Source organism: Chelonia mydas, chromosome 20 (genome assembly GCF_015237465.2).
Source record: "Chelonia mydas isolate rCheMyd1 chromosome 20, rCheMyd1.pri.v2, whole genome shotgun sequence".
NCBI lineage: Eukaryota > Metazoa > Chordata > Testudines > Cheloniidae > Chelonia > Chelonia mydas.
The window spans coordinates 18350621-18402212 of NC_051260.2; the positions used below are offsets into that span (position 1 = coordinate 18350621).

Below are 51592 nucleotides of genomic sequence, written 5' to 3' on the forward strand. Positions count from 1 at the left end.
AAAAGAACCTGCTGCTTCCCTGAATGTTAACAGCTGTTGGTTTTCATCCGCGGAGTCCTGGAAACCAGAACAAAGTGCAGAGTTTGCAAGGTTACCTACAGCCTCAGAGAGAGAGAGAGAGAGAGTGGCTGGGGGGGTGTCAAGGTTCCTTCCCCATTCTGAACTCTGGGGTACAGATGTGGGGACTGGCATGAAAGACCCCCTAAGCTTATTCTTACCAGCTTAGGTTAAAACTTCCCAAGGTACAAACTTTGCCTTGTCCTTGAACCGTATGCTGCCACCACCAAGTGTCTTACACAAAGATCAGGGAAAGAGCCCACTTGGAGACGTCTTCCCCCAAAATATCCCCCAAGCCTTACACCCCCTTTCCTGGGGAAGGCTTGATAAAAATCCTCACCAATTTGTACAGGTGAACACAGACCCAAACCCTTGGATCTTAAGAACAATGAAAAATCAAGCAGGTTCTTAAAAGAAGAATTTTAATAGAAGAAAAAGTAAAAGAATCACCTCTGTAAACTCAGGATGGTAAATACCTTACAGGGTAATCAGATTCAAAACACAGAGAATCCCTCTGGGCAAAACCTTAAGTTACAAAAAGACACAAAAACAGGAATATACATTCCCACCAGCACAGCTATTTTACCAGCCATTAACCTAAAGGAAATCTAAGGCATTTCTAGCTAGATTACTTACTAACTAACAGGAGTTGTAAGGCTGCATTCCTAATCTGTTCCCGGCAAAAGCATCACACAGACAGATGAACCCTTTGTCCCCCCGCCCCTCCAGATTTGAAAGTATCTTGTCTTCTCATTGGTCATTTGGGTCAGGTGCCAGCAAGGTGATCTTAACTTCTTACCCCTTTATTGGTAAAAGGGTTTTGCCTCTGGCCAGGAGGGATTTTATAGCTCTGTATACAGAAAGGTGGTTACCCTTCCCTTTATATTTATGACAGGGGGGAATGAAGGATGCAGAATATTGAGTGTGACATTTCTAATCCAGGTGCAGTGTTTAGGATCCAGAGTGCTGCTGTGCAGATTAGCATAACCAGACCTCTACTGATCCCTTTAAATGCAGGGCACACAAACGCGGGCTGCAAGCGACTCAAAGGAGGACAAACAGGTCAGGCTTTATACATGGATAGAGCCCTGTCAAAGTGAAGTGAGGGGGAAATGGACACACGCAAACAAAGCGTGTTCCTGGCTCATGTCAGAATCTTCTGCTCTTCCCAGATCTCCTCTCGTGGTGACACCGGAGGGCTGGCAACAGGTGTAATGAGGAATCCCTGCCGGAGTCCCGGAGGCAGCCCCAAGGATAAAGCGTTGAGTCAGGAGGAGAGTTGGGAACAGAAGCCAGCTCTCAGACACCTTGAAGGAGGCTGATTTCCAAAGGATGGGGGCTCAGTGTTTTATTTCAGAGGAGCAGCCATGTTAGTCTGTATCCGCAAAAAGAACAGGAGGACTTGTGGCACCTTAGAGACTAACCAATTTATTTGAGCATAAGTTTTCGTGAGCTACAGTGTTTTATGGAACTCAAACACCATTAAGGTGTCCTAAATCAGGCCCCCACAGTCACTCGTCCCTTGACCACTTTGGCCATTGCTTGTAACCTGCGCCTGGCAGGTGGAACTTCATGGAACTTCAGTGCCCTGCAGAGAAGGAAGGAAATTGCATCCTTCGTCAAGCACAGGGGAAGGTTTGCAGCTCAGGCTGCCAGCCTGCAGCACCTCGGCTCCTTGCCCTGAGGACAAGGGGTCCCGTTACAGCCCAGGAACATTTCAGGCTGCAGAACAGGGACGTCCTCATTGCTGAACAAAGCATGTTCACTTTGCTCCCTCTTTGCATGTGGGAAAAGAACCAGAAGGCAGGCCCCAGGCAGGCCCTCTGCTGCCGTTCGCACAAAAAGTCACTCCCTGTGCTGTGCACCAGACAATGCTCAAGGCAACAGAAGCCAACGAATGAACCTGGCTGGGTTTGCAGGCCAGGTATCTGCAAATGGATCAGAGAGGCAGTGCGACACAGTGCGAGAGCATCCCTGCCCAGAAAAGCCTGCCAGAAGGATCATCATCCCCACTCCACAGCGCAGAACGGAGGCCCAAAGAGACACAGGGCGTCGGCAGCAGAGGCAGGAACAGAGTCCAGCTATCCTGGGTCACAATTCAGGGCCTCACCCACAAGGAAACAATTTAGGAAGCACCTTCTCCCTCCCCGCCTGAGACTAGAGACAGCTTCTTGCCCCCTTGGACTTCCCGGTCTGTGATGCGGGGCCTGACTGTGCCTGTAAAGCCGGGCTGAAATGCAGCTGGGCCCCTTGGGTCCTGGGGGCCCCTCCATCCTCCTTCACCTGCCTTCAGCGGCTGTAGAGAGGGCAGGTCCTGGGCAAATCTCAGCCCTCAGTGGGGAGCATGAAGCTAAAGAGATGCATTTTGGGTGCTCCCCCTCCCCCTGCCTTGGGAGCTAAACTATGCCTGAAATTCACCCACAGCCTCTCATCTTTAACAGTTGAGATTAACAATAAATCTAGGGTTGTTTTTTTTTCCATTTCGGTGGCTCACGAAGTGAGCTATGAATAAAACTTTACCTTGTGCCAAAGAGGGTTTATTCATGAGTTTCAGCTGGAATTCACTCCGTGAGGGCCCAGCAGGGCACAGCCCGGAATACAGATGAGACGCTCATTCCAAGTCTACCCAGGCATGGTGCTGGCAGAGCTGGGGATATAAATTATAACTCACTCCCCCGCACCAGGCCCGACTCTGGGGCCTGCATTTTTTATTTTAGTTTATTTGGATAACGCCTGGGATGTTTGCTCTCCAAAGAAATTAACATTCCTGGAGCCTCTGGGGCTTCTCTCAGACAGTCCTGGTCCATGTCAGAATTTCTGGTTCCCGCAGGGGCTAGTCGGTAAATATACAACGGAGGGGACGGTGCATGAGATGTGGGCTATTTCCCAAGAGATTTCTCTGCCAGTCTCCCTGCAGCCCGGCAAGGAGCTCCCCGCAGCGCGCTGGACTCATAAAACGCGCCGAGTATGTTGGCAGAGAAAGAGACCTCCACTAGCTGTCCTGACAAACCGTAGCGGCCTGGTACTACGCACCTGAGGTGGACTCCCACACAGATGTGGGTTGGATCTCAGCAAAGCATTCGGGACCGTGCCTCCCACTGAAGCCAGCAGGACCCAAGTGCTGCTGTAGGGGCAGGAACGTTGTATCTAAGACATGGGAAGTAATTGTCCCACTCGGCACTGGAGACCTGTGTCCACTTCTGGGCACTGTGCTCTAAGATAGACGGGGACAAATTGGAGAGTCAGAGGAGAGGAACAAAACTGATCCGCGGTTTAGAAAACCTGACCTCTGAAGAAATATTAAAAGCCTGGGTCATGTTTAGTCTAGAGAAGAGGAGGCTGAAAGGGGGACGTAACATCAGTCTTCAGAGGTGGACAAGATTGTCATAAACAGGATAGTGATCGATCGCTCTTCACATCCAGCAAGGCTAGGAGAAGACAAACTTGACTTAGTTGGCAGTGAGCGAGATTTAGGGTAGATACTAGGAGAAACATTCAAACTCTAAGGCTAACTAAGCACCGGAATTGGTTACCTAGGGGGTTGTGGTGCCCTGTCACTGGAGGTTTTTAGGAGCAGGCTGGACAAACACCTGTCAGGGATGATCCAGGTTTACTTGGTCCTGCCTCAGCAAGTGGGAAAGCCTAGATGACCTGGCCTCTCCAGGTCTCTTCCAGCCCGACATTGCTAGGGTTTCGTGTGCAGAAAGTTATGGGTGTGTCCATGTGTGTTGCTGACTGGGGACGTTACCATCCTCATGGGACGCGCAGAGTCTGCTGAGGGCTATTGCGCCAGCCAGAGGGACCACAGCTGATGGTGTTGCACCAGGCGTCATGTCCTGGAGCTCCCAGACCCAGCTCAGTCCTACAAATCCACGAATCTCTGGGACAGAGCTGTGGAAACAACAGGCCTGAGAACAGTTTGTCTGAGAGTCCATTTGATGCCGCCCTTAATTCTGTCCTGATCCAATGACAAAGTTTTCAGAGTCCCAGGAAGGGCTAACAGAGGTGGTTTCGGAGTAGCAGCCGTGTTAGTCTGGGTTTGTGATTGAGGCCCTGGGACTCAGGAGATGGGGGTGCAAGTCCCTGCTCTATCCCAGAGCCCTGTGTGAGCTCTCGGGGGCAGTTCAACTGACGCCTCCCAGGAGAGAGGTGCGGCCTCGGAGCTGCAGGGAGAACTGCAGTGGGAGCAGTGCGGATAATCCCCCCCTCCTTTTTTCCAATTTCCTCATCCTCAGTTCCTCTGCTGCCCCACCGCGCTACCATTGATCTCTGCTAACCACGCCGCTTTGATGAGGAGCCATTTCCATCTGGGCATTGAGCGGTTTGTCACTTCCAATCAGCTGCTCTCAGCATCCTGTTCCAAAGGCGCCTCTCGGCTGGCTGACGCAGGGAAAGGCCGGGTGGGGGACAGGGCAAGCTCAGGCATCTATCCCGCCAAGTGGCTCCTGCGTCTCCTTTGCAATGAGCTGCATCGACAAAAGCGCAGCCTCCTTGAAGAGCAGGCCCAGCCTGGGAGCCGTCACCACCCCGTCAATCACAGGCAGGGAAGCTGCTGGTAATAAAGCCTGCATCTCATCAACCCACCGTTCGATCCCTTCGGGGAGAAGGGAAGGAGCTGGGTTATATCTACATCCAGGGAATGCCGGCTGCCTGAGGAAAGCCTCTGGAGACCCGGCTGCCTGCTGGCTTCTAAAGCACATGTTGGGGAGCCCCACAAACCCTGCCAAACCCCTTCTGTCCAGAGCCCAGCACCCCTGCTGCCTTCAGAGAGTGTCGGCGGCTGCCCAGAAGTAAGGTGGCAATACCAGACCCTGCCTTCCTTCCTTCTGCCTTGGTGCTGGCAGCAAGGCTGCCGTCAGAGCGGGGCTCCGGCCCGCAGCCGCCCCCTCTGGCTGCCCAGCTCTGAAGGCAGCGTCGCCGCCAGCAGCAGTGCAGAGGGAAGGGTAGCCGTACCGCAACCCCCCACAAGAACCTCACCTGCCATCGGGCACTGGCGGCAGACAGGACACTGGGCTTGATGGACTTTGGTCTGACCCAGTCTGGCCACTCTTATGTTCTTGAGAACCCCCCCCACACCCCCACAACTCCTGTCTGGGTCAGGACCCCATCAATTACAACACCGTGAAACTTCAGATTTAAATGGCTGAAATCAAGAAATTTGCCATTTTTAAAATCCTACGACCATGAACTTGAACAAAATGGACTGTGAATCTGGCAGGGCCCGACTTCTAGACAAGTACGAGCTGGCTGGGCCGGAGGCTGAGCATGCTCAGGATACCAGCTCGCAACCCACTCGGTGAAGCAGCAGCCTGGTCCATCGCGGGCTCTCTTGTTAGCACAGCTCCGGGCTCTCCGCTGGGTCCAGCAGTAAAGAAGCACATGGATCTTCCCCCTCCACGTGCCGCGATCCCAGGCTAACCCCATTTCCCACAAGGACACAGGCAGAGCTGGGGACAGAAGCCAGCTGTCCAGACTCCTAGGCTAGGGCCGTGCTACCCCCCCCTCATTAGCACTCTCATTATTAGTGTCAGGATGGTAGTAGCAGGGGTCCTCAGCCAAGGATCGGGGCCCCAGTGAGCAGGCAGCTGTGCAGCCAAAGCAGCGACAAAGACACCCCTGCCCCGGAGAGATTCCCCTCTAGATGAGCTGGCCCTGGCGGGAAACTTGAGCCTTTGCTACGTCAGCACGTCTGAAAATCACATCCAAGGCATCTCACATCAGGCTCCAGAGCTCAACAGAGGCTTTGAAATAGGGAGAAGGTCCAGCCTTTCGCAGGGCATGCTGGAGAAGTGACTCTGCTGAGTCATAAAGACCTTTACTGATGCTGCCTTAAAAAGCCATCCTCCAATCAGGAAAAACAAGTTCTCTTCATCTTTAATTAATTACTTTGGGTTAATAAAATCATCACATTTCCACGCGGAGCTGGGATTCCTGGGTCCAGCCTGATATCTCAGCAATATTTGGAAATTAAACCAATAAATAATAAAAGTTGGCTTTTAATGAACTAATTTAAAATGGAGATAAAAATCCTTCAAAACTTTTTTTTGCGCTGACGAAAGCAATTAGTTCCCACTTGGATATAGAATTAAGCCAGTGAAAAGTAATAGATTCCCTTTATTAGCAAATTGAGAGGCCTTTTAATATTTATCAGCTTATGGTTCAGAGTTCAGCTGGAATTGAAATGACCCTTTCCCCTGTGAAACCTCCTCTTTGAATCCCACTCAAAGTTTCAAGAATTAAATTTATTAGGGGGATAAATTTATAATAGCCTAACTTGCTACACAGATGGAATATATATTGCTAATGTAATTTTCCAAACCAGTGATGAGCACGTCTGAGGAATTTTTTATGGCAAAGTAATTCAGTCTAATACATTGCAGAACAGCAAAATATATTAAATATGTATATGAAACACATCAGAAAATAGGATGACAGATTGTCCTTTGCTCCAGTATATCCTGCGGCACTGGGGTAGAGGTGGCAGTAGGGGAATATTCCAATCCATCAAAGAGAAAGTTGCTTAGTTCAGACGCCTGCGAGCAGTGCGTCGCTGTGGTTCAGTCTGATGCATGCACATTCACACTCACACGCTGTCACCTAGTCAGAGGCCCCATTTCCTGCAAGGACGCTGTTCGCATGACCTCCAAGTACGATCACTAGCTGGGAGAAGCAGACAGGTCTGAGAGCTCGCTCTCTCCTTTCCAGGCCCATCAGAACAGTCTGTAGAGTCAAATCGCTCGTTCCAGGCCCAGCTCTGTGCATGGCATCAGGCCAGCTGTGTGCCAAGTCAGTCTCCCTGGCATGAGACTTGGGAGACCTGCATCCTATTCCTGGCTCTGCCCTTGACCTGGTGTGTGACCTTGGGCAAGTCCCTACTATGCTCCCTGCTTGTCTATTTAGACTGTAAACTCCAGGGGCAAGGCTGTGTCCGAGCAGCATTGTCACAGCGGGGCCCTGATCTCAGTCGGGGTCTGGGCAGCACCTGGCACGACAGGGCCCTGATCTCGGTCGGAGTCTGGGCAGCGCCCGGCACAACGGGGCCCTGATCTCAGTCGGGGTCTGGGCAGCGCCCGGCACAACGGGGCCCTGATCTCAGTCGGGGTCTGGGCAGCGCCTGGCACGACAGGGCCCTGATCTCGGTCGGGGTCTGGGCATCACCTGGTGCAACGGGGGCCCTGATCTCAGTCGGGGTCTGGGCAGCACCTGGCGCAACGGGGGCCCTGATCTCAGTCGGGGTCTGGGCATCACCTGGCGCAACGGGGGCCCTGATCTGGGTCGGGGTCTGGGCAGCACCTGGCACAATGGGGGCCCTGATCTCAGTCGGGGTCTGGGCAGCGCCTGGCACAACGGGGGCCCTGATCTGGGTCGGGGTCTGGGCAGCACCTGGCACAATGGGGGCCCTGATCTCAGCCGGGGTCTGGGCAGCGCCTGGCACAACGGGGCCCTGATCTTGGTCGGGGTCTGGACATCACCTGGCGCAACGGGGGCCCTGATCTCGGTCGGGGTCTGGGCAGCACCTGGCACGATGGGGGCCCTGATCTCAGCCGGGGTCTGGGCATCACCTGGCACAACCGGGGCCCTGATCTCAGTCGGGGTCTGTGTATCACCCAGAACAATTGGGCCATGTCTCAGTTGAGGCCTCTAGTTACCACTGTAATGCAAACATCTCAGAATGTTAATAACAAAGTGACAGTAGGGATCGGGGGCGCGGGGGGGGCCAGACGGGGTTCAAATTTTTTTTTCTTTTACAAATCCCATTTCTGAGTTGATGTGCTGAGTAGTGTAAGTGGAAGAGTGAAATGGCTCAGAAACAATGTGAACGAGCCTAAATTTTCAACAGCTCCCCATAGCAAATAGATGAGGAAGCCAAGGAAACCTCCCCTTAACTATCTGTTCCCAGGTGGCCCCCTACAACCGCTCCCCTGCACCCCAATGCCCCTCCCCCCTCAAAGATTGGATTCTTTCCCCTTCTTTTTCCTGATTTGCATTAACATTTGCCAAGGAGCCAGGATTCTCTCTAGGGCTTAGAGCAGGGGGGCGGGAGCCAGGACTCCTGGGTTCTGTTCAGGAGTGACTCCACTGAGGAAAATGGGGTTACATTGGTGCAAATCAGGAGTGATTCCACTTCAGTCAACAGGATTACTCTGGTCTAAAGCTGGCACAATTGGAAGCGGAATCCAGGCCTCTGTTTCTAATGTCCGTGAGTCGCCCGAGTTCGGGGATTGCCCATGGCTGGTTGAAAAGCCCCAGCCCTGCCAGCCCCGCGTGCCTCAGGGGAGCAGGGAGGAGAGGGGCCCGGAGAGAGCCGCACAGACTGTGCAGGAGGGAGAGGGAGTTAATTTGCCTTTCTGGAAAGCATCCTTCAGCATGCAGAATGGGGCAGGGGAAACACCTCCCAGCCGCACCATCTAGCAGCAACCCAGGGCCCTGCGCTCCAGTGCCCGTCGGCAGGGCCAAGTCCCGCAGATCTACCTTCTCCGTCCCATTCCTGCTTCTGTCTGCCACTCTCGCCCCTCACGACAGCAAACAGCCCCCAGCGGCAGCAGCTGCCCAGCAAAACCCTCTCGACGCTCAACAGCTGCCCCCCGAAACTGCCTGTTACTCCAAAGAGTTCATTTAAATGAGGCGGAGGCTCTGGAGCGCCTAAATTACACAGGCTGCTGCTGTTTCCTCCCTGTTTTGAAGGGGGGGGCAGGCGGGGGGGGGGGTACTGTTCAAACCGCGCCCAGGTGGCTCCAGGAGAGAGAGAAAAAGAGAAAAATGGGGATCTAATTTGCGTAATGGGGTCTAATTTGTTTTCAAAAGCCGCTTCTCTCCTGACTCGGGGAACTGGCATGGCGTGAAATATACCTGCGGCATGTGAATGAGGAGGCTCCCTCGGCAAGTTTATGGATCCTGCTCGACAAAGGCCTCTCTTTAAATCAAACCAGAGATAGCAGAAGAATTAAAGTGTCAAGATAATGCACGTTTATTGGTTTTTGCCAGTCAGCAGGAGCTGGAGCATTCTGGTGTGTGGGCCCAGCCCAGATCCCCGCGCCACCAGGACGGTGTCCCCCGGCCCCCGCCTTGGCAAAGGCAGGCATCAGTCCAGGGCTGTGAGCCCCAGCAGCCAGAATTATTCACCAAACCCACGGAAACATCAGCTTTGCTTCCTCTCCTACCAGAGGGGCAGCAGTCAGAGGATGCTCGCGTGCCCCATAATGATCTGCAACATACAAGAGAGAGCACCTCCCCCACCCTGCCTTGGCTACTAAGACACGCGGAGACCCGGGTCCCATTGTGCGGGGCGCTGCACAGATGCACAGCGGGAGACAGCCACTGCCCCAAAGGGCTCACAGACTAAACAAACAAGGGGCGGGGGGAGGCAGGGGACTGGCTCGGGCTGGGAGGCAGAGGTGAGACAAGACCCTACCTCCCTGCAAGCCCAGTGCAGCCCCCTGTCCCCGCTCCCTTCCTCGTTTAGTTAGTGGGGAATCTCCTGGGTCACTCTTTACCTGAGCTGCTATTTAAGTCTGTGAGCTCTGTGGGCCAGGGGCCACCTTTGCAGACAGCACCTGGCACAACGGGACCCCAGCCCCCAACGGGGGTCTCTAGGTGCTACCCAAATGTCCATAAGTAATAGCACTCACACTACCCATTAACCTGCCATCTCCCCGGGGAGGCAACTGTAACACCACTGGCCTCCGTTGCTAGCGACAAGCCTGCCGAGCGGAGCCAGGTGGCTGCGGCAGGTGCCCCCTGCTTGGAAGCTGGGCTGTGCAGGTGAGTGATTCGTTTGCCCAGGCTCAGTCACCAAGCTCCAAGGGTTCTTGTCCCGGAGAGACTTTTCTCTCATGCCCTGCCACCCCATCTCCCCTGTATGACTTCTTGCCTTCTCGTTGTATCGTGCCCAGAATTAGACACCCATCTACCTCTGGGTCTGCACAGACCAATGGATTTCAGCAGGACTGAAAGACAGTCCGATAGCAGGGTCCCGGCCCTAGACGATAAGTGATTCAGAATCTGCATAGATCCGATTGCAGGATCAGGGCCTCAGATGGCCAGTGACGGAGGAATAGGGAGCTCGGGACTGACTCCCTGTCTGCTGCCGTCACCTGCACCCCATGAGAGCACAATGCTCCTGTTCTGAGCCGGGAGCGTCTCCAGCCGCTTGGCTCTGGTTTTAATGGCACAAGCGGCCAGGTCCCACAATCAGGCCCTTGTCACTTCATTGCTGTGACGAAGCGGGACTGTTCTTAATGTTTCCTCTGAATATTGTGGGGGTGCCTCAGTTTCCCCTATGCAGTTCTTAAGTCTCTAGGTGGTGGGGTAAGGGTGTATGATCCTTGCAGAGCCCTAGAGGGCAGGTGTGTGCAGGAGTCTGGACACAGATAATGGCCGACACCCTGTTTCCTGGCAACTGATGGCCTGGGCCCTTCCCCCCTGCATGGTGAGAGCTAAAGGGTTGGAGAACAAAGGAATAAGGTGACCTCCTGGCCGGGGAAAGGGACAAAGCCCAGAGGAGAAGGCGCTGGAGGGAGTTTCAGTTTGGGGCTGGTTGGGGACATGGAGTGAAGGGCAGACGTGGTTGTCTGGCTCACTACCCCCAAAAAGAAAAGGAGTACTTGTGGCACCTTAGAGACTAACCAGTTTATTTGAGCATGAGCTTTCGTGAGCTACAGCTCACTTCATCGGATGCATAGCATATCGTGGAAACTGCAGAAGACATTATATACACACAGAGACCATGAAACAAAACTTCCTCCCACCTCACTCCCCCGCTGGCAACAGCTTATCTAAAGTGATCCTCAAGTAGAGCCATTTCCAGCACAAATCCAGGTTTTCTCACCCTTCCCCCCCCCCACACACATACAAATTCACTCTCCTGCTGGCAACAGCCCATCCCCCTTTGAAACCCCTCTTTATAATGCGCATGATAATCAAGGTGGGTCACCTCCAGCACTAATCCAGGTTTTCTCACCCCCCCCCCACACCCCCCCCTTTTTTTCCAAAAACCACACACACAAACTCATTCTCCTGCTGGCAACAGCTCATCTTACAATGTGCACAGCAATAATCCAAGTTTAACCAGAGCGTCTTGGGGGGGGGTTTGCAGGAAAAAAAACAAGGGGAGACAGGCTACCTTGCATAATGACTTAGCCACTCCCAGTCTCTATTCAAGCCCAAATTAATAGTATCCAATTTGCAAATGAATTCCAATTCAGCAGTTTCTCGCTGGAGTCTGGATTTGAAGTTTTTTTGTTTTAAGTCACCTACTACAGGACAGGCCTAACAAAGAAAATAACAGAACGCCACTAGCCGTCACCTTCAGCCCCCAACTAAAACCTCTCCAACGCATCATCAAGGATCTACAACCTATCCTGAAGGATGACCCATCGCTCTCACAAATCTTGGGAGACAGGCCAGTCCTCGCTTACAGACAGCCCCCCAACCTGAAGCGAATACTCACCAACAACCACATACCACACAACAGAACCACTAGCCCAGGAACCTATCCTTGCAACAAAGCCCGTTGCCAACTGGGTCCACATATCTATTCAGGGGACACCATCACAGGGCCTAACAACATCAGGCACACTATCAGAGGCTCGTTCACCTGCACATCCACCAATGTGATCTATGCCATCATGTGCCAGCAATGCCCCTCTGCCATGTACATTGGTCAAACTGGACAGTCTCTACGTAAAAGAATAAATGGACTCAAATCAGATGTCAAGAATTATAACATTCATAAACCAGTCGGAGAACACTTCAATCTCTCTGGTCACGCAATCACAGACATGAGGGTCGCTATCTTAAAGCAAAAAAACTTCAAATCCAGACTCCAGCGAGAAACTGCTGAATTGGAATTCATTTGCAAATTGGATACTATTAATTTGGGCTTGAATAGAGACTGGGAGTGGCTAAGTCATTATGCAAGGTAGCCTGTCTCCCCTTGTTTTTTTTCCTGCAAACCCCCCCCCAAGACGCTCTGGTTAAACTTGGATTATTGCTGTGCACATTGTAAGATGAGCTGTTGCCAGCAGGAGAATGAGTTTGTGTGTGTGGTTTTTGGAAAAAAAAGGGGGGGGTGTGGGGGGGGGGGTGAGAAAACCTGGATTAGTGCTGGAGGTGACCCACCTTGATTATCATGCGCATTATAAAGAGGGGTTTCAAAGGGGGATGGGCTGTTGCCAGCAGGAGAGTGAATTTGTATGTGTGTGTGTGTGGGGGGGGAAGGGTGAGAAAACCTGGATTTGTGCTGGAAATGGCTCTACTTGAGGATCACTTTAGATAAGCTGTTGCCAGCGGGGGAGTGAGGTGGGAGGAAGTTTTGTTTCATGGTCTCTGTGTGTATATAATGTCTTCTGCAGTTTCCACGATATGCTATGCATCCGATGAAGTGAGCTGTAGCTCACGAAAGCTCATGCTCAAATAAACTGGTTAGTCTCTAAGGTGCCACAAGTACTCCTTTTCTTTTTACGAATACAGACTAACACGGCTGTTACTCTGATACCCCCCAAAATGGACCCAGCTGAGGGGTCCTGTTCTCTGCACCTACAAGCTCTGTGTTAGACCATGTCCCTGTCGTCTAATAAACCTTCTGTGTTACTGGCTGGCTGAGAGTCCCGTCTGACTGCGGAGTTGGGGGGCAGGACCCTTTGGCCCCCCCAGGACCCCGCCTGGGTGGACTCGCTGTGGGAAGCGCATGGAGGGGCAGAGGAGGCTGAATGCTCCGAGGTCAGACCCAGGAAGGGGGAGGCCGGGTGAGCTGTGTGTCCTGCAGACAGGCTGCTCCCAGAGACGAGACTCCCCAGAGTCCTGACTGGCTTCATAGGGAGCAGTTCCAGAGCATGGCCCGGGGACTCCGTGACAACTGCTTTCCAGGAGGTGCCTCACAGACCTCTGGGCACTGCAGATATAACGTCTCATTACCCGTCTCTGCGGCCATCTCCCCAAGGCCAAGAAGGAGGGGGCTGCGTTGGCCAGAGCAAATTCCAGGCAGGTAAATGTGAAACCCCAGCAAGGAAGGGAAAGTCACCAAACTCCAGCTCCCTCTGCACACATGAACTCAATCAGTGATCTCACCCCACCTGCCAAGAGGCGACTCCCACGAAGAGTGATTGCCATGCGGCATGCTGGCTGTAATAACTGCCTCTAGCCATCAATTATTATCTAATCTGCCGTGCGGTTTCATTACCGGTGTCATTTGTGCTGCTCTCATGGGTTCCGCGTGGGGCAAAAGTCCTTCAAATTAAACGGGGAATGTAACAGCTTCAAAAGCAATAACTCTGGTGCACACGCAGATTAGATGGGGCGGGGGAGGTGTTAACGTGTTTGGGACAAAGGCAGCATTAGCGTTTCACGGCGTGGCCAGGAGCTCGGAACGGGGATTGGAAACACCACCACCCTCAGCACCAATGCTCTGCGGTACCCCTAAAACTTGCTTTCTGGAGGGTGGAAGCAAGAGTGAGGCCTGGGGGTGGGGGGTGTTAATCCAGCTTGCAGACCTGGGTTCTATTCCCATCTCTGCTACTAACCCCGGGGGTGACGTTGGCCAAGTCCCTCCCTTGCCCCTTTGCCTGTTTAGGCTGTAAAGTCTTTGGGGCAGGCACTGTCTCACAGGCTCTCTCATGCCTGAAGAGAAGGCAAGCTTGGATGAGAGCAGTCACACCGTGAAATAAAACCAGGGCTGCACTGCGTGGGTGTGTACACAGCTGATGAGCCATAGCCTACAGCCCCCCAGGGGCCAGCCAGCCAACTCGCAGTACAAGCACCACCGCACTCGAGGCCAGGGTGTTTGCATGTGGACAGGACTCCAGTTAGGGCCAATGCTCAAATTAACTCTGCACTGAACCGGAGCCCTTGGGCTGTTTCCATGCAGCGCCCAGGCACTGGGGCTCCAGGCACCCCCACAATAACAACTTTGCACATCTCTCAAGACTGGGCATTAACCTGCAGCATGTCAGGTAGGGCCCCCGGAGGGCGTCTGTGGCCGGGGGCCCCCCGGAGGGCATCTCGGGCAGGGGGCCTGCACTTTGTCCGTCCACACGCCTGCACAAAGCATAAAGTTCCCGGGGAGGGAGTCTCTGCTGGAGACTGAGTCAGATGGATCCTCCTCTCCTCTGCTTTCTCTGGGGCTGACTTTTCACTTTGTATTTTCTATCAATTTTTTATCCTCTCTTTTAATGAATGTGTGTTGTCGGAGCGATGTCGTTGTCCGAACTCTCTCTCTCTCTCTTTTGATCGATTTGGGGACAAATTGTTTTATAAAATGCTTTAAATTATTGAACGCACGATCCCCGGGGGACCCTCACGTTCGCATTCTCTCTCTCTCTCAGTCAATAAGCGATATGGTCAGCATCACGCTGGACAGATGCCGACACACAGTGAAGTAACATTGGATGTTAGACGCGGTTAGTCCAACCCCTCCCTGAGCTCTCTGCTCTCCCAGCCCTGGGCTCCCGCTCAGCCCAGCTGGTGCCCCTCACTCACGACCCGCAGCCCCCTATTATCCCAGCCCCGAGCTCCTCCCTCCCCCACAGCTCTGCTGGTGCCCCTCAAGCTCAGGACTGGAATTTCAGGGAGAGTATAAGTCCACGTTAATGGTGCAGGCTGTTGCCAGTCAGGGCAGAGCGGCGTGTGTGCTCACATCAGCATAAACCCAGAGCTGCCGCATGGTTGGCAGGGTAAAGCCCTGGTGACGGAGCGGAGAATCAGGCCTGTAACGAATGCACCCACTTTGTACACATGCAGATGTCTGCACACGGTGCCCTGCAGGGTGGGCACGGCCCCGCAGCGCCTCACAGACAGTCACGGGTTGGGGACTCCTGCTCTGGCGGAGGTCCCCCGCTACAGCGTCTGTCACTGCTCCCCACTGCCCCTGTGAGACGTGACCCTTTGCTATCTACAGCCACTCCTTGCACGGCTCTCCTGGAACGTTGCTGGCCCCGGGGGGTCTCTTTAATCACACAGCCAAAGCCCAATCAAAGCTCCCATCGTGTTTCTTATGGCAGAAAAGACAAACCACATTCACTGATCACCCACCCCTCCGCCTCGGCCCTTTGTTCCCACCCAGCCCCGATGCGGCCTCCCTGCCTCTCGCTGCGTCGGGACATTTCTCTGTGTCCCCGCTGCCCATGCGCCACTCAGAGGTGGCGAAAGCCGAGCCATGGGCCACGCGCTGGCATAGCCCGGCACCCGCGGCGCTGGTGGACGCACGTGTTGGTTTGATGGTGGCAATCGACAGCGTGCAGAGGCCGTGGAGGAGGGGACTCATGAAATGCAAAGAATAAAAGACGCAAACAATGGAGAAGGATGAGGCCAGTCGCACTCCAGCAAGAGGAGCTGGGTCTTTGAACACGGCAGCCCGCGCTCGAGCGGTGATGCTGGGGAATAACCTTGCTGGGCTGCTGTGACTCCATGGGGAGTCGGTGTGTGACGAGTGCCTGGCTGCCCACTACACTTCCAAGCACAACGGCCTCATTACCTTGAAAAGAATCAAGTTCCAGAGGTCTCAGGGGACAGGGCCTCACATGGGCTGGCCAGACCCTCCCAAAGCCGCTGCGGCTTTGGGTTTCATGCCAGTAGCAGCCAGCAGGCCTCCCGGTGCCAGGTGCTGCCCAGACACACAATGAGGGGCAGGCCCTGCTGCGAAGAGCCTGAACACGCACCAGAAGGACTGTTATCCCAGGGCATCTAGTGACTGGCCCAAGGTCGAACAAGGTGTCTGTGGCAGAGCCAGGAATTGACCTCACATTCGCTGCACCAGGGGGCCTGAACCCCACAGCCACCCCTCCTGTGTCAGCGCTGAGCTGGGCTCTGTCTGGCAGCTGACATACACCTGGCTCTGAAGCCTCCCAGGGAATTGACCTTGAATTCAGCCACTGGCATCCCCATTCTGCCCCAGACCCTAAGCACTGACAAGCAGAGCCACTGTTTGCACTGGGGCAGCCTGGCTTTGCCCCAGTGCATCTCACAGAGGGTCGCGCTTTGCTCTGTCTGGAGCGGGGGCGAGCACTGCTGCAGCTGGGCTGAGGCTTCCTGAAACCTGCCCTTGGATGCTTCCATCTGCAAGCTCCTCACGGTATTCTGTGGAGTGGCAGCCAGTGGGGCTGGGATGCTGGAGCAGGGGCAGCTTGGCTGGGAGGCCCAGTGATGCCCACGGCCAGAAGGCCAGCTGCAGAGCCCCAAAACCATCCCTGGCCTTCTCCATCTGGCCCCGGCTGGACAAGGGAAATGTGCATTGGTGTGACGACCCCGATGGAGCAGCTACCCCTAATGCAGACACAGCACGGGTGTACAGTGGGGCTTGCAGTGAGAGTCTCACCCTCGTCCTGCACTGGCATGGCACAGCCAGGGGCTGTGCTGGCCCATGGGCCGCCCCCACAACATGTCATAAAAAGCAAATGGCCCCCCCTGAGCTGGGTGGGGCCCTAAGCAATTGCTTAGTTTGCTTCTGCCTAGCGCCGGCTCCGGCACCCTGGATGGAGACGAACAGGACAGCCAGTGGCCTCAGGGCTGGCTCCACCCACACCTGAGCACATGGGCGGGGCAGAGCTATATCAGGGGCCCAGGTGGCCTCTACTCTCATGACCAGCTGCGTGGATCTGCAGGGCGAGTCCTGAGGGCAGAGGGAACCGTCTTCCTCCCGAAGATGTGGCCCCGGCAAAGCAATAGCTACAGTCGCTCTTTCAAGCAGAGGAAGAGCCTGGGTAAATTCCTGGGGGGGACTGGGGAGAAATGCGAAAGGGGGAGGAGAGCCGGGGTGGAGGCCTAGACATGACCCCTGTACATGGGTGTCTGTTTCTCTTGTTGCAGCCAGTAGGATGCGGGAAGCAGCTGAAATCCGGGCAAAGTACCCCACCAAGATCCCGGTAAAGTTCCTCTCATTTTGTCTGCCCTGTGGGAGTTAAACTTGTCTTGAGCTTCCCTAACAGAACTCAAGGCCCCCCAGCTATGGGTGGTTCTCCCCTCCTGCCCCACTCCCGTTTCCTGCCACTAAACAAACATACCCTGGTATCTGCACACCAGGCACGGTAGCCTCAGGCCAGCACGGGAGACATGGGCAGGGAAATTGAGTGGATGAAGTGACTGACCCCCAGTGAGACCTGCAGGTGAGCGAGCATGCAGGACAAATTCTGCACTGCGAAGGCAGCGTGGCCGACTCCCATGAGTGGGTTGTGCGATAGCTTCCCCATGAGCCCAGGGAAAAAGCTGTGTTTTGTTGGGGGATCCTGAAAATGAAACCTGTAAAGGCTCAAACCATCTAGCAAACAAAAACCATGTCAACCTTACTTTATAAATACCTTGGCTGTCTGGGGCCTGATTTGGATGGTAGGGCTGGGTAATGGTGCAAATGAGACCCTCAGAAGAGGCATTTCTAATCTCAGGGTGGGCCCTGTGGGCTCTCTGCTTCTCTGAGTCTAGTGCCTCTCTCCAGGACCGGGAAAGCTGGTCTGCAAACTCCCTAGGTCCTGCTCTGACCTGTCCCTTGTCTCTGGCTCCAGGTGGTGGTGGAACGTTACCAGAAGGAGAAGCAGCTGCCCTGGTTGGACAGGACCAAGTTTCTGGCTTCCCAGGACTCGTCCATGTCTCAGTTCATGATCACCCTGCGGTAAGGAATGAGTGCCAAGGGGGAGAGGGGAGGGCTTGCTCTTTCATGTGATCCGGATCCGGGAAAGGGCAAGTCCCATCTCTTTTTCCCTCACACGCTTTTTTAAAATATAAAGGGCTTGCTCACATTGGAAAAGCTTCATCAATCTAACTAAATAGGCTTAAGTATAGTTACACCTTAAACCTGTCTGGCTTAATTTGGGAACCATGGTGACTTTAGGGTTGCCAACCCTCCAGGATTGGCCTGGAGTCTCCCAGAATCAGCATCGATCTCCTGGTGACTATTGAAAGCAATCCAGGAGATTAATAGGATATTTTAAGGAAATGACCTTGTCATGGGGGTGGGTTCTCCTGGAATCGCTTCAGTCAGAATTGGCAACCACAGGTGAGTGAGGCTTAAACTCTAAGTGCATTTGCATTAGGGGTTTCACAGGTGAAACCAGACAAGCTTTACAATTCCACCAGGGCAACTGGTGTCACAAAGACCAGGCACCTCTTCCCCTGACTGGGAGGGGCTGCTGCTGTAAAGAATCCCCTGCTGTTTGCTGGGATGGGAGGCGGAGAATGGCCTTATTGCTGAGGCCTGGCACACTTGCTACTTGGCTCGTCTGCTGTATTATTTGAATGATCTATTTGAAGTTGCAAACAGGCACAGGTGAATAGCTGATTAGAGGCAGGCAATTAGCAGTGATGCAAACAAGCTGTAGCTGGTGCCAACAGTGGTTAGTGATGTCTGAGAGAGGCGCAGAGTGCTAATTAGCAGCATTACACCTGATCAAAGAAACTCCCTCTAACTAGAGACCAGAAATGCGGAACTTGCAAGGCTTAATAAGACAGACAGTCCTCCTGGATCCCAGCCCTGCAGACTCATCTGAGATGATGAATGTAACTTTTTTCCCCAAGTTGGCTTATTACAGATGCCTCAGTGAGAAGGGATGGATAACTAGAAGAACAAAAGGTGAGGGGGGGGCTCATGGAAAACAGCAGCCCATTCCCCCTGCCCCAACACACACGGGCCGGGGCAGCAGCTCACTGTGCTGCTCCATGTGTGTTTGGGGCTGGCCTATGCGCTTCGCCGCTCAAAGCGGCACCGCCGAGGCTGTCGGAGGCAGACTGTGTCCCTGGCCCGTGCCCAGTACAACATGGCTGTGTCGTGCGGTGAGGCTGCCTGGTTCTCGCTGCTGCTTTAAATGCTGTGCCAAACCTCCCACACACAAGCAGCACCCTGGCTTTGACTGCCCAGTTGCTCTGTGCAGGGTGACGCCAACGTTCTTCTGGTGTTTCCCCTAAAACCATCTGCCCTGTAGTGTCCACCAGCCCCCTGGCTCAACTCTTAAAGGAGTCACTAAGTTTGTGACTTTCCTGAAGAGACCGTACCCAGCCATTCATTAACTTAGCTGGGGTTAACAAACACGCTGCTCTCATCAAAGCACTGAATTGGTTTATAGCAAAAGTAAAACAAGTCCCTTAAACAAAAAGACAGGGGATTAAGTGAGGTTAAGTATAAGGAATAAAAACCAAGTGGCGAGTGCTTGGTTCCTTTGGTCCGCTCCAGTGAAGGAGGCCAAATGGCCTTTCCTCTCTTCCCAAAGGTCACTGACCCCGCTTCAAGAGATAGGAAGCCCTCCTGGGGTCCCAGCTTGCTGTTCCCACCAAGGAACTGACACCACACTAATTTCTGCAGTTTCCACCCCCATGATGCTTCTGAGGCCCATCTGCCCATTCGCTAGGTTGATGCTTTTGTTTACCTGGGATATAAACGTACCTTCCTTGTCGCTGCCTGGTGACCTGGCAGGTCCAACAAGCAAATACACGTTCCATTGCCAAGACAAACTGGGCTGAGGCATGTCTTGCCAGAAAGACTTTGAGAGCAATTCTAGCACCTATTTATAACTCTTTATACACCCCCTGTATGTATGCTGGTTCCAAAAGTCATTGGGTGGGGTGTTACCTGCTGGTATGTGAGGCTGCACCTAACAGGCTGGCATCCGGTCCGACACACCTTCTGGGAAGAGCTGCGGATGCAGACTAGTGACCCACCACTGGGCCTGTGTGTCACAAGTACCTTGTTAACCACAAACGCTCCAGTAGGATTAACCACCACAAACAGCATGCATGCAAGCCAACCCTACAATCACAGCACAGAATGTGTGCAAGGGAGTGGTGAACACCTCTTTGAAGGATGCTCCATGCTCTGTGAGGACTCTGAGAACACGCAGCAGAAGGGCAGAGCAGGGGTTATGGGGGCTAGCCTGGGACTTGGGAGAGCTGGGGGGGGGTCAACTACCTGCTCTGCCACAGACTTAGCCTCTCAGGACCTCAGCTCCCTGTCTCATGGAGATGATTCTTCTCCCTCACATGCATTCAGTGTTGAGGCTTGGTGACTGGGGAGAGCCAGAGACCTCGCATAGTGATTGAGAGTCTCTAACTGCTGTATCCACCTGTTCCATCTTGTACTCAGATGCCAAGGTCTCTCTGGCAGGGTCCATCCTGTCTGTACAGCAACTGGTGCCAATCACTGACATCGATACCGCCAAATGCTGCAATTCATGCTCCTTGGAGCCGTTGAGTCTCCTTATCTAATAGTCTCTGAAAATCTCCTTAAACCCCCAGAACTCGCATGTCCCTGACGGCGACCCAGGCCTTCTACCTGCTAGTAAACAACAAAGCTCTGCCCAGCATGAGCATGACCATGGGGGAGGTGTACCGTGGCCACAAGGATGGGGACGGCTTTCTCTACGTAACCTATGCTTCCCAGGAGATGTTCGGCGGCGGCTGCTCAGGTGGCCCTGCGGCGACTCAGTCATGAACCTGCCTGTTGCCAGCTGGTCTCTGTCGTTGGTTTATCTTGTGATGCAAACAACTGCAGGGGCTGCAAACCTCTTTCTTAACCTGAATTTTTAATTAAACTGCTGTCTGGGGATAGAGGAGGAAAGCATGAAAGTCCAGAAGCTACTAGCAGGATCGCTCTCCTGCAACAGCGCTGGGGACTCGAGTCTCTCTGAACAGACGCCTGTTAGAAGAATAACTTGTGACTAAAGTGATGAGATGTTTTTAATGCCAGAACCACATCCTATTGAATCTCACTCTGATCCGCTGCAAGGTTATTCTCTTAACAGGCCTATTCCTCTCCCTTTTTAATGAATTTCACTGCTGGACTTTGTTCTGGTTAGTGGCACTGGAAACTTTAAAGTTTGGTTTTTTTAGCAAGTCTGCTCCTGTAACAGGGATTGGTGTACCAGGGTTCCACAGCTGGGATTTTTAAGCTTCACCTCAATTATCTGTAACTTCTCCTGTTTTTTAAGTTTGAGTCCTTGGAATAAAGCAATCAAAATGTGATTTACTCTGATCATTTAATGGGGCTCTTCCCAAAGATTGGGGGCGGGGGGCAGGGCTGGGTTGATAACCTAGTAGCCCATTATGGTCCTACTATGCTAGGGGCTGTAATGTGCTTAATCAAACTGCAGTCTGGGCTAAGCGTGCTTGTTTCCCCTCCCACCCTTTGCCTGGTGACTCCAAAGAGGGGAAGGGACTTGCCCAAGGTCACACACAGAGCTGGGCATAGAGCCCTGGGGTCTACCAGCTGGACTGTGCTACCTACCCACTACGTAACTGTCGCCTCCGTGTGTGGCATGTACTAGGTTCTCTGTGACAGTGGGCACAAAACCTTACCAGATTAGAGCAGCATCCAATGCCCACTCTGCACTAGCCTCTGACTGCAGGAGGGCAGGACAATGGCAGTGCCCTCTAGGCTGCATGAGAGGAGACACAGCTGGTGCCCATCTTTGCAGAGGAAGGGGGAGTTAGTGCCTAGTCTAAAAAGGTGAAGCAGCGTTGAGGGGAGGGAGGGAGCTGGAGTATTTCCCTGCTCCTCTACTGGAAGAGGAGCTAAGGCAGAAGACGCGTGTCCTGCCCCTGCCAGGCTACACCGAGCGCATGTAATGAAACTTGCAGCACAGACTGGCTACACTAAATTTTAGGGTTGTGCTGAGTCGGACATAAATGTTTCCTGAGCTGACCGTGGTACCATGACATGTCTCTTAACTATCTAATTTTTCCATTGGATAAATATTCCATGTCCTTCAATGTTAAAAACATTCATAAATATTACTCTAGCAAATTACCCTGTAGCGTAAGCTGTTAAAGCAGGCACAGGGAGGGTCTGGCTCCAGTGTGAAATGCAGGGGAAAGTTAAATGGGGCTTTCCTGCTCAAGGAGAGAAGTCACTGGCCTGTGAGGTGGAGTGTTTCTCAGTACAGTCACTGAGCTAGTGGCAGGAGGGAAAAATAGCCACGCAGGAGGTATCACAGCAGATTTGTGTCCCCTGGGCAGCGTGTAGCTGCAGTGTGGAAGAAGCCCTATTGCTACCATGAGCCTCCAAACAGGCTCCCTGGTGTTAGGGCTCCTCACTCGAGCAGGCAAAGGCATAACAAGACCAAGAGCTGGGAGCTGAAGCCAAAAACTCAAGGTGGGAATAAGGCACTGACTTTGAACAGTAAGGACTAGGGCAGCTTCCCCAGAGACAATGGGGGTCCTCGCTCACTTGCAGTCTTTACATGGAAATGGGATCTCTCTTCGTGTCCAGCCGCAAGTGCCTGGGCTCCACGCAGAAGTCAAGGTGCGGGATTCTCTGACCTGCACTAATGCAGGAGGTCAGACCATCGCCCAGGCGCTGCTGGTCTTTATAAAATCCTACCGTCACAGGAGCTGCAGAAACAACAGTCCAGATGTCTCAGTCATGGCAGCTTTAGAAATAGGAGAGGGAGGTGCAGGAGACAGGAAGAGACCAATTGTATTTTCTAGTTCCATTCTGCTTTCAAGGCTAGAGAATATTCTGCCAGTGACTGGTGCGGGACGGTCCCAAAGCACCTGGCACCTCTGGGTCTAGTCCCAGTTTGCAGAAGTGTTCTGTGCAGAGTAGGTCCTCTCTGCTTCTAATAAAAGACAAAATTGCACAGCCTGGTCCAAATTCCCTTAGCCCACAGCGCCCCGCACATGGCTAGAGCTACTGCAGGGCAACATGGTTCAGCCAAAGCTCTTTTTTGCCACAAAATGCAGATTCAGGTCGACCAAGACATTTTGCAGATTTGTGTTGCATTTGCTGAATTGTCTTGGTTTAAAAAAAAAAAAAAAATTCCATGTTTCATTTTGACGTTTTCTAAGGAAACATTGGGATTTTTTTATCTCAAATGACTAATTGTCATCCTGACAATGACTAATTTTAATTCAATTTTATTTTAAAAAGAGTTTAAAACATTCAAAAACAAAACAAACCCCATTGCCCTCACCCCCAAACGATTGCCAACGTTTTGGCTGGGTGAGTGACCCAGAACATTCGTTAGTTGCTCAGCTCTAGTTATTGCTGAATGCGGGGAGTCCCTTGCAGCTTGGCTGGTAAATCACTGTGCAGGTCCTGAGCCCATTCAGTAAACTGGGGGCGGATTCTAATTCTAGATCATGCAGGATTTAATTTCTCGGGGGCAGGGGGGTGTTGTATGAGAAACGTTTGCAGCGGAGCCTGGGAGCCCCATTAGCTGTGCTCTCTGGGGCGTGGCCACGGATTATGCCTCTTTATGGTGGTCAGATATTTCCACTGCACCCCCAGGACTCCCTTCACCTGGGCTCTGTCGCCCCGAGCCTTTTCGGTCTGTCAGCCTGGCGATGCTCTGTGATGGCTGGTGCCTCCCTGGCAGGTGCCCAGAGACAGCACTTGCTCAGGCACCTCCTCATGCTGGGTTTTCATGAACATACGTTTAACCCACAGGCCACTGACCCCCTTACCTCTGAAGCCTCCCTGAATAAGGAAGAGGCTGGCATGAGTGGGCATGTATGTACCTATAGCTGGCAGCCACATCTTGCTTCCTCTTGCTCCTGTGATGCAGGGAAGTTTTGTTACCCACGTTTTACTGATGAGGGAATTGCACTGTCTGTATCACACATGACATAAACCCCTTCTGTTCTGGGTCTGTGCCACGCCTAGCACAATGGGGCCCTGACCCATGACATGAGTGGCCAGCTGAGATCAGGGCCCTACTGTACTAGGGGCTACCCAGACACAGTCCCTGCCCCGCAGACCCTCCAGGCTGGGCAGCCCACAGGAAATGAGATGCCCAAGGTCACTGGCAGAGCCAGGAACAGAGCCCAGCTTTTCTTTTTGATTCCCAGGCCAGGGTCCTTCCCCCTGGATCACCACATGAACTGATCCCAGGGAGACAAGGGCTCCAACTCTGCACGTCAAACCCCTCCATCTACACAGCACGTACAGGGTCCAGGTCTAAGTGACTCGCGTGGCGTCACTCAGGGTATCTGCAGCAGAATCAGGAACTGAACGCTGCTTTCCTGCAGCTTAGCTGAGTGCCACAAGGCCGGCAGGCTGCTCCTTTCTGGGCTTCCTGGGTACATACAATTAATCAAGGCCTTTGCTTCACCCACTGGCCCACCCCCGTGCGCCTTTGCACTGCTCTCTCCATTCACCCACAAACCAGACCATTCTCACACACTGTGATTTATTCTTCCCAGGGTGAACCTGGGAAGCGTTCTGCGGGCGCCTGGCCATGAATGAAAGCGCCGAGCACTGCAGGCGGCGGGGAAATTGCAATCCATCAATCTCCTCCCTCTCCCCGCTCATACAGCTGAGGCGGGGGAGGATAAATGGAGCTGGCATTTACTAGATGAAAGCATATTCTTCATGAGCCATTCACAGGCCCAGCAAAACACATTTACCATAAAGCTTCTATGTCTCAAGGAAGCTGTCAAAAGCGAGGAGGAGTCCAGCTTCTGCTTTCTCCTTAAGCGCTGCTCACCTGCGGCTCCCAGCCTTCCCTTTGTGCATCCTACACCCATCCACGGAAGAAGGATGCGGTTCCTTCCGGAGCCTGCAAGAAGTCTCAATCAGAGGCTGAATAATGCTGTTTGGTTGCCTCAAGAAGTGGCTATTCATCCATTCCAAGCGAGTTGGATCCTCAATGAATTTGCCGTGGGAAATCATCTCTGAGGCAACGGGGGCTGGTGGGGGTGCGTGTTCAAGTCAGCCCCTCATCTCAAATTTGCCTTTATGAATTTCCAGAGTGGTTAATTTGTTCTCCACACGTTTCAAATCCTTCCTCCAGCACCTGCTGCTCATGCTTGTCTCTTTCCATCCCTCCCCACTCCTTGCTATTTGCAATTCACTTGTGCCTGTACATCAAGAAGTCCAAAGGAAAAAGAACCCGTTGAGATGCTCCCCCATCATGCTTCAGGCTGATTTCTGTCTACTGAAAAGTGCATCTTCCCTGCAGAGTTAGCTGAAGTTATCTGCACTCGAGCAACTTGTATCGAGTTAGTGCGTGCGGCCACCCTGCAAAATAACACACAAGTAGCTGCAATGCCCTGCGTCCCTGCGGGCGTTAGACTCACTCCGGAGAGGTGCTGAGAGTTCTGGGGACACACACTCACACACACACACACACACACCCCTCCCTCCCTCCCCCCCTCACGGTTCTTAGTGCTGCAGCAAAGCCGAGCCACTCCATGATTCTTTTCACGGTGGATTGTGGGGGAACCTATCTGTCCTTGCTGGGCATATGGGTGGACATTAAAGCAGACCAGGTCTGGCTTGAGGCTCCCCAGATTTCTGTCCACAGTGTCGTTCAGCCAGTGGGAAGGCATCAAACCCAGTATTCAAATTACACGGGCAGTTTGAAAGGGCCGGGTCCCCTTACTACTTTTAGAGGCTACCTCACTTCTGTCGTATTCACAGTGCCGGGGGAGCGAGGGGGATAAGGGTTTTCCTTTTTCTTAGATACTTATCTGCTTTCATTAAGCACCCCCCCACACACACACATACACACACTTTCCCCCCATCATTCAAGCACTGAGCAAACAAAGCTAAGACCTCCACCTGCCCACTGCAGGGCTCTTTCCTCCTTCTTCTGCAGTATCTGGTGCTGGCCACTGCTACAGACAGCCTGCTGGGCTGGATGGGCCTCGGGCGGCTCTGCTCTAGTCGGGCCGTGCCGTGTTCCCTCCTGCCTCAGGACTGAGTGGCGACACTCTGTTGCTGCTGCAATTCGGTACGACATGAGAGGGCAAGAGACCAAGAGCCCTGCAGACCCCGCCACGCTGTTCCCCAGAGGCCCCGCAAAGGCAGAGGCTGAGAGAGAATGCAGTGCTGTGTCTTTCTCCCTGTTCTCCTCAGGCTCCTTCATTCAGCTAGCCGGGAAAAGACACTGGCCTGACAATGGCAGACAACAGCATGGCAAGATCCAGGGGCTGGGAGCAGGAAGTTAGAAAAACTCCAGTTAGAAGGTTTCAGAGTAACAGCCGTGTTAGTCTGTATTCGCAAAAAGAAAAGGAGTACTTGTGGCACCTTAGAGACTAACCAATTTATTTGAGCATGAGCTTTCGTGAGCTACAGCTCACTTCATCGGATGCACACTGTGAAACTGCAGAAGACATTATATACACAGAGACCATGAAACAATACCTCCTCCCACCCCACTCTCCTGCTGGTAATAGCTTATCTAAAGTGATCACTCTCCTTACAATGAGTATGATAATCAAGTTGGGCCAGTTCCAGCACAAATCCAGGTTTTCTCACCCTCCCCCGCCCCCCCAAACTCACTTTCCTGCTGGTAATAGCCCATCCAAAGTGACCATTCTCTTTACAATGTGTATGATAATCAAGTTGGGCCATTTCCAGCACAAATCCAGGTTTTCTCACCTCCCCCCCCCCCCCTCCCACAAACTCACTCTCCTGCTGGTAATAGCTTATCCAAAGTGACTACTCTCCTTACAATGTGTATGAAAATCAAGGTGGGCCATCCGGCTTCTTGACTGCTAAGCTACTATCCTACCTCCTGGACCATACTGGCTGTGGCTGGACTTGTCTTTGCTTCCCCAGTCCCCACCTCGCCACATCACAGCAACAGCCGCATTTGCATCCTCGCTAAAAGGGGAGGCGTGGGGGCCCCCTAAAAGTGACACAGGTGCCCCAGTGTGCCCGATGCAGCATTACTACATCAAGGTGAGCTCCTTTCGCTTGTGTGATTGCTCTGCCCAGGCTTTGGCCCTGGCTAATCACAGAGAGGGCACGGGACTCCCTCTCTACTTGGAAAACACCCAGAGTATTTTGGGGGCTCTGCAATCTAAGGAACATGTGGTTGTAATCGGTACAAATCGAGGTTACTCCCCAGCAGGGATCCCACAAGGGAGGGCTCCTGTCTGGTGCTCTGGCTCAGAGCTAGAGGCTTCGGCAGGGTGTTGCCTGGAAGCTGAACTGTTACCGGAGGCCAAGGCTGAGCTGCCAGCCAGCCACACCTGCAGACCTGTGTCGTGCCAGGCTTTCCCAGCGCAGCCTGGCAGGGACGGATGCTGCAGAGCGTGGTAAGACATTCCAGCTCCCTGGGTCAGGGCAGGATCTGCCAGCCACCCACTGAACACCAAAGAGCTGTAAATGCAGGCGGTCACCTACTGGAAGCTTCGCACAGCCAGGAGCTACGGAGCACAATTCCCCATCACCCTGCAGTCATCTGCACCCACAGAAAGTGCAGGAAACACCTACGCGCTTTGCACTGGTGTAAATGGCTGCAGGGAGGAAGAGCAGAGGGAATCAGGTCTCTTGAGCTGCAGGTTCAGAGATGGCCTTGGATTGCAAAGCGTCTTGGTGCCGGTGCCCTAGGGTCCCTTTTCTGTCCGAGCGGGTGCTGCCTTTTCTAAATGTTGCCGGGAGGCTGCAGAGTTGCCTGAGAAGCAGGAAGTGCTGGAGTCACCAGCCTTAGGTAAGCCACCATGCAGGGTCATTTAGTGCCTGGTTCGCATGTTGTAGCCACAGGAATGTTGCATCTAGGCTCAGGAACTCACCTGGACTGGCTCTGTGGCAGCCCAGGGCAGCTCCCCAGCACACTGCCCGGCGGACAGCACATGGCAAGGCACCATCGTCCACCATCAGCTCGCTCCACTCCGCACTCCCATACCCCTGCCCCCCGCTCTCCATAATCGCCTCTGTCCATATTTGCTGCGCTCAGCCAGGAAGTGGAGTAGCGTCTGTATCCTCTTATCCTCAAACCACCAATTTACACAAGGTGCTGGCAGGTCAGTCCTTCCTGGGAACATGTCCAGGGACTTGTGTTGGCTGGATTTCATTTCCTTGTTGCAAAGTACACTACTCTCCCCAGGGAGCACCTGAGGCCATCAGTACCAGACACTTCCTGTCATAATTCCAAAAGATTGTCAGTCCCCGTAGAAGAGAGTCAGTGTGGTTAGAACAGATAGACAAGAAGCAGTTCCGGGAAGGCAGGGCGGGCTAGTGGGTTAGAGCAGGGAGTGCTGGGAGCTAGGATTCCGGGGTTGTCTCCCCAGCTCTGGGTGGGGAGAGGGATTGAGTGGTTAGAGCAGTGGGGACTGGGAGCCAGGACTCCTGGCTTCTGCTCCAAGTTCTGTCATTTACTTTTTGCGTGACCTTGGGCAAGCCGCATCATTTCTCGGCACCTCAGTTTACCCACTCATGTTATGTTTAGTTGATGACAGATTATTAAAGTGTTTTGAAGTATTTATTATTAATTATTATTATTATTATATTATTATATTAGGCTCCCATTGGATCAGGAGCCTGTTGTGCTGAGTGACAGACAGCCCCTGCCGCAAAGAGCTTCCAGTGAGTGTCACTAGTTAAGCACCTAATACCATTGCAGGCCTCTTGCTAATTCCGCTGGGATTCCTGCCCAGGGCAGGCGGTGCAGTGGCCTTTGGAACGTTTGATGCCTCAGTGGGGAATGGAGCTGAGTGCCCTCAGATACTGATTATACAGGCAGCCAGAACGGGCCGGCAGAGTTTAGTTTGAAGCTCATGATTGCTTAGAGCCGTGCAGCCCTTCCAGAAGGGGAGGTAATGAATTAAAGTGCCAGTACACAGGCTGCATGACAGGAGAGTGACTGAGTAAATGTATAAGTGTCCCCACTTCATTAGAGGAAGCACCAGGCTCCTGGAAATGTCATGTCATCAAAAGCAGCTGTTTGTGAAAACATCATTTATTGTGGGGGTTTTATACCCCCCCCCCCAGGAAAAAAGACACTCTCAGACCGCCCCCATCCCCACCCCAGAGCACCCGCAGCCCCCTGCCCAAGTTTTAGTCACAGCGGGTATTTTTAGTAAATGTCATGGACTGCTCACAGGCATGTGAATTTTTGTTTATGGCCCGTGATCTATCCATGACTTACTAAAAATACTCATGACTAAAATGTAGCCTTAGCCATCGCTCCATCAGCGTCATGGGGCCAGATCCCCGGCTGGTGTCAATGGGCGTAGCTCTGTCAGAGTCAATGGGGACAGATCCCCAGCTGGTGTCAATGGGCGTCACTCCGTCAGAGTCAATAGGGACAGATCCCCGGCTGGTGTGAATGAGCGTCGCTCCATCAGAGTCAATGAGGACAGATCCCCGGCTGGTGTGAATGGGCGTCGCTCCGTCAGAGTCAATGGGGACAGATCCCCGGCTGGTTTGAATGAGCGTCGTTCCATCAGAGTCAATGAGGACAGATCCCCGGCTGGTGTGAATGGGCGTCGCTCAGTCAGAGTCAATGGGGACAGATCCCCGGCTGGTGTGAATGGGCGTCGCTCCATCGGTGTCATGGGGACAGATCCCCAGCTGGTGTCAATGGGCATCGCTCCGTCAGAGTCAATGGGGACAGATCCCCGGCTGGTGTCAATGGGCGTCGCTCCGTCAGAGTCAATGGGGACAGATCCCCGGCTGGTGTGAATGAGCGTCGCTCCATCGGTGTCATGGGGACAGATCCCCAGCTGGTGTGAATGGGCGTCGCTCCGTCAGAGTCAATGGGGACAGATCCCCGGCTGGTGTGAATGGGCGTCGCTCCATCGGTGTCATGGGGACAGATCCCTGGCTGGTGTGAATGGACGTCGCTCCGTCAGAGTCAATGGGGACAGATCCCCGGCTGGTTTGAATGAGCGTCGTTCCATCAGAGTCAATGAGGAAAGATCCCCGGCTGGTGTGAATGGGCATCGCTCAGTCAGAGTCAATGGGGACAGATCCCCGGCTGGTGTGACTGGGCGTCGCTCAGTCAGAGTCAATGGCGACAGATCCCCGGCTGGTGTGAATGGGCGTCGCTCCGTCAGAGTCAATGGGGACAGATCCCCGGCTGGTGTCAATGGGCGTCGCTCCATCGGTGTCATGGGGACAGATCCCTGGCTGGTGTGAATGGGCGTCGCTCCGTCAGAGTCAATGAGGACAGATCCCCGGCTGGTGTCAATGGGCGTCGCTCCGTCAGAGTCAATGGGGACAGATCCCCAGCTGGTGTGAATGGGCGTTGCTCCATCAGAGTCAATAGGGACAGATCCCCGGCTGGTGTGACTGGGCGTCGCTCCGTCAGAGTCAATAGGGACATATCCCCGGCTGGTGTGAATGGGCGTCGCTCCGTCAGAGTCAATGAGGACAGATCCCCGGCTGGTGTGAATGGGCGTCGCTCCGTCAGAGTCAATGGGGACAGATCCCTGGCTGGTGTCAATGGGCGTCGCTCCATCAGAGTCAATGGGGACAGATCCCCGGCTGGTGTCAATGGGCGTCGCTCCATCGGTGTCATGGGGACAGATCCCTGGCTGGTGTGAATGGGTGTCGCTCCGTCAGAGTCAATGGGGACAGATCCCCGGCTGGTTTGAATGAGCGTCGCTCAGTCAGAGTCAATGGGGACAGATCCCCGGCTGGTGTGAATGGGCGTCGCTCAGTCAGAGTCAATGGGGACAGATCCCTGGCTGGTGTGAATGGACGTCGCTCCGTCAGAGTCAATGGGGACAGATCCCCGGCTGGTTTGAATGAGCGTCGTTCCATCAGAGTCAATGAGGAAAGATCCCCGGCTGGTGTGAATGGGCATCGCTCAGTCAGAGTCAATGGGGACAGATCCCCGGCTGGTGTGACTGGGCGTCGCTCAGTCAGAGTCAATGGCGACAGATCCCCGGCTGGTGTGAATGGGCGTCGCTCCATCGGTGTCATGGGGACAGATCCCCAGCTGGTGTGAATGGGCGTCGCTCCGTCAGAGTCAATGGGGACAGATCCCCGGCTGGTGTCAATGGGCGTCGCTCCATCGGTGTCATGGGGACAGATCCCCGGCTGGTGTGAATGGGCGTCGCTCCGTCAGAGTCAATGGGGACAGATCCCCGGCTGGTGTGAATGGGCGTTGCTCCATCAGAGTCAATGGGGACAGATCCCCGGCTGGTGTCAATGGGCGTCGCTCCATCGGTCTCATGGGGACAGATCCCTGGCTGGTGTGAATGGGCGTCGCTCCGTCAGAGTCAATGAGGACAGATCCCCGGCTGGTGTCAATGGGCGTCGCTCCGTCAGAGTCAATGGGGACAGATCCCCAGCTGGTGTGAATGGGCGTTGCTCCATCAGAGTCAATAGGGACAGATCCCCGGCTGGTGTGACTGGGCGTCGCTCCGTCAGAGTCAATAGGGACATATCCCCGGCTGGTGTGAATGGGCGTCGCTCCGTCAGAGTCAATGAGGACAGATCCCCGGCTGGTGTGAATGGGCGTCGCTCCGTCAGAGTCAATGGGGACAGATCCCTGGCTGGTGTCAATGGGCGTCGCTCCATCAGAGTCAATGGGGACAGATCCCCGGCTGGTGTCAATGGGCGTCGCTCCATCGGTGTCATGGGGACAGATCCCTGGCTGGTGTGAATGGGTGTCGCTCCGTCAGAGTCAATGGGGACAGATCCCCGGCTGGTTTGAATGAGCGTCGCTCAGTCAGAGTCAATGGGGACAGATCCCCGGCTGGTGTGAATGGGCGTCACTCAGTCAGAGTCAATGGGGACAGATCCCTGGCTGGTGTGAATGGACGTCGCTCAGTCAGAGTCAATGGGGACAGATCCCCGGCTGGTTTGAATGAGCGTCGTTCCATCAGAGTCAATGAGGAAAGATCCCCGGCTGGTGTGAATGGGCATCGCTCAGTCAGAGTCAATGGGGACAGATCCCCGGCTGGTGTGACTGGGCGTCGCTCAGTCAGAGTCAATGGCGACAGATCCCCGGCTGGTGTGAATGGGCGTCGCTCCGTCAGAGTCAATGGGGACAGATCCCCGGCTGGTGTCAATGGGCGTCGCTCCATCGGTGTCATAGGGACAGATCCCTGGCTGGTGTGAATGGGCGTTGCTCCATCAGAGTCAATAGGGACAGATCCCCGGCTGGTGTGACTGGGCGTCGCTCCGTCAGAGTCAATAGGGACATATCCCCGGCTGGTGTGAATGGGCGTCGCTCCATCAGAGTCAATGAGGACAGATCCCCGGCTGGTGTGAATGGGCGTCGCTCCGTCAGAGTCAATGGGGACAGATCCCTGGCTGGTGTCAATGGGCGTCGCTCCATCAGAGTCAATGGGGACAGATCCCCGGCTGGTGTCAATGGGCGTCGCTCCATCGGTGTCATGGGGACAGATCCCTGGCTGGTGTGAATGGGTGTCGCTCCGTCAGAGTCAATGGGGACAGATCCCCGGCTGGTTTGAATGAGCGTCGCTCAGTCAGAGTCAATGGGGACAGATCCCCGGCTGGTGTGAATGGGCGTCGCTCAGTCAGAGTCAATGGGGACAGATCCCTGGCTGGTGTGAATGGACGTCGCTCCGTCAGAGTCAATGGGGACAGATCCCCGGCTGGTTTGAATGAGCGTCGTTCCATCAGAGTCAATGAGGAAAGATCCCCGGCTGGTGTGAATGGGCATCGCTCAGTCAGAGTCAATGGGGACAGATCCCCGGCTGGTGTGACTGGGCGTCGCTCAGTCAGAGTCAATGGCGACAGATCCCCGGCTGGTGTGAATGGGCGTCGCTCCGTCAGAGTCAATGGGGACAGATCCCCGGCTGGTGTCAATGGGCGTCGCTCCATCGGTGTCATGGGGACAGATCCCCGGCTGGTGTGAATGGGCGTCGCTCCGTCAGAGTCAATGGGGACAGATCCCCGGCTGGTGTGAATGGGCGTTGCTCCATCAGAGTCAATAGGGACAGATCCCCGGCTGGTGTGACTGGGCGTCGCTCCGTCAGAGTCAATAGGGACATATCCCCGGCTGGTGTGAATGGGCGTCGCTCCATCAGAGTCAATGAGGACAGATCCCCGGCTGGTGTGAATGGGCGTCGCTCAGTCAGAGTCAATAGGGACATATCCCCGGCTGGTGTGAATGGGCGTCGCTCCGTCAGAGTCAATGGGGACAGATCCCTGGCTGGTGTCAATGGGCGTCGCTCCGTCAGAGTCAATGGGGACAGATCCCTGGCTGGTGTCAATGGGTGTCGCTCCATCAGAGTCAATGGGGACAGATCCCCGGCTGGTGTGAATGGGCGTCGCTCCATCGGTGTCATGGGGACAGATCCCTGGCTGGTGTGAATGGGTGTCGCTCCGTCAGAGTCAATGGGGACAGATCCCCGGCTGGTGTGAATGGGCGTCGCTCAGTCAGAGTCAATGGGGACAGATCCCCGGCTGGTGTGAATGGGCGTCGCTCAGTCAGAGTCAATAGGGACATATCCCCGGCTGGTGTGAATGGGCGTCGCTCCGTCAGAGTCAATGGGGACAGATCCCCGGCTGGCGTGAATGGGGGTTGCTCCATCGGTGTCATGGGGACAGATCCCCGGCTGGTGTGAATGGGCGTCGCTCCATCGGTGTCATGGGGACAGATCCCCAGCTGGTGTGAATGGGCGTCGCTCCGTCAGAGTCAATGGGGACAGATCCCCGGCTGGTGTGAATGGGCGTCGCTCCATCGGTGTCATGGGGACAGATCCCTGGCTGGTGTGAATGGGTGTCGCTCCGTCAGAGTCAATGGGGACAGATCCCCGGCTGGTGTGATTGGGCGTCGCTCAGTCAGAGTCAATGGGGACAGATCCCCGGCTGGTGTGAATGGGCGTCGCTCAGTCAGAGTCAATAGGGACATATCCCCGGCTGGTGTGAATGGGCGTCGCTCCGTCAGAGTCAATGGGGACAGATCCCCGGCTGGCGTGAATGGGGGTTGCTCCATCGGTGTCATGGGGACAGATCCCCGGCTGGTGTGAATGGGCGTCGCTCCATCGGTGTCATGGGGACAGATCCCCAGCTGGTGTGAATGGGCGTCGCTCCGTCAGAGTCAATGGGGACAGATCCCCGGCTGGTGTGAATGGGCACTGAAGTCAATGGAGCAGCAACAGTTCACACCACTTGGCTCCATTGACTCCAATGTCATTCTGGCCAGCTGACACCAGCTAGGGATCTGGTCCATTGAGTCCAATAGAGCTATGATGGATTCACACCAGGTAGGGATCTGGCCCCACTGACTCCAATGCACCTACATTGAGTTAGACCATCTGGGGATCTGGCCCCACACGTGGCTTTTCAGTGTGGATTACAGGCCTCACAGCACCATCACCCTGACACGTTCCAGGCTGGGTGCTCCCTGCCTGCCACAATGCAGCCTAGTCTCCCAGTTTTGATTCAGGAGGGAGGGATGGGACTGGATGGGAGCAGCATGGACGTGCTTCGCCTGCAATGAGAAGCTCATTAAAGGGAGTTTATGGCCCCATTAGCCCTTCTGTCCTTGGGTCTGGAAACAGATGGACAGTTTGGATGGAACCAGATGGGAGAGACGTTTCATCTTTAAATTAAAGGGCATTTTAACAACGGAAACTGCCTGAAATCACAGCTCCCCCCCCAGACTAATCCCAGACTCCGTGCCTTCCACCAGCCCCATCTTCATTCTCCTGTGCCCCCAGGATCCAGCCTGTGAGGCCTCCAGATTCATTATTCCATTCGTGTTCCTGACCCCGACCTCTGCTGACATTTCTGTTTTCAACTTGCTGATGGTTTAATTTTCTGCACAGTCTCCAGTGGCCTCATGCAATTCAGTGCAGCTCCCTGCTCGGGCGGGAAGGGGGTGCCTGGTTCAGGCGAGGGGAGAGGACAGTCCCCCTGCCCACCGCACTCTTTCTGCGCCACAGCTGAAACACAGGGCAGGAGGTAGCTTGCTGTAGGCAGCTAACATTGTCTGGGGCTCCTGCACTCCTGTCGAGAGGGACAGAGGATGCTGATAGAACTGAGAACATCCAGGAAGCTGGATTTAAAGGGTCCCCACCGGTGCGTCACCCCTTTCGGCAGGAGGGTGCATTAGAGATGCCACACGCGTTTCCAGATGATACATGGACCCAAGCAGCAGTGCAGATACTGATCCAAACCTCCCCAGAGCACTAGCCACTCCGTCCTTCTTAGCCCTGCTTATCCAGTTATTCAGTTCCCTCTCCCTGTGCAGACAGCTCTGCCTGGAATCAGGCCTGGGATGGGGGCATCCTCTCTGGCTCCCATTGTATCACTGTTCCAGTACCTCAGAGGGTGACGCCAGGCCCATCCGGTACAGTCAAGCCATCAGAAGCACCGAGAGGAGGCGGAGAAGCTCGCAGGGGAGGAGGAAGCAGGGGAGCCGTAGATCACAGCTCTGAGTGATTAGAAAGACAGATCAGACCTTGGTCAAATCAAGGTCATTAATGCTCCCAGATGAAGTTCAGGGACATAAGAGGATGTTATGAAAGTGGACATGCATCATTATTAATTATATTAATGGCCCCTCCAAACTGAGATCAGGGCTGCGTTGTCGAAGGCACTGCCTAGACCCCAACTGAGATCAGGGCCCCATTGTGCCAGGTGCTGCACACACAGAAACACCCCAAAGACCTCACTGTCTAAACTGGCGAGAGAGAGACAGGAAGTGTCTTAGTCCCATTTTACAGCCAGGGACCTGAGGCCCAGAGGAATTAAAGGGGACACTTGCAAAGGCACAATGGACAGTCATGTGCCCAATTCCCATCTCAGAAAATTCTCCTCTAAATGACTTGCCCACGGCCAATCAGTGGCAGAGCCAGCAATTGAGCCTATGTCTGCTGAGTCCCGGCCTGCTGCCTTAGCCATTGGACCATCCCATCTCACCTGCCTGGTATCTTTCATTCTTTATAAAATATCTCTTAAAAAGCAAAACCGTTCCAACTTTCCTCTCAATCTAAATAGGAGAGGAAGTTCACAAAGTACCAGCTCCTTCTCAGGAATTACTTCTCACAGCATCATCAAAGCAGGATTAAGGAAAGGTTATTGTTTATCATGCAGATATATGCAAGATCCCAAGGAGGGATAGAACAAGCTTAGGGAATATGAAAAACAAACACCGGCACTGATTAAAAATACAAATCCCTGTGGGAAGATGGCTGGGGAGATTCTCCCTCCCAGAAAGCAAAGTTTTCCAGGGGGAGGGTCTAATTTGGTCCTTAATCACTGGACGTGCTGAGATTCTTATGCAGCATGTTTGCAGAGGAGAAGAAAGAGGCTGATTGATGGATTTTCTGCTGCCTTGCACCTGGTGTTGTCCTTGATGCCTGTGCGTCCACCCAGGCTGGTTCAGGAGCATTTGACACACACTTTCCATTGATGCAAGTGGCTGCAAGAGGTGTCAGGTGATGAAGACTGGAGGACCTGGGTGGGACTCTCTGCGAGCCACAAAGAGAGGTGCTGTGGAAACTGAATTCTTCTGCAGACAACACTTGGAAGGTGTTTTCCCTGGTTTGGGTGACCTCTACCGGTCAAAAATATTTTTCCAAATGAATTGAGATGGGTTGATGCAGATTCCCTGACATGCTTCATGGTCTCGTTCTCTAACACAGAGACACAGAAAGGCAGCTAGGTGGGATTGCTCCTGCGAGTGTTTACACAACTGGGGCCTTACATTGCACACTGAAAAGGGCTGGGCCTCATCCTTCCCAGTGCTGGCTCTAAAGCTGACCTTTGGTTGTGGAACAAAGAAATACACTCATAAAAATAACATGTAATAATGCTCCTGTAGCAGGAGCCGCCAGTCTGAATGGCAGGCTGGGCTTGTGGGCGAGGCCCTGCATTGGGAAAAAATCTCAGTTCAGTTCCTGGCTGTGCCACAGACTCCCTCTGTGAACTTGGGTAAGTCACTGTCTCTTCCTGGGCCTCAGCTCACGTGTCTGTAAAATGGGAATAGCAATTCTGCCCTGATTTAGGTTGTAAGCTCTTCGAGGCACTGTTGTGCTGGGAGTTGTAACACCCACATAGTGAGAGACAGGTGGCAGACCCTGCCTTAATACTAACCATAATGAACCTCAAGAATTGGTTTTGTGCATTAATTCTTAGTTGTTACTTGAACCCCTGGAACAATCCTACTGTGAACGTCGACCCGGTGCACCAGTGTGTCCCATTTGGATGTAGATGGTACCTTGCCATGTGCTGGAAACATACAATGCACTGAAAAACTCTGCACGGCCCAGTCACAATCTCCCCAGGTGCAGCAGCAAGGAGGCTTGAAGAATGTATCCACATGTTTTATTTAATCTGGTAAATTAATAAAAAATGTCAGCGGACAGGAAGCGGCGCTGTTTATGGACTTTTTGCTGCTTCATTTATTTTGCTAAATGGCATTTGTAGATGCGAGCCACCTGTATTAGTGCAAATATAATTACAAATTTATTGCCAGGATAATTCTGAGTTAATTATAAGGCAACTCATTTGCTCAGTGGGGGCCCACAATATTTTTCATTAGTGCCAGCTCTAATTCTGAGCACTATTGTATCCCATCATTTTAATGTGTCGCACAATATTGTCCTATTACTTTATTTCCTAAAGCTGCATGAGATGAAACATGGGCTCACCACCAGGCTGGTGCAAAGGAGGCAGCACAAGTCTCAGGCATTCTGGTCTTAAGTGGGGTCGAGGTCTCACGCGGCATCCCGTCTCTTCCAGCCCACCCGGGGAAGGGCTCACGGCATATGAGACTTCGTAACATAGAGGGCTGGGAGAAAAGTGAGTGTGTGTGTGTGTGTGTGTAAAATTAAAAAATAACCCCACATTTTTCTACATTTTCTATTGTTTTCAACAAAAAACTCAATCAGAAGTTGATTTTTTTATCCCAGTGCAGCACACGTCCCCGAAGGGTTAGCACAAGTGCCCCTACAGCCATGCAAGGAAGTCTCGACCCAGGCAAGACCCTGGTCTCTGGGGAGATGCAAACCTCGTTCTTTGTAATGCTGATGCTGACATTTTGCTGTGTCTTTTCCCACCCAGTTACTGTTGGCTCAGTGGCAAGCCTGCCTTTCCCTTGCTGGGAAGGGGAGAAGGAATCCGTGATTGATCCAGGGCAGCTGGGAGGCAGAGACGCAGCAAGGCTTGGAAATCAGAGGGCGACGACAGACTGCAAAGTGAAGGGGAAGATGAGATTTAGCACCGCTCAGGCTCTTTGCCAAGGAAACTCGGCTGCCTGTGGCAGGAATGCAGAGCTGTAAAGCGGGATCGCTCCTAGGTCTGAGCCACGGCCTTTGGAATGTCCGTGCTGGGAGAGGGGCTCTGTCTGAGGCAGGCTGGGACTCTGAGGAGAGCAGGAAAGGAGAGGGAGGCTAGCCTGGAGGCTAGCGTCTGGGCCGGGACACAACCTCCGTCAAAGGAGGCTAAATTCTGTGCTTCTCTGCTTGGACTGGAAACGGCTGAGGCCGGAGTCGGGTCTGTGTCTGTGTAAGTGCCCTGCTCACCAGGGAGGCCCGGGCCCTGATCTGACCCTCCAGTTAATGACTCTTCCTGCGCCTTATTTCCAACCTGCACTTGTCTCACACCAGCTGCCGGCCCTTGGATCTCAGGCTGCCCTTGCCAGCTGGATTACAGAGCTCTCCCTGCTCCCCCCACAGATCCTGGTTGGCTGCCTCACTTCTGTAGCCCCCAGCGCATAGGGTGTGAGCGCCCCGTTACCCTGCTCCAGCTCTGGCACCTCCACTCCCCTGCCCGCTCCCCACTGCCGCTTTCCTACACTGACCCGCCTCTGAGTGCCCCGCCAGCTCGGAGACGCTCTGCAGCCAGGAGGGACAGGGGCAGCAGGGGACCGCAAGGGCTGGAGCTGCCGGGAGCCCGAGGCCAGCTGGACCCAGGTAGCGAGGCTCCTGTAGAGCAGTGCCCCCAGTGGAAGGAACAGCTGATGCCACTTGGCAAGTGGAAGGCCCTTGCTGGCAACTCCAGCTCCTGTGTTCCCTTGTCAAGGGGCCCTTTTCCCTCTTCTGCAGAGCATCCTCCGACGTGGCAGGTGTCGGTACTGGGCCTGGGCAGGGGACACTGCAGCCTGGGACGGAGCAGGGGAGTGCAGGAGCCTCGGGTAGACCCAGAGCTAGGTAGCAAGGCCCCCCGGACAGCAGAGCCCCTAGCTGGAAGCAGGAACCAGGTATGGGCAGACGGAAGCAGGGATGGGACATAGGCTCTGGGGGAAGTCACACCCTGCTTCCCTGGGCCTGTCCCTGCTTCCCCATTGCCCCTGTCTTCCTCCCAGTCCCAGGTAGGGCCCCAGAATTGAGCAAACACCCGCACTGTTTCAGCCACTGCATGCGGGGTCGGTGTTGGCTATGGTTAAGCCAGAAAGGGTACGTGTCTCAGAACTGCCAACCCCCAATGTTCAAAACTCCTGACTCAGACCTCCCAAAAATCATGAGTTTTTTAAGAACTGTATAACCCTGAGTTGTTTTGGTCTAGCTTTCGGTTTCTGCCGTCCTGCTGCCAGCAGCCCCCACCCAGTGTGTGCGTGTGACCCTTTCCCACCGTTATTGAGCAAGGCGATTTTGACCCCACAGTTCTGCCATACTCCCCAGCCCTGACATTTGTGCTGCTTCCCGCTCCAGCTGTGAACGCTACACTAGATATTTTTCAGCCTATGGAAAAGCCCAAATGGGTCCGTCCTGGATTGTGAACAGAGGTACAAAGGTGTCAGCTCCCTTCAGCGGGCATTGCCGGCTGTGTTTAGCAGGCGAGAGCTGGCGGCCTGGATTTTACCTTTTGCTCCTCATTCTGATGCACTTCGCAGCTGGTTTGTGTCTTCATTAGAGGGTAAATAGCTATTGTTTGGGCTCTTATCAGATGGAAGAATGGACGTATCTGTGTTTTGTAAATTGTTCTTTCATCTTGGAAGAGGCTGTTTGTGTCTGAACACTGCTCAACACATTGGCTCCTGATTCTAGTCAGTTCCTTTTGTCTAGCTCTTGAATAGCTGTTTTCCATGAGAACCACAATAATGAATCCTTCTCCAGATTGAGGTGATTAAACCCTCCACTTAATCCCCCCCCATTTCCCCCCATTGAATAGCCTGGGGCTTGTCATGAGAAATGTCCGTCTTTCATTTCATTTCCTTTTACTCCTGCCACAAGAATGCTGCACCTGGAGACTTCGTAATTATCACTTGAATCTTATGTGATTAAGCAGGTAGCTAAACGGTTTCCACTGTCTGTTCCACTGCATCAGGTCCTGCATGAAAGGCTCTTAAACTGACAGTTTCCCGTTAAACCTTCCTCTGCAAAGTTGTCTATATTTCTGCACCTTGTTCTTAGCATGGAGCTAGGATGGTTCCCTCTGAGGTACCCAAGGGCTCCCAAGGGGGCAATTCAAGGCAGCTATTTACCACCCTTCTGGAAAGGTGCTGGCCAGACGACAGAGCTTCCTTCAGAGTAGCAGCCGTGTGAGTCTGTATCCGCAAAAAGAACAGGAGGACTCGTGGCACCTTAGAGACTAACCAATTTATTTGAGCATGAGCTTTCGTGAGCTACAGCTCGCTGCATCGGATGCATCCTTCGTTGTAGATATTGTTCAGTGGCACCCCATTGCACCGGGTGCTACATGCAGAGCTTCCACTCCAAAGAGACAAGGGCACAGAGTGAGGAAGTGACTTGCCTGAGGTCACGCGGCTGCTCAGTGGGCTCAGAACTCCGGCCCCCCGAGGCCAGGCCAATGCCTGGCACAGGGCCACGCTGCCTTTGTAAAGCTGAAAGAAAAGGAGTACTTGTGGCACCTTAGAGACTAACCAATTTATTTGAGCATAAGCTTTCGTGAGCTACAGCTCACTTCATTGGATGCATACTGTGTACAGTTTCTACAGTATGCATCCGATGAAGTGAGCTGTAGCTCACGAAAGCTCATGCTCAAAAAAATTGGTTAGTCTCTAAGGTGCCACAAGTACTCCTTTTCTTTTTGCGAATACAGACTAACACGGCTGTTACTCTGAAATTTGTGAAGCTGGGGAGGTTTCGACCATTGCCCTGTGACGAGTTTGAGGCCTGGCTCCAAACTCACCCAGCTTTCGCGTACACTGGTGTCGGGAGTTCAGGCCCACCTGCAGTTTCACCTCTCTGTTTATCCCTCCGTAACTTTGATCCCTCTCCACTGCACCTCACACCCATAGGAGCTGCTGCCCTGATGTCACTGCAGCGGCGCAACCCCAGTCGAGCAGACACGTCAGATGGGCCCAACACCCTGCCACAGACACACGGCTCCGGCGCAACCCGCCGGCGCAGACACACGGCTCCGGCCCAACCCCCTGGCGCAGACACACGGCTCCGGCGCAACCTGCCGGCGCAGACACACGGCTCCGGCGCAACCCCCTGGCGCAGACACACGGCTTCGGCGCAACCCCCTGGCGCAGACACACGGCTCCGGCGCAACCCCCCGGCGCAGACACACGGCTCCGGCACAACCCCCTGGCACAGACACACGGCTCCGGCGCAACCCCCTGGCGCAGACACACGGCTCCAGCGCAAACCCCTGGTGCAGACACACGGCTCCGGCGCAACCCCCTGGCGCAGACACACGGCTCCGGCGCAACCCCCTGGCGCAGACACACGGCTCCGGCCCAACCCCCCGGCGCAAACACACGGCTCCGGCGCAACCCCCTGGCGCAGACACACGGCTCCGGCCCAACCCCCTGGTGCAGACACACCAGACAAGCGCAACTCCCTGGCACAGACACACGGCTCTGGCGCAACCCCCTGGCGCAGACACACGGCTCCAGTGCAACCCCCTGGCGCAGACACACGGCTCCGGCGCAACCCCCTGGTGCAGACACGCGGCTCCGGCCCAACCCCCCGGCGCAGACACACGGCTCTGGCCCAACCCCCCGGCGCAGACACACGGCTACGGCGCAACCCCCCGGCGCAGACACACAGCTCCGGCCCAACCCCCCGGCGCAGACACACGGCTCCGGCCCAACCCCCCTGGCGCAAACACACGGCTCCGGCGCAACCCCCTGGCGCAGACACACGGCTCCGGCCCAACCCCCTGGTGCAGACACACCAGACAAGCGCAACCCCCTGGCACAGACACACGGCTCTGGCGCAACCCCCTGGCGCAGACACACGGCTCCGGCCCAACCCCCTGGTGCAGACACACCAGACAAGCGCAACCCCCTGGCACAGACACACGGCTCCGGCGCAACCCCCTGGCGCAGACACACGGCTCCGGCCCAACCCCCTGGTGCAGACACACCAGACAAGCGCAACCCCCTGGCACAGACACACGGCTCCGGCGCAACCCCCTGGCGCAGACACACGGCTACGGCGCAACCCCCTGGTGCAGACACGCGGCTCCGGCCCAAACCCCCGGCGCAGACACACGGCTCCGGCGCAACCCCCTGGCGCAGACACACGGCTCCGGCGCAACCCCCTGGCGCAGACACACAGCTCCGGCGCAACCCCCTGGCGCAGACACACGGCTCCGGCCCAACCCCCCGGCGCAGACACACGGCTCCGGCACAACCCCCCGGCGCAGACACACGGCTCTGGCCCAACCCCCCGGCGCAGACACACGGCTCCGGCGCAACCCCCCGGCGCAGACACACCAGACCAGCGCAACCCCCTGGCGCAGAAACACGGCTCTGGCGCAACCCCCTGGTGCAGACACACGGCTCCGGCCCAACCCCCTGGCGCAGACACACGGCTCCGGCGCAACCCTCTGGCGCAGACACACGGCTCCGGCGTAACCCCCTGGCGCAGACACACGCTCTGGCCCAACCCCCTGGCGCAGACACACAGCTCCGGCGCAACCCCCTGGCGCAGACACACGGCTCCGGCCCAACCCCCCTGGCACAGACATATGGCTCCGGCGCAACCCCCTGGCGCAGACACACGGCTTCGGCGCAACCCCCTGGCGCAGACACACGGCTCTGGCCCAACCCCCCGGCGCAGAAACATGGCTCTGGCGCAACCCCCTGGTGCAGACACACGGCTCCGGCCCAACCCCCTGGCGCAGACACAGGGCTCTGGAGCAACCCCCTGGCGCAGACACACGGCTCCGGCCCAACCCCCTGGCGCAGACACACGGTTCCGGCGCAACCCCCTGGCGCAGACACACGGCTCCGGCGTAACCCCCTGGCGCAGACACACGCTCTGGCCCAACCCCCTGGCGCAGACACACGGCTCCGGCGCAACCCCCTGGCGCAGACACACGGCTCCGGCCCAACCCCCCTGGCACAGACATATGGCTCCGGCGCAACCCCCTGGCACAGACACACGGCTTCGGCGCCAACCCCCGGAGCAGACACACGGCTCCGGCGCAACCCCCTGGCGCAGACACATGGCTCCGGCGCAACCCCCCGGCGCAGACACACGGCTCCGGCGCAACCCCCTGGCGCAGACACACGGCTCCGGCGCAACCCCCCGGCGCAGACACACGGCTCCGGCGCAACCCCCCGGCGCAAACACACGGCTCCGGCGCAACCCCCTGGCGCGCACACACGGCTCCGGCGCAACCCCCTGGCGCAGACACATGGCTCCGGCCCAACCCCCTGGTGCAGACACACGGCTCCGGCCCAACCCCCTGGCGCAGACACACGGCTCCGGCGCAACCCTCTGGCGCAGACACACGGCTCCGGCGTAACCCCCTGGCGCAGACACACGCTCTGGCCCAACCCCCTGGCGCAGACACACAGCTCCGGCGCAACCCCCTGGCGCAGACACACGGCTCCGGCCCAACCCCCCTGGCACAGACATATGGCTCCAGCGCAAACCCCTGGCGCAGACACACGGCTTCGGCGCAACCCCCTGGCGCAGACACACGGCTCTGGCCCAACCCCCCGGCGCAGAAACACGGCTCTGGAGCAACCCCCTGGCGCAGACACACGGCTCCGGCCCAACCCCCTGGCGCAGACACACGGCTCCGGCCCAACACCCTGGCGCAGACACACGGCTCCGGCGCAACCCCCTGGCGCAGACACACGGCTCCGGCGCAACCCCCTGGCGCGCACACACGGCTCCGGCGCAACCCCCTGGCGCAGACACATGGCTCCGGCGCAACCCCCCGGCGCAGACACACGGCTCCGGCCCAGCCCCCCGGCGCAGACACACGGCTCCGGCGCAACCCCCTGGCGCAAACACACGGCTCCGGCGCAACCCCCCGGCGCAGACACACAGCTCCGGCCCAACCCCCCGGCGCAGACACACGGCTCCGGCCCAACCCCCCTGGCGCAAACACACGGCTCCGGCGCAACCCCCTGGCGCAGACACACGGCTCCGGCCCAACCCCCTGGTGCAGACACACCAGACAAGCGCAACCCCCTGGCACAGACACACGGCTCTGGCGCAACCCCCTGGCGCAGACACATGGCTCCAGTGCAACGCCCTGGCGCAGACACACGGCTACGGCGCAACCCCCTGGTGCAGACACGCGGCTCCGGCCCAACCCCCCGGCGCAAACACACGGCTCCGGCGCAACCCCCTGGCGCAGACACACGGCTCCGGCGCAACCCCCTGGTGCAGACACACAGCTCCGGCGCAACCCCCTGGCGCAGACACACGGCTCCGGCCCAACCCCCCGGCGCAGACACACGGCTCCGGCACAACCCCCCGGCGCAGACACACGGCTCTGGCCCAACCCCCCGGCGCAGACAAACGGCTCCAGCGCAACCCCCTGGTGCAGACACACCAGACCAGCGCAACCCCCTGGCGCAGAAACATGGCTCTGGCGCAACCCCCTGGTGCAGACACACGGCTCCGGCCCAACCCCCTGGCGCAGACACACGGCTCCGGCGCAACCCTCTGGCGCAGACACACGGCTCCGGCGTAACCCCCTGGCGCAGACACACGCTCTGGCCCAACCCCCTGGCGCAGACACACAGCTCCGGCGCAACCCCCTGGCGCAGACACACGGCTCCGGCCCAACCCCCCTGGCACAGACATATGGCTCCGGCGCAACCCCCTGGCGCAGACACACGGCTTCGGCGCAACCCCCTGGCGCAGACACACGGCTCTGGCCCAACCCCCCGGCGCAGAAACATGGCTCTGGCGCAACCCCCTGGTGCAGACACACGGCTCCGGCCCAACCCCCTGGCGCAGACACACGGCTCTGGAGCAACCCCCTGGCGCAGACACACGGCTCCGGCCCAACACCCTGGCGCAGACACACGGTTCCGGCGCAACCCCCTGGCGCAGACACACGGCTCCGGCGTAACCCCCTGGCGCAGACACACGCTCTGGCCCAACCCCCTGGCGCAGACACACGGCTCCGGCACAACCCCCTGGCGCAGACACACGGCTCCGGCCCAACCCCCCTGGCACAGACATATGGCTCCGGCGCAACCCCCTGGCGCAGACACACGGCTTCGGCGCCAACCCCCGGCGCAGACACACGGCTCCGGCGCAACCCCCTGGCGCAGACACACGGCTCCGGCGCAACCCCCTGGCGCGCACACACGGCTCCGGCGCAACCCCCTGGCGCAGACACATGGCTCCGGCGCAACCCCCCGGCGCAGACACACGGCTCCGGCCCAGCCCCCCGGCGCAGACACACGGCTCCGGCGCAACCCCCTGGCGCAGACACACCAGACCAGTGCAACCCCCTGGCGCAGACACACGGCTCCGGCCCAACCCCCTGGCGCAGACACACGGTTCCGGCGCAACCCCCTGGCGCACACACACGGCTCCGGCGCAACCCCCTGGCGCACACACACGGCTCCGGCGCAACCCCCTGGCGCAGACACACCAGACCAGTACAACCCCCTGGCGCAGACACACGGCTCCGGCCCAACCCCCTGGCGCAGACACACGGTTCCGGCGCAACCCCCTGGCGCAGACACACGGCTCCGGCGTAACCCCCTGGCGCAGACACACGGCTCCGGCGTAACCCCCTGGCGCAGACACACGCTCTGGCCCAACCCCCTGGCGCAGACACATGGCTCCGGCCCAACCCCCCTGGCACAGACATATGGCTCTGGCGCAACCCCCTGGCGCAGACACACGGCTTCGGCGCAACCCCCCGGCGCAGACACACGGCTCCGGCGCAACCCCCTGGCGCAGACACACGGCTCCGGCGCAACCCCCCGGCGCAGACACACGGCTCCGGCGCAACCCCCCGGCGCAAACACACGGCTCCAGCGCAACCCCCTGGCGCAGACACACGGCTCCGGCCCAACCCCCTGGCGCAGACACACGGTTCCGGCGCAACCCCCTGGCGCAGACACACCAGACCAGTGCAACCCCCTGGCGCAGACACACGGCTCCGGCCCAACCCCCTGGCGCAGACACACGGTTCCGGCGCAACCCCCTGGCGCAGACACACCAGACCAGTGCAACCCCCTGGCGCAGACACACGGCTCCGGCCCAACCCCCTGGCGCAGACACACGGTTCCGGCGCAACCCCCTGGCGCAGACACACGGCTCCGGCGCAACCCCCTGGCGCACACACACGGCTCCGGCGCAACCCCCTGGCGCACACACACAGCTCTGGCGCAACCCCCTGGCGCAGACACACGGCTCCGGCACAACCCCCCGGCGCAGACATACCAGACCAGCGCAACACCCTGGCACAGAAACATGGCTCTGGCGCAACCCCCTGGCACAGACACACGGCTCCGGCGCAACCCCCTGGTGCAGACACACGGCTCCGGCGCAACCCCCCGGCGCAGACACATGGCTCCGGCCCAACCCCCTGGCGCAGACACACGGCTCCGGCGCAACCCCCTGGCACAGACACACGGCTCCGGCGCAACCCCCTGGCGCAGACACACGGCTCCGGCACAACCCCCCGGCGCAGACATACCAGACCAGCGCAACACCCTGGCACAGAAACATGGCTCTGGCGCAACCCCCTGGCACAGACACACGCTCTGGCCCAACCCCCTGGCGCAGACACACGGCTCCGGCGCAACCCCCTGGCGCAGACACAAGGCTCCGGCCCAACCCCCCCGTGCAGACACACGGTTCCGGCGCAACCCCCTGGCGCAGACACACGGCTCCGGTGCAACCCCCTGGCGCACACACACGGCTCCGGCGCAACCCCCCGGCGCAGACACATGGCTCCGGCCCAGCCCCCCCGTGCAGACACACGGCTCCGGCGGAACCCCCCGGCGCAGACACACGGCTCCGGCACAACCCCCCGGCGCAGACACACGGCTCTGGCCCAACCCCCCGGCGCAGACAAACGGCTCCAGCGCAACCCCCTGGTGCAGACACACCAGACCAGCGCAACCCCCTGGCGCAGACACACGGCTCCGGCCCAACCCCCCCGTGCAGACACACGGCTCCGGCGCAACCCCCTGGCGCAGACACACGGCTCCGGCCCAAACCCCTGGCGCAGACACACGGTTCCAGCGCAACCCCCTGGCGCAGACACATGGCTCCGGCCCAACCCCCTGGCGCAGACACACGGTTCCGGCGCAACCCCCTGGCGCAGACACACGGCTCCGGCGCAACCCCCTGGCGCGCACACACGGCTCCGGCGCAACCCCCCGGCGCAGACACATGGCTCCGGCCCAGCCCCCCCGTGCAGACACACGGCTCCGGCGGAACCCCCTGGCGCAGACACACGGCTCCGGCCCAAACCCCTGGCGCAGACACACGGTTCCGGCGCAACCCCCTGGCACAGACACACGGCTCCGGCGTAACCCCCTGGCGCAGACACACGGCTCTGGCGCAACCCCCTGGCACAGACACACGGCTCCGGCGCAACCCCCTGGCGCAGACACACGGCTCCGGCGCAACCCCCCGGCGCAGACACACGGCTCCGGCGCAACCCCCCGGTGCAGACACACGGCTCCGGCGCAACCCCCCGGCGCAGACACACGGCTCCGGCGCAACCCCCCGGTGCAGACACACGGCTCCGGAACAACCCCCTGGCGCAGACACACGGCTCCGGCGCAACCCCCTGGCGCAGACACACGGCTCCGGCCCAACCCCCTGGCGCAGACACACGGTTCCGGCGCAACCCCCTGGCGCAGACACACGGCTCCGGCGCAACCCCCTGGCGCACACACACGGCTCCGGTGCAACCCCCTGGTGCACACACACAGCTCTGGAGCAACCCCCTGGCGCAGACACACGGCTCCGGCCCAACCCCCCGGCGCAGACACACCAGACCAGCGCAACCCCCTGGCACAGAAACATGGCTCTGGCGCAACCCCCTGGCACAGACACACGGCTCCGGCGCAACCCCGTGGCGCAGACACACGGCTCCGGTGCAACCCCCCGGCGCAGACACACGGCTCCGGCGCAACCCCCCAGCGCAAACACACGGCTCCGGCGCAACCCCCTGGCGCACACACACGGCTCCGGCGCAACCCCCTGGCGCAGACACACGGCTCCGGCGCAACCCCCCGGCGCAGACACACGGCTCCGGCCCAACCCCTCGGCGCAGACACACGGCTCCGGCCCAGCCCCCCGGCGCAGACACACGGCTCCGGCGCAACCCCCTGGCGCAGACACACCAGACCAGTGCAACCCCCTGGCGCAGACACACGGCTCCGGCCCAACCCCCTGGCGCAGACACACGGTTCCGGCGCAACCCCCTGGCGCAGACACACGGCTCCGGCGCAACCCCCTGGCGCACACACACAGCTCCGGCGCAACCCCCTGGCGCACACACACAGCTCTGGCGCAACCCCCTGGCGCAGACACACGGCTCCGGCACAACTCCCCGACGCAGACACACCAGACCAGCGCAACCCCCTGGCACAGAAACATGGCTCTGGCACAACCCCCTGGCGCAGACACATGGCTCCGGCGCAACCCCCTGGCGCAGACACACCAGACCAGTGCAACCCCCTGGCGCAGACACACGGCTCCGGCCCAACCCCCTGGCGCAGACACACGGCTCCGGCGCAACCCCCTGGCGCAGACACACGGCTCCGGCGCAACCCCCCGGCGCAGACACACAGCTCCGGCCCAACCCCCCGGCGCAAACACACGGCTCCAGCGCTACCCCCTGGCGCAGACACACGGCTCCGGCCCAACCCCCTGGCGCAGACACACGGTTCCGGCGCAACCCCCTGGCGCAGACACACCAGACCAGTGCAACCCCCTGGCGCAGACACACGGCTCCGGCCCAACCCCCTGGCGCAGACACAACGGTTCCGGCGCAACCCCCTGGCGCAGACACACCAGACCAGTGCAACCCGCTGGCGCAGACACACGGCTCCGGCCCAACCCCCTGGCGCAGACACACGGTTTCCGGCGCAACCCCCTGGCGCAGACACACGGCTCCGGCGCAACCCCCTGGCGCACACACACGGGCTCCGGCGCAACCCCCTGGCGCACACACACAGCTCTGGCGCAACCCCCTGGCGCAGACACACGGCTCCGGCACAACCCCCCGGCGCAGACATACCAGACCAGCGCAACACCCTGGCACAGAAACATGGCTCTGGCGCAACCCCCTGGCACAGACACACGGCTCCGGCGCAACCCCCTGGTGCAGACACACGGCTCCGGCGCAACCCCCCGGCGCAGACACATGGCTCCGGCCCAACCCCCTGGCGCAGACACACGGCTCCGGCGCAACCCCCTGGCGCAGACACACACTCTGGTGCAACCCCCTGGCGCACACAACACGGCTCCAGAACAACCCCCGGTGCAGACACATACATGGCTCCGGCACAACCCCCCGGCCCAGACACACGGCTCCGGCCCAACCCCCCGGCGCAGACACACGGCTCCGGCCCAACCCCCCCGGCGCAGACACACGGCTCCGGCGCAACCACCCCGGCGCAGACACACGGCTCGGCCCTACCCCCCTGGCACAGACACACGGCTCTGGCACAACCCGCTGGCGCAGACACACGGTTCAGGCCCAACCCCCCTGGGCACAGACACACGGCTCTGGCGCAACCCCCCTGGCGCAGACACACGGCTCCGGCGCAACCCCCTGGCACAGACACACGGCTACGGCGCAACCCCTGGCGCAGACACACGGCTCTGGAGCAACCCCCTGGCGCAGACACACGGCTCCGGCACAACCCCCCGGCGCAGACACACGGCTCCGGCGCAACCCCCTGGCGCAGACACACGGCTCCGCCCAACCCCCTGGCGCAAACACACGGCTCCGGCGCAACCCCTGGCACAGACACAACGGCTCCGGCGCAACCCCCGGGTGCAGACACACGGCTCCGGCGCAACCCCCGGCGCAGACACACAGCTCCAGCTCAACCCCCTGGCGCGGAAACACGGCTCCGGCCCAACCCCCCTGGCGCAGACACACGGCTCCGGCGCAACCCCCTGGCGCAGACACATGGCTCCGGCGCAACCCCCTGGCGCAGACACACCAGACCAGTGCAACCCCTGGCGCAGACACACGGCTCCGGCCCAACCCCCTGGCGCAGACACCACGGCTCCGGCGCAACCCCCTGGCGCAGACACATGGCTCCGGCGCAACCCCCCGGCGCAGACACACAGCTCCGGCCCAACCCCCCTGGCGCAAACACACGGCTCCGGCGCAACCCCCTGGCGCAGACACACGGCTCCGGCGCAACCCCCTGGCGCAGACACACGGCTCTGGTGCAACCCCCTGGCGCAGCACTACACGGCTCCGGCGCAACCCCCCGGCGCAGACACATGGCTCCGGCCCAAGCCCCCCCGTGCAGACACACGGCTCCGGCGGCAAACCCCCCTGGCGCAGACACACGGCTCCGGCCAAAACCCCCTGGCGCAGACACACGGTTCCGGCGCAACCCCCTGGCACAAGACACACGGCTCCGGCGTAACCCCCTGGCGCAGACACACGGCTCTGGCGCACCCCCCTGGCGCAGACACACGGCTCCGGCGCAACCCCCCTGGCGCAGACACACGGCTCCGGCGCAACCCCCCGGCGCAGACACACGGCTCCGGCGCAAACCCCCGGTGCAGACACACGGCTCCCGGCGCAACCCCCCGGCGCAGACACACGGCTCCGGCGCAACCCCCCGGTGCAGACACACGCTCCGGAACAACCCCCTGGCGCAGACACACGGCTCCGGCGCAACCCCCTGGCGCAGACACACGGCTCCGGCCCAACCCCCTGGCGCAGACACACGGCTTCGGCGCAACCCCCGGCGCAGACACACGGCTCCGCGCAACCCCCTGGCGCAGACACACGGCTCCTGGCGCAACCCCCTGCGCACAGACACACGGCTCCGGCGCAACCCCCTGGCGCAGACACACGGCTCCGGCGCAACCCCCGGCGCAGACACACGGCTCCGGCGCAACCCCCCGGCGCAGACACACGGCTCCGGCGCAACCCCCCTGGCGCAGACACACGGCTCCGGCCCAACCCCCGGCGCAGACACACGGCTCCGGCGCAACCCCCCGGCGCAGACACACGGCTCCGGCGCAACCCCCTGGCGCAGACACACGGCTCCGGCCCAACCCCCTGGCGCAGACACACGGCTCCGGCGCAACCCCCTGGCGCAGACACACGGCTCCGGCGCAAACCCCCTGGCGCAGACACACGGCTCCGGCGCAACCCCCCTGGCGCACACACACAGCTCCGGCGCAACCCCCCTGGCGCAGACACACGGCTCCGGCCAACCCCCTGGCGCAGACACACGGCTCCGCGCAACCCCCCGGTGCAGACACACGGCTCCGAACAACCCCCTGCGCAGACACACGGCTCCGGCGCAACCCCCTGGCGCAGACACACGGCTCCGGCCCAACCCCCTGGCGCAGACACACGGTTCCGGCGCAACCCCCTGGCGCAGACACACGGCTCCGGCGCAACCCCTGGCGCACACACACGGCTCCGGTGCAACCCCCTGGCGCACACACACAGCTCTGGAGCAACCCCCTGGCGCAGACACACGGCTCCGGCCCAAACCCCCCGGCGCAGACACACCAGACCAGCGCAACCCCCTGGCACAGAAACATGGCTCTGGCGCAACCCCCTGGCACAGACACACGGCTCCGGCGCAACCCGTGGCGCAGACCACAC

At 57.5% G+C, this 51592-nt stretch overlaps 1 protein-coding gene across 2 annotated transcripts; it reads left to right on the forward strand.

Moving 5' to 3' along the window:
• Window positions 1-16492: 16492 nt before the first annotated feature.
• LOC102946118 (microtubule-associated proteins 1A/1B light chain 3C) lies at window positions 16493-20991 on the forward strand. Of its 2 annotated transcripts, none has more exons than XM_007065074.3 (4): window positions 16493-16751; window positions 16858-16913; window positions 17547-17653; window positions 20266-20991. In XM_007065074.3, the coding sequence occupies exons 1-4, from the start codon at window positions 16694-16696 to the stop codon at window positions 20459-20461; spliced, it is 417 nt and encodes a 138-aa protein (XP_007065136.2). In that variant the 5' UTR covers window positions 16493-16693; the 3' UTR covers window positions 20462-20991. The 2 variants fall into 2 exon arrangements, with proteins under 2 accessions (XP_007065136.2, XP_043389054.1); XM_043533119.1 differs by having other exon boundaries at window positions 16620-16751; window positions 19245-20991.
• The last annotated feature ends 30601 nt before the right edge of the window (window positions 20992-51592 follow it).

What these genes read in the sequence shown, in the direction of transcription:
- LOC102946118 (XM_043533119.1), top strand. Translation starts at nt 16,694, where the DNA reads ATGTGGCCCCGGCAAAGCAATAGCTACAGTCGCTCTTTCAAGCAGAGG. An exon ending in CAAGCAGAGGAAGAGCCTGG is followed by an intron (nt 16,752 to 16,857) that starts GTAAATTCCTGG and finishes CTCTTGTTGCAG; the next exon opens with CCAGTAGGATGCGGGAAGCA. An exon ending in AGTACCCCACCAAGATCCCG is followed by an intron (nt 16,914 to 17,546) that starts GTAAAGTTCCTC and finishes CTCTGGCTCCAG; the next exon opens with GTGGTGGTGGAACGTTACCA.